The 72089-nt window shown below is 38.4% G+C and overlaps 7 protein-coding genes and 1 long non-coding RNA gene across 8 annotated transcripts; 4 read left to right on the top strand and 4 right to left on the bottom strand.

The window, feature by feature from the left end:
* Window positions 1-2370: 2370 nt before the first annotated feature.
* On the bottom strand, window positions 2371-2934 carry LOC131922921 (keratin-associated protein 13-1-like). Its single transcript, XM_059277761.1, has one exon. It carries the CDS (start codon window positions 2881-2883, stop codon window positions 2371-2373), a length of 513 nt encoding a protein of 170 aa, XP_059133744.1. The 5' UTR covers window positions 2884-2934.
* A 3354-nt stretch (window positions 2935-6288) lies between these two features.
* Window positions 6289-6867, top strand: LOC131922837 (keratin-associated protein 13-1-like). The gene has a single exon (XM_059277690.1). It carries the CDS (start codon window positions 6340-6342, stop codon window positions 6865-6867), a length of 528 nt encoding a protein of 175 aa, XP_059133673.1. The 5' UTR covers window positions 6289-6339.
* Window positions 6868-13208: 6341 nt separating this feature from the next.
* Window positions 13209-14816, bottom strand: LOC131922855 (keratin-associated protein 13-1-like). Its single transcript, XM_059277702.1, has 3 exons — window positions 14811-14816; window positions 13544-13632; window positions 13209-13491 (listed from the first exon to the last, which is right to left on the bottom strand). Exons 1-3 carry the CDS (start codon window positions 14814-14816, stop codon window positions 13209-13211), a joined length of 378 nt encoding a protein of 125 aa, XP_059133685.1.
* A 3052-nt stretch (window positions 14817-17868) lies between these two features.
* On the top strand, window positions 17869-18354 carry LOC131922898 (keratin-associated protein 13-1-like). Its single transcript, XM_059277730.1, has one exon. It carries the CDS (start codon window positions 17869-17871, stop codon window positions 18352-18354), a length of 486 nt encoding a protein of 161 aa, XP_059133713.1.
* Window positions 18355-31279: 12925 nt separating this feature from the next.
* On the bottom strand, window positions 31280-43705 carry LOC131922683 (uncharacterized). The gene is made up of 3 exons (XR_009382357.1): window positions 43593-43705; window positions 41910-42107; window positions 31280-31992 (listed from the first exon to the last, which is right to left on the bottom strand). It is a non-coding gene; the product is annotated as an uncharacterized LOC131922683 (long non-coding RNA).
* Window positions 41004-41525, top strand: LOC131922682 (keratin-associated protein 13-1-like). Its single transcript, XM_059277525.1, has one exon. It carries the CDS (start codon window positions 41004-41006, stop codon window positions 41523-41525), a length of 522 nt encoding a protein of 173 aa, XP_059133508.1.
* Window positions 43706-46009: 2304 nt separating the features above from the next.
* Window positions 46010-46522, bottom strand: LOC131922159 (keratin-associated protein 14-like). Its single transcript, XM_059276859.1, has one exon. The coding sequence runs from the start codon at window positions 46514-46516 to the stop codon at window positions 46010-46012; it is 507 nt and encodes a 168-aa protein (XP_059132842.1). The 5' UTR covers window positions 46517-46522.
* Window positions 46523-49514: 2992 nt separating this feature from the next.
* Window positions 49515-49967, top strand: LOC131922227 (keratin-associated protein 15-1). Its single transcript, XM_059276996.1, has one exon. It carries the CDS (start codon window positions 49515-49517, stop codon window positions 49965-49967), a length of 453 nt encoding a protein of 150 aa, XP_059132979.1.
* The last annotated feature ends 22122 nt before the right edge of the window (window positions 49968-72089 follow it).

Genomic DNA, 72089 nt, shown 5'->3' with positions numbered 1-72089 from the left:
AAAGAAAGGAATTCTTCAGATTTACGGATGGGGCAGGGTTTTGCTTTTATCCTTTCAGGTAACTAAAAGCATCCAACAAAAGAATCAGAGACCACTTGACAAGTGAAACATCTAAAGAAAGAGAACAGATCACCAAGGGAACATATTCCAAGAAAAAGAATATATTGCTTAAGTAGTATCACCCACCTCCAGCTGATCAACCTGGAATCCCAACTTGGAGACCCAGATTAGCACTGGCACCCACACTACCATCTTGCCCTAGTGGTTGCCCCTTCCTGCTGGACAACCACCTGATGTTGACTACTGTGTTCTATGTAATCAAGATTGCCACTAAGCTGACAAACACTACCCCCAAATCAGCTTTGGACTACACACTACTCAGGACATTCAAATTTCTGAATTCATATGAGACTGTCATGAACATTTTACAGTGCTTTGAACTCAGAAATACTCAATCCTAAAACTGCCAAATACAACCAAGCTGGATATTGTGGAAAGCTAGACAGGAATAGCTTCACTATTGTAAATAGCTTTACTTTGTTTGAGTTAAAACTTTTCCTTTTTTATTTAGACAAAAAGGGGAAATGCTGTGGCATATTTGATCACACTGTGAACTCTGAGGTTGTGTTATTAACTGGGAAAACATGTTTCTAGTTGTGGTGTGGCTCAGCCATGACACACATCTTTAATCCAAGAGCTTTTTGCTTATTGCAAACAGGATTAAATAAAAATGACACTACATAGGACAAGAGGTAGAAAAAGCAACCAGTTGACAGGAAATATCCATAGAGAGTAAGAAGGAGTCAGAAGGACAGATAAAGAGACACACAGAAAGTAGAAGGGAGGGACATTGAATTGGAGAAGTGTTGTTTGAGACAGCATAGGAGCTAGGAGAAAACACTTTTTTGGGGGGACATCAGCAGAGGAGGGAGGTCAGCTGGGTGCTTTCTTTGCCTCTCTGAACTAGCAGGTTTTCACCACAGCATCTGGCTCCCAAGTCTTACTGGTAAAGTGGAACAATTGAAATTCTATTGAAAATAACAGCACATAGATCTAGCTAATTTTATGAAATGAATATTATCAAATTTACAACCAAACATTGTCCCAACACAGTGATATGTTGGGTGGGTGAGGTCCATATGCAGATGCTCTCCTTTGCTTTCCAGATCTGAATGTTCTATGCTGAGGCATCTATGATCTGATCCTTATTTCTCCTTGCTCCAACTCCTGCTGTGGAACTCCTCAAGTCTGAGTACCTTAATCCTGTCCTCCAGCCCATGACTTCTACTGTATTGCTATAGAATCACTGCCCTGGCTCAGCCCTGGCCCATTCCTTTAGGTCATGACTTCTGCAGCCCTAAAATTGTAGCCTGTGTGCTCCTGCCCCTGGTCAGTTCTGATCTGTTCCATGAGACCATGACTATTTGCTAGACCAAGTTGATGTAACAATGGAGTATACACTATTGCTTTGGGTCAGCTTTCTTTTCCTGACTCTTATTTCAAACAAACCATACCTGAATCTTTGATTTTGACAATCAGACTGAAACAAATGAGTAAACACTGTTTATCAGTGTTTCTAGGTTGGGTGAAGTTGAGTTGGAGAAGCATCAGGAAGTTGCCCTGATTCCTGGACCCAGTTATTACCACCTAAGATCATTGTAATTCTCCTTTCAAATGTTTGAGAAGATAGGCAGAAATAGTGTCTAAAATCTGGGTGGCAGAAATACCAGCATTTTAGATAAAAAGTGTCTATCTTGAAAGTCTTTGAAAGTTGACTTTTCTCATGGTTGAAAAGTCATATTCCCCTAAATAATTTTTCTCTAAAAACATACATAACTCCATAAATTATATAGCAATATAGTTTTGATAAATAACTTTTCATCTTATACTTCAGTTGTAAGCAATGCTCACTTTTATGAGCCTTATTTGCTTTCAAATTACAATCTTCCAATTATTGACTACTACAAAAAAGGAAGAAGCCCCAAACCAAATTATTTTCTCTCAAACTCAAGTTGTGTAAAGATTTTGATCTTTAATTAAGTCCCAGATATTCATAGATGCAAACATATAAGCAATGTAATAAAAGTATGAACAATGTATTGAGGTTTCAGACTGCACAAATTTATTGGGTTAAATTTTCAGTTTTCCAATAGGTTTGAATGAACACCAAATAGCAGAGTATCAATAGCACAAAATTTGAGGTATAATATGGGATGACACATTAAGATTCTAGCAGAGGTTGAGGATGAAAGAATTGTCAGTGCAAAGACAAAAAGGTAATAGTAGAAGATGAGAATAATAGATTGCATACAGGACGTAGAGAATTTGATTTTGATATTGTAAGGATACAGAGACTTAACAGTTGAGTTTCTAGAATGCAGTGCCACAGAATGATCTATAACAAGAAGGTTGGAATGTAGTAGAAGCCAAGTATGCTGGGTAGCAGAATCTGGACCCATAACTCAGGGAAGGGAAGCCAGACACTCCACAATTCAGAGATCTGAAGCCACTGGATCCACAACCCACTGAACAGCAGCTTCTAGATCCATAGCCCAGGGAACGGCAGCTCCTGGACCCAAAGCACAGAGACCCAGCATATGTCCCCTGGCAGGGACTGCAAGGTGTGAAGCTCCTGGGATAGTAGCAGGGCTTCTGGCAGGGGCTGGACACCACACAGGACCTCTGGCAGCTGATGGGCTCGATACAGGTCTCCTGATAGCTGGTGTTCAGAGAGGATCCCAGCTGGCAGGTGCTGGGAGAGCAGCTGGTAGTGGTGTAGACCAGGTTGCTGGGGTAGGAAGAACCACAGGAGGAACGTGAGGAGGGCAGGCAGTGCCTGAGAGAGCAGGAGGAGAAGTTTCCAGGGCAGCAGCTGTAGGCCATATTGAGAGGAGATGTGAGTTCAGCTGGATGTATCTGAGAGGATTCTGAGTTTGAATGTCATGCTGTGGAGAGCTGGGTTTATATACTCTCAGCAACAGGTGTGGTACCCAACAGTCTCACCCTTGGTGCATTTGTGTGCTTCCTCGTTTACCAATGTGCAGTTGCATGTGAATAGTTTTCTGCACAGTATATTTATGGGCGTTGCAATTTTCTTATAGTTAAGACAATGAGCTATTGCTATGTCATAGATGCTATGACTGTTTTACACTGATGCTTATTCATTGCGTCCAGGAAAATCCTTCCTTTTCCTCCTGGCCTGATTTTTATGTGTTTGTCAGAATGTTCTGAAGAACACACTGTTTTTCCATAGTTAGTGATGAGAGGAATTTGCTCTTCTTTTTGCTAATGAATTGGAAGCATCACTTTGGTTCCTTTTGAAACCTACTGAAGATAACCTCATCTTTCGCCATCATTTCTCATTCTTCAATACTCTTCTTTGTGGATGTGTAGCATTTCCCATGTACTTCACCTCCACTGGCTACTAGGGCAGAGTATGAGCAAAGTAAGTTGAATGAGATTGAACCTAAAAGGAGAGAGAAAGAGAGAGAGAGAGAGAGAGAGAGAGAGAGAGAGAGACAGAGACAGAGACAGAGAGACAGAGACAGAGAGACAGAGACAGAGAGACAGAGACAGAGAGACAGAGACAGAGAGACAGAGACAGAGAGACAGAGACAGAGAGAGAGACAGAGAGAGAGACAGAGAGAGAGACAGAGAGAGAGACAGAGAGAGAGACAGAGAGAGACAGAGAGAGAGAGAAGACAGAGGCAGAGTCACAAGTACAGGGCATTTTGACCCTTGTGAATAGAGTCAAAGAAATGAGAGAAGTAAACCATTTCATATCCTGTGTATCTGACATGTGGCCTGAGGTGATACAGGGTTCTCATCTGAGTTTGTGCCAGCATGGACTAGTCCGTGTTAACAATTTAAAGCACAGAAAGTTCCATTGACTATTGTCCTCCATGCTGTGGGTTCTGTAGAAACCTTGGTTTGCATGACGTGAACCCAGGCTGTGAGTCTGGGGAAAATAAAGGATTCCCAGGAGATTATTATGGCAACTATAACACAGGGTGCAGATCACAGGCCCTAAGCAAACACCAAGAGGCTGTGTGGCTCTTGGGGAATTTTCTTTTTGTTGATCTCTGTCTTAGGGGAGATTCTGGAGAAAAAAAACTAATTCAAGAAGTCTCAACATATCTAATCTTATACAGCTTTGAAAATAAAAATGATTTTTGGTAGATATCAAAGAATTCTGATACATATTTAGTCTTCAACATTTCAAACAGGGTTGAGAAAGAAGAGTATTTCAACTGTTTGCTTATTTGTAAAGCCTCAGAGTTTTATTTTGGAAGCTGTGTGCAGACCACATCTAAATATTATCTACTAAGCCCATTTCTATTGTTCTCACACATACCAAAGTATACTTCTAAGCGTAAAAATAATGTAGAGACTGGTTTGGAAAATGATCGATTAATATTAGCAGATGAAAGGAAATGTTGATGCTCAATTTGATGCATATATTCTTTTGTTTTAAATCATGTCCATTCATAGGAATGCAATGTTTTCTATACCTAAACCTAAAAATTGACCTAAAGTACTACCACATATTCAAATTATAAATTAAAAGCCAATGAAACCAAGACTTATTAATGATGATAGAACAAATGGGAGTGAAAGTGGTGATTTACAAGCTATGGAAAACCTTGGTTCCCAAAATTACTTGGGATACACATTTTTTCACACTTACTAATTTCCATGTTAATTGTTGGAATGGTGCTGTTTGACTGGAAAAAATATCAAGTAATATATTTATCACAATCACAAATGAACTTCTTCATAGGATTTTTAATCTGTTATCAAGACACATGACCTTTATTATCATTTTGACAACAGTAGTAAACCTTTGGAAAGCTTTATTAGGATTCTAGACCAGACTGAAATCTATTGTTGGAATTATGCTTTTGAAAAACTTGCTATGTCTAATATGAAGTTGATTTTAGCTTACCCTAAGTGATATTTTTTTTCCACTATGGTGTGTTATTTGCTATGGCTTAAAACTGTTTCATTTCTTCTTTAGGCATAGGTGTAAAAAAACTGCTATTGGTGCGGGTGAGAATGATTTAAAACAATTATATTGCTATGCATAAAACTGATGCATCAATACATCCTCTCATCCACTAAAATTAAGTGATAATTTTAAAAGCATCCTAATTTCATTTTTGCTCTTAAGAAGTGTACACTGTTATATGAGGAGAGGGCCAAAATGGCTTAAGCAGACATTATTTAGATATAGGCTAGATACAAGCTCCAAAATGAAACTCTCGTTCTCTTCTTTTGCTTTATTAATTAATTTATTTTTTATTTAAATGTTTCATATATTTTCATCATTTTATTTCTTGTCCTCCAAATACTAGCAAGTCCTCCCTATTCATCCAACTTCATGTTTTTTTCTCTCTCTCTCAAAATGAAAATATAAACAAAAAAATATAAAGTACACATGCAAGTGAAAAAAAAATTCTTTATCAATTCCAGTAAACATGGCCAGGAAAAGGCATCAACCTGAATTCTCTGGTATTTAACAGCAGATTTTGTTTTTAAGTAATATGAGCGTGATTTGATGTATTCAGGTTTTGCACATTGTATTTCTTCTCCAGAATCCTCCCCTTTGAGGGGATTCAGGACCAAGTGAAAAAGTTAGAGACCTATGTAGTAAAGTGGTGGCAAATGGGCCTCAATTCTGTCACTTGTGATCATAAAAACTCTAATCATTTTCCCCCCTCTGTATTCCTGGGTTCAATATCATTTGATATTTCCTGGCTTATATTGTTTCCTTGATATTGGAGCTTAATCATATAGAAAATGTTAGGGATTCCTATAGAATATTGGAAAATGAGAAGAATGGGGGCAAGTAAGGTCCATCTTCAGTATGTTCCATAGGAAATGCAAAGTAATGATTCCAATTAATTAACAAGTAAAACAGCAAATTACCGTCATGTCACATACCGTGAAGAAAAGTATTTTCCTCATAACATCCTATGACAAAACATATAAAAGTTGCATTAAGAGGAAAAGGAGCAATTTCTTTGCAGGACATGATAAAATACTCATTACTATAAAACAGTCATGGCATGTCTGGCACAACAATAGCTCATCATCTTTTCCTTTAATAAAACAACACCCATAAACATGATGTGCAGAAAACTATGCAAATGCAACTGCAATTACAGAGATTACTGAGTTCTACATTTGTAAACGAGGAAGCACACAGATGCATCAAGGATGAGACTGTTGGGTACCACACCTGTTGCTGAGAGTATATAAACCCAGCTCTCCACAGCATGACATTCAAACTCAGAATCCTCTCAGATACATCCAGCTGAACTCACATCTCCTCTCAATATGGCCTACAGCTGCTGCTCTGGAAACTTCTCCAACCGCTCCCTTGGGCACTGCCTGCCCTCCTCACGTTCCTCCTGTGGTTCTTCCTACCCCAGCAACCTGGTCTACACCACTACCAGCTGCTCTCCCAGCACCTGCCAGCTGGGATCCTCTCTGAACACCAGCTGTCAGGAGACCTGTATCGAGCCCATCAGCTGCCAGAGGTCCTGTGTGGTGTCCAGCCCCTGCCAGAAGCCCTGCTACTATCCCAGGAGCTCCACACCTTGCAGTCCCTGCCAGGGGACATATGCTGGGTCTCTGTGCTTTGGGTCCAGGAGCTGCCGTTCCCTGGGCTATGGATCTAGAAGCTGCTACTCAGGGGGCTGTGGATCCAGTGGCTTCAGATCTCTGAATTGTGGAGTGTCTGGCTTCCCTTCCCTGAGTTATGAGTCCAGATTCTGCTACCCAGCATACTTGGCTTCTACTACATTTCATCCTTACTGTTACACATCAACCTGTGGGTCTGGCCTTGTTGGATTTAACTGTTAAATCTTTGTAGTCTTACAATATCAAAATCAATATCTCTGTGTCCTATAGCCTTGTTTTCATTCTTCCTGATTACCACTGTCTTTTCAATGATCCCTCAGCTACTTCTTTCATTCTCAACTTCTGACTGATTCTCAGAATAAGGATAACTCAAAAGTATGCTTTACTGTCTGTCCTCTCAAATATAAATTTTAATTAAATAAATTTGATTTGTGCAATCTTACATCTCAATTTATTGTCACATTATTATTATTTGATTTATAGTGTTCAATTAAGTATTTGGAAGTCTTAAATAATAACCAGCAGGGTTATTTGTCTGGATTTGTTGTACTCATTTTGTGTACGGGGATGTGTTAGTGGGAGTAATCAGTTCTGGGAAGACATTCATTGACATCTGCAAACAGGATTCAAACTGCAATGGCTTGAGATTGAAGGACATGAATTCCTACTGAGCCAGTAAATTAAGGTCATTAACATAAGAAATAGAAATGCAAGTGCCAAGAATATTATATTGTATAATCCAGATAGCGAAATTTGTACAAAAGGAAAAGCTTATTTTGCTCTAGAATTTGAATGTAGATTTTTTTAGACAAAAGATAACCCAAGTTTTAAGCAGCTATCAGGAGAGTTACTTGTACTGTGTTAATGCTGGTATCCCTGCTTCTCAAGTTTGGGGTGCCCCTGCTTCTCAAATTCAGGGTATTATTCCTGTAACTTGTCTTTAAATAGGTGTATGAAACACCCACTGAGCTGTGTTCAGGAGGAGCTGGGGCCATCTGATGCTTCTTCCAGCCTCAACTTCAATCAACAGAAGAGCAGATTCTCTATGAAATTTTGAGTTTATAGTCAGTGACACCCTGAGCCTCAAAGCAGACTTGAAGCTGCACACCTTGGTGCAATTTATTTAAAATAATGTCTGAGAAAAAAGGAGATACATGTATCATGGGAATTAAAGGTTAAAAAGATTTGAAAAAGAAACAAATCTGGTTTTCTTAAAGTGTGTATTTTAGTGTTTTTCTAAGGGAAAATTGAAATGCAATTTCCCAGGGACTCCCAGAGGACATTTTGAAAAATACATTTGTCCACAGAAAGGAAGCAATTAGGTTTGAATTAAAAATTGCACCATCAAGAATAAGGTATATAATTTACTGGGTTATGTCTATATATGAGTGTTTGCCTGTGTGAATGTATGTGCTCTACCTGAGTGTCTGGTGCCTGCAGAAACATAAGAGTCTATTAGATAGCCTGGAACTTGAAGTATGGATAGCTATGAGCTGCCATGTGGGATCTGGAAATGGAATCTGGATCCTCTACAAAAGCAGCATGTACTCTTAACTTAACCATCACCCCAGGTCACAGTGAACAATTTTTTTTAAGTGTTTGCTAGCCATTTGTGTTTCTTTTTATAAGATTTAAAAAATATACCTATTTTATTTTATTTATTTATTCTTCTCTCCACAGTGCATCTCAACCTCAGCTTCTCCTAAACTCCACTTCTCCCAGTTCCCTCTCCCACCTCCCCTCTCTCCCAGATCTACTGCTCCTGTTTCCCTTCAGAAAAGAGAAGGCCTCCCAGATATCAACCGAATATGCCACAACAAGACAAAATAAGACTAGGCACAAACACCCGTATCAAGGCTGGATGAGGCTACCCAGGGTGAGGAAAAGGATCCCAAGAGCAGGCAAATGAATCGAGGCACCACCACTTCCACTCTTAGGAGTCCCACAAGAACCACAAGCTAAACAACCAAACCATGCATGCAGATGGCCTAGTGCAGACCCATGCAGGCTCCATGATTGCTACTTCAGTCTCTGTGAGCCCTATGGTCTCTGCTTAGTTGAGCCTGTGGGCTATGTTCTCCTGGTGTCTTCCACTCCTCTGGCTTCTACAATTCTTTCTCCCCCTCTTCCAAAGGAATACTGCCTAATGTTTGGGTGGGAGTCTCCGCATCTGCTTCTGTCTGCTGCCAGAGAAAGTCTCACTGATGACAATTGGGCTAAGTACAGATCAATGGGTATAGCAGAATATCGTTAGGAATTATTTCATTGATTTTTTTTTGTCAGTTGTGTTTGGTTTTACACTAGATCTCTGAGGTATCCAGCTTCCAGTTCCTGGCCAGCCAGGCAGTGTGGGACATGAGTTGCCTCTCCTGGCATGGGCCTCAAGTTAGACCGGTCATTGGTTGGCCACTCTCATAAACTCTGAGCCATCATTGGCCCAGCACATCTTGCAGTCAGGACAGGTGAATGAAAGGTTTTGTGGCTGGCTTGGTGTCCTAATTCCACTACTGTGAGCCTTGCCTGGTTAAAGAAGATGACCTGTTCAGGATCCACAGCCTCCTTTACTAAGAGTCCTCCCTAGTGTCATCATCATAGGTTCATAGGTTCCAGGACGTTTCCACTGTACTAGGTTTCCACATTGCCCCTAAAGGCCCCCTATTTCAGTCATCTCGCCTTGTACTCTCTCCCTCTGTCCATTTTATTTTTATTTAAAATATAATTATCTCATTTTTTTTCGTTTTCTGCCTTTAACCACTTCCATGTTCCAATTCCCTAGCTACTACTCAAAGCCATGGCCTTTTTAAAAATTTATTATTGTTACATATGTGTATAAATGTATAAATATATAAATACAACCTGTTTAGTCTTTTAGTGTTGCTTGTAGGTATACAATATCAGGACTCATCACTTGATATTAGATTGCCAATTAGGGGTCTTAAGACTGAGGAAGACCTATTCTCTCTGTCTCAGTCTTCCTTGTTTGCCTATATTTCTTTGTCTGGGACATGGTCCTGTAAGTCTTCCCCCTTTCAAAATAGCATGTCTATTAATATTACTTTTTCAGATTCTATTTATGCAACATTATTGTTGAGGTATCATAGGTATAGCTTCCCAGCAATTTCAGGCATCTCAGACAGGGTCTAAGAAAAGATTCCTATTCCTCTGTCTATTGCAATCTTTTTAGTCCCTCTTCTATATCCCCTAAGCCTTAGTAGCAAGAGTTGTGTTGGAGATGTATCCTTGGAGTCTGGGAACCCGAAAATCAGTTATCCTTTATGTTTTTGACTTATTGTGGTTTTCTGTAATGGTTTCTGTCTACTACAGTGAGAAGCTTCTTTCAGGAGGCTTGAGAGCTTATAGTAACTTGCCATGCTGGTCATTGTTGTAGTTTATAGATGTCACAACTGAGTATGCCTATTGAATTTCTCCCTCCCTTAGCAACTTACATAGTGTCTCCTGGTACTCTGAAGGCCAATAATCACAGAACAGGCTTTCAGGCAAGATCCAGCTTATCTAAGTCCTGGGCCCAAAGTCTATCATATCTTCAGAAATAGGAAATTTAACTCCTGGGAAGAAACCAAGGACAAAGAAAATAGCCACATTGTTCTGAGAGTTCCTTGAACTCCCCTGAACAATAACTGACAAAAAGGTTTCTTATTTCTTATGCCTAGTACTGAGGTTATGTGATATACAAATATATATCATAACTTAGGTATATTATTTTTAATTTATACATACAGATAGTTATGTGTAATACATTGATAATATATTAAATATAATTTCAGGTAAATTAAAAAATATGATTCCTTGTGGCTTTTTCAAAAATCCTTAGCATTTCTTTTCCCTTGTTCTCCCTTGCCTACTGTATTGACCACTCTTATTTCCACATCTCAGTTTTAATTGGTTGTTTTGTTGATGTTTAGTTTTTATAAGTTATTTGTGTTGTCTAGAACCTTGTCAAATATCAGATGAATAACTCACATTGATTTTATCCCAATTAGTGGACTGTTCCTTCACTAAACTGAAATTGTCCTTTTGAATTTTATGATCTTATATTTGTCCACTGTTAAACTGACAACTTATACTATGGAAGTCTTATCCAAAAAGTATAGGCCTGTGCCTATGAATTGAAATGTATGCCCACTTTATCCTCTAGAAGTTTCAGCATATGTTGGTTGTTTTTTACTCTTTGCTCTTTTTCTCTTTCGACTCTTTACTCTTTGGGGGGCCCACCACACACCTCCCAAACAAATTACACACAGGGAGGCTTGTTATTTCTTATGAATGCCTGGCCTTAGTTTGACTTGATGCTAGCCAGCTTTTCTTAATTTAAATTATCCTGTCTACCTTTTTCCTCTGGGCTTTTATCTTTCTCTATATTTTTGTATATCTTTTCTTTCTTTCTTATTCCATGTTTGGCTGTGTAACTGGGTGGCTGGACCCTAGCAGCCTCCTCTCTTTGTTCTCTTGCTCTTTCTTCTTTTCCTCCCAGATTTCTCCTTCTATTTATTCCCTCTACCCACCAGCTCCACCTATCCTTTCTCCTGCCTCTTCATTAGACCATCAGATCTTTATTAGACCATCACATGTTTTCGACAGGCACAGTCGTACAACTTCATAGAGTTAAACAAATGCAACAGAAAAGAATGCAACACATCTTTGCATCATTAAACAAATGTTCCACAGCATAAACAAATGTAACACATCTTAAAATAATATTCTACAACAAGAGTAGGTCTTATGATGATGTCCTGGATCCACTGACAGTTAAGTGCAAGATGATATGAGTCTTTTTGTCTGAATGTTTAGAATCAGGATTCCCAGAACCATTTGTAGAAGATGTTGCTTTTGCTTCAATGTTGTGTTTTTGCTACCTTGGTAAAATCTTAGGTAGCTGTTCTTGTAGTGATGAACCTGCCTTTTCTATTCTGTCTCATTGATCTTGTATCTATTTTGTGTAAGAAACATATTGTCTTAATATTAAGGCTCCATACTATAAAAGTTGAAATTAACTAATGCAAAATCTCCTGTATTATAGTTTTCACTCAAGAGTTCTTTGAATGGCCTCAGTAGTACCACCACCTATGTGAATTTTGAGTCTGCTATTATATGCTCTCCAAGATTCAGCACCCAGTTGGCATGCCCTCTGCTCCATTGACTTCTGGGTTACCCTCCAGACCTAGATGCTATACTTCGATTTGTTTCTGTTCTGATCTTAATTCTTCTGACTCCAGTAGCTGTTGTGAGACTCCTGAAGTCTGAGTCTCTTCCCCTTGAGTCCACACTTCTCTTCTGTGATTTAGAACTCATAGTCTGCATTCTAGCACTCTGTGTCATCTCTGGCCACTACTCAGGATCTATGATTTTACTGTACAAGATCTATAGCCTGTGTGCTCATTCCTCTGATCAGTTCTGACCCCATGCCTGGAACCATGAGTGTCTCCTGCCCAAGCTGATAAACTTATGGATAGCACACCACTGCATGGATTTGTCTCTCCCTCTCCTAGCTCTTATTTCAAATGAACCACACCTTCATCTTTGACTTCAGCTTGGCTTTTCCACGCCATTTAAGACAGAAGAATCCAAGCCACTAGGAGAAGCTACATAAATTCTAACCTGATTGAAGCTGAGCCTCAAAGGAGCTTTAGGAGGTCATCGCACCTCTTGAACCAAGTTTTTCCACCTGAGATTGGTGTGCTTCTCATCTCATACAGATGTTCTTGTACATCTGGACATGAGGCTCAGGGATGGTGCCCACACCATGACAGGTGAGGACATCAGCACTTGTGCAAAGTTTGTCTTTATTGAGAATGTTTCCCATCTTAGTTTTTTGTTGGCTTAGAAATTCCATTCAAATGCTAAATTTAAATAATTTTGCCTATATTTATACATAACCTAATAAACTATATGCCTTATTCTTGATGGTGGAATTTTTAATTCAAGTCTTAATTATTCCATTTCCCTGGATCAGCAAAAATTCGTATTTTTCATTCTCAGGCATTATCACTGTTTTTGAGCCTAATTTGCAATAGAAATGACAATCTTCCTATTATTAACTACTCCTTCAAAAAGGGAGCATGCCCAATAACAAATAATTTGTTACTCTGGTCCCAAAATCCAATTAAAGAAATATATTCATCTTTATTAAGTCTCATAAATATGTAAATTCAGAAACTAAAAGCCACCTAATAATAATAGGAACAATATAGTGAGTTGTCAGATCACACCAATTTATTGGATTAAATATTTCGTTTTCAAATGCTCATGCTCTTGGATGAAAACCAAATAACACATGTATATTTAAAGAGTACAGTCGGTAAGGCATAATATGGGGTTACACGTTAATCAACTTGAGGATGAAAGAAGTCATTAAAGATGGGATGAAAAGGTAAAGGTAGAGCAAGAAAACAAAAGCTACAGGAGCAAAATGACTTTGATAAGCTAAGAGTATAGAAACCCTACAGTTGATTCCGTAGAAGCCAATACCAAAGAGTGGTCTCTATCAAGAAGATTGATAGATACTATGAGCCACATAGGCTGGCTAGCAGAATTCAGATCCATAATTAAGGGAAAGGAAGGTAGAGACTCCATACTTCAGAGACCTGAAGCCACATGATATGCTGAATAGCAGCTTCTAGATACATAGGCCTGCAAGTAGCAGCTGCTGATTCACAAATCCAGAGATCAGCATAGGTTGAATGGCAGAGACTGCTAAGAAAGCAGCTCCTGGGATAGTAGCAGGGTATCTGGCCATAGCTGGACCCCACATAGGACCTCTGGCAGCTGGTGGGCTCAATACAGGTCTCCTGATAGCCCCTGTGCAGAAATGATTCCAGCTGGTAGGTGCTGGGAGGGCAGCCAGTAGCACTGCAGGCCAAGTGGCTGGGGCAATCAGCAGGAACCTGAGGAGGGCAGGAAGTGCTTATGGGAGGAGGAGGAGAAGTTCCCAAAGCAACAGTTACAGGCCGTGTTGAAATTTGAACTCAACTGGGTTTAATTGAAAATGTTTTGATTTTTTAATGCCACCCTGTGGATAGGGGCATTTATATACTCTCAGAAATGGGTGTGGTGCATAACCTTTTCATTCTTTCCATATTTGTCTGTTTCCTGGTTTACACATGTGGAACTCACCAATCTCTGTAATTGTAGTTGCATTTGAATAGTTTTCTGCACAGTATATTTATGTGTGTTGTAACTTTCTTGATATAGAAAAAGCCATGAGCTACTCTTATGTCAGAGATGGCATGACAGTTTTTACACTAACACTTATTTCATCATGTCAAGGAAAATGTTCCTTTTCCCCTTGACATTGTTACTGGTGTTTTGCTATAATGTTATGAGGATTACACCTGTCTTACGTGATATAGAATGAGAACTATGTCCTTACTTCTTTACTTCTCTGTGTTTCCTAAGAAATCTACTAAAGACTATACTATACTTCTCAGTGTGATTTCTCACTTTCCACTAATGTTTCTGGGTGGATTAAGGAACATTACCATGCTGTTTTGCCTGCAGTAGCAAAGGCACAGACTAAGCCAAGGAAAACTGAACACTTTGAACCTAGGTAGAGAGAGAAGGAGAGGCAACTGATAGAGTTATCTGTGTCTCCGTGTAATCCTCTTCAGGGAAAATCTAGAAGAGAAAAAAATGTAGGATAAATGAATATCAAATCTTGTTTATACTGTTTTGAGAATAAGACCAATTGTTGGCAGAAACCAGAGAGTTGAGATGGATATTTTCTCTTGATCATGTCAAGTGGATTTGACAATAGAATTAATTCAGTTGTATAATATTTTGTAAAACCTAGGTGTTTAATTTTAGAGTGTTCACAGCCTGTATCTCAGTGTCCACTAAGCCCATCCTTAGTCCTCCCTGCACATAGCTAGAAGAGTAATAACTAATATGAAAAGGCTGATTTAAAGATGACCACTCACTGTTATCAAATGAAAAGATGTGTTGCTGTACAGACTTGGTGGGTAACTTTTCATTTGTTTTAGTCATTTATTCTAATGTCAAAACAATATTTTACATCTATTTCTATAGGGAAAAACACAAAAAGCACTAGCCTGTAACTATTCTAATTATAAATTTAAAGTCAATGAAACAAGTCTTCAAAAATAATGATGCCACAAAAAGGGATGAAGGCAGTGATTGCCAAGCTATACTTCCATCGTGGTTTACATATGTATATTTTTTATATTTATTTATTTCTACTCTGAATGGTAGAATAATTCAAATTGTTTGATACTTATTCCTGCATTTTAATTTATATTTGTCGGGCCCAAATACTGGCAGTTAGGCAAAAGCCAGCATTCCTCAGAAAGCTGGTTCCCCTCTACCAAAAGAGTCATTTTCTCCTTGCTAGCAGAAGGGACAAATGCTATCTGTGATGGTTATTAGCATACCAAAGTACATGCGGGCATCCAGACTCATTCACTATCACAGGAACCTGTTATACATTTCAGAGTCCTTGCTGGTATCTTGGCTCTTCTCACCTGCCCCTCCTGTGAAGTTTTCTAATTCAGGGACTTCTCTGCCCAGCTTTACATTCCCTTATAACCCTGTGATATCAGCTCTGTGCTCTCTGGGCCCTCCTCTCTTTTGGCCCTCTCTCATGGTCATCTCTTTCTCCTCCTCTCTCACTCTTTCTGCCTCTCTTTCCTCTCATGGCCAAGTTCAATGTTCAGGGTACTATTTTCTCTCTGTGCTCTGGACTCTTCCAGATGCTCTGGCTGTTCTCTCTCACATATATTTACAATAGAAACTTTCACCTCAACCATACCTTGGAGTTGTCATGACCTCACTTTATACAATATTATTTACTATGCCATCCTTTGTCAAGATTGTGAGTTTTATTATCAGTTTGATAAGAACATTAAAGCTTTATAAAGCTTTATTTAGATTGCCTCGCTGAGATGAAGAAATCAAATTACCAGAATTAATTATGTATTTGAAACATTTTACAAGTCTTGCAAGGAAATAGTAGTATTCCATCTTCAGTGATAGTTTCTTCTGTGGTTGGCAAGGAATGACACATGCTAGTTTTCAAATCTTATTTTTTTTGGGTGTAAGTGTAAGCTCTGAGTCGACACATCTTTTTGTCTGCTGAGACTAAGTGTGCATCTTCTAAAGATGGCTTATTTTATTTATTTTACCTCTGATAAACTGTATGTTGTTATACACAGAATGGACTATAGGTGTGTTTAGCAGGTATTAAGTAGAAACAGGTGTCACAGAAGCTGGGTAAGTACAGAAGAAATGAGTGTAAATAAGTACATACACAAGTGAAATGATTCCTTCATCAACTCTATTTAAAATTCCCAACGGGCAAAAAACATCTGAATTCTCTGTTATCACCAAAACAGATTCTATTTTAAACATTATAAGCATAATTTGATATATTCAGACTTTTTTCATGTTTATTTTTCATCTCAAAAAGCTTCTATAGGAGATGGATCAGGAGGCAGAGCAAAGCTCCCCAATATGATATGTATATGTGGAAGGTTTGCTTCAAGTTACTCACCAAAACTCTGTGTTAAGGCTGGTCATCAGACTCTCATAGGAATCCCCATATATTTTCTAGGCTCAGTTACTGCCTGCAGAAGCCCATGCAAAATTATGTCTCTGAACACTGTATCAGGGAGGTCCATAGTCAGTGAAACTCTTGTGTCTTACAGTAGTAGAAATGATTCCTCTCTGCTTTCCTAGATGAGAACCCATGTAACTTCAGGCCACAAATGTCAGACACACAGGATCTAGGATCTAAAGTGTCTTTTAGTTTTTTCATACTCTGGTAAAATACATCCTGACCACAGCCTCCTCTCCCTCCACTTTTCCCAGCCCCCTATCTCCCATCTCCCCTGATCCGCTGCTCCTCTATTTCCCTTCAGAAAAGAGCAGGCCTCCCAGTTATATGAACCAAACATGGCATAACCAGATGTAATAATACTAGGCACAAACCATCATATCAAGGCTGGACAAAGGCAACCCAGTAGGAGGAAAAAGGTCCCAAGAGTGGGCAAAAGAATCAGAGACACTCCCACTGCCGCTGTTAGGAGTTCCACTAAAACCCCAAGCTAAACAACAACAACATATGTGTAGAGGTCCTATTGCAGACTCATGTATGCTCCATGATTGAAGCTTCAGTATTTGTGAGCCTCTGTGAGCCCTGGTTAGTTGATTCTGTGGGCTGCATTCTTCTGGTTTCCTTGATCCCTCTGGATCTCCTCTTCTCTGAGGTTCTCCGAGCTCTGCCTAATTTTGGCTCAGGGTCTCTGCATCTGTTTCTATCAGCTACTGGAGGAAGCCTGCTGACAATTGGGCTAGGCACTGATCTATGAGTATAGCAGAATATCATTAGGAATCATTTCATGACTTTTTATTTTTTTCAGTCATGTTTGGTTCTAACCTAGATGTCTGAACCATCTAAACTTTCAGTTCCTGGCCATCCAGGCAGTGTCAGGAATGGGCTGTGTCTCATGGATTGGGCCTGAAGTTAGACCAGTTATTGGTTGACCACACCTAGAATCTCTGAGCCAAATACTACCTTGAATGAACCCTATTTCATTCTAGCTCAAACTTATTCAGTTTTCTTGGCTTATATTGTCTGTTTGCTATTGGAGGTGAACCATGTGCCAATACTGTATGTCCCCCATACATAATTACAGAAAAATGAGAAAGATAGAGACCAGTACGGTCAGTCTTCAGTACATTTCATACAAAACCCAAAGAAATGCTTCAGATTTCTTAAGAAGAAGAAAGGAAGATTATTTTCATTTTCTACCGTTATTCTCATTTTCTACCATAAAAAGCAAGAATATCCCTTATAAATGCTCTCATATATATATATATATATATATATATATATATATATATATATATATATATATATGGATTTCCCTGGATATAATGGGATAAGCTTTGCTGTAAAACAGTTGTGACATTTCTGACATAGGACTATCTCATTGCCTTTTTGGGTATTAAGGAAATTACAACATCTCTAAATATACAGTACAGGAAACTATTCAGGTGCAATTGCAATTACAGAAAGATTCCAGCATTCTTCATTAATAAAAGAGAGGGCAAAAGAATGAGCAAGGCTGAGCTTATTTGGTACCACACCTCTTGTCGATAGTACTTAAGCCTATCTCTCCACATTGTGACAAAAAAGTCTTCAGAATCTTCTCAGTTACATCCACATCTGAGCTCACATCTCCCCTCAACATGGCCTACAGCTGCTGCTCTGGAAACTTCTCCTCCTGCTCCCTTAGGAGCTGCTTGCCCTCCTCAGGGTCCTCCTGTGGGTCTTCCTACCCCAGCAACCTGGTCTACACCACTACCAGCTGCTCTCCCAGCACCTGCCAGCTGGGATCCTCTCTGAACACCAGCTGTCAGGAGACCTGCATCGAGCCCATCAGCTGCCAGAGGTCCTGTGTGGTGTCCAGCCCCTGCCAGACAGCCTGCTACTACCCCAGGAGCTCCACACCTTGCAGTCCCTGCCAGGGAACATATGCTGGGTCTCTGGACTTTTGGTCCAGCAGCTGCCATTCCCTGGGTTATGGATCTGGAAGCTGCTACTCAGTGGGCTGTGGATGCAGTGGCTTTAGATCTCTGACTTACAGACTCTATGACTTCCCTTTCCTGAGTGATGGGTCCAGAATCTGCTACCCAACCTACTTGGCTGCTGATTCCTGTCAACCTTGTTGTTGACAGATATTTGGGGTTGGCCTTTATGGAATCAACTGTTAATTGTCTATATCCTTACAATATCAGTGTCAATGTCTCTCTGCTTACAACTATTGTTTTCCTGCTTACCCCACTGGAACTCTTCATCCTTCCATTGACAGATCTTTACATCTTCAGCTTCTTCTGGATTCTTATATTTTTGTTAAGTGCAAGTTATGTCTTGCTCTCTGTTCTAAGCATGTATACATGTACTGTTTCTTTTTCTTCTAAGAGCATTTAAAAATAAAAAAAAGTCTAATAAATGTGTGCGTTCTGACACCTCCATATATTGTCTACTTTATTATTTTTATATTTCTTGTTTTTAAGAGACTTAAAGATCAAAATTGTTATCCAGATGTATTTGAGAACATATAATTTTGCTTTTGTCACATTAGTTATTGGTGGTAATCAATTCTAGGAAGATTGCCATATGCATCTGAAGAGTGGGTTAATCAACAGTCAGAGCTGCTTGATATTGAAGCATAAGAATTTTTGCTGAACCAAAGAATCAAAGCAATTAGGATGTGACTAAAATATAAACATCAGGAATGAGATGTTATATAATTTATAAGATAAGGCCTCTACATATACAAAATTATCTAAGATTAGTATTTGAGTATACATGTTCCGCCAAGAGAGAACTGAGTCTTGAACAACTTTAAAGCCCAACACTTCCTGGCTCCTATGCATGCTGACTTCCCTGCCTCCCTAGTCTGAGTGTTATCCATGTCTTACCTCCAATGTACTTAAGAAGTAGGAAACAACTTTGTGTTATTATTCTTAGTCTGAGTCTCAAAGCACAGTAGAACTCAAGGGCTCAGCCATACTTTATTTGACAAGTGTTTTAGAAATCTATCAGTGTAGAAGATCAAAGAGGAGAATTATGGTTAAAAAAAAAAGATGGGGAGCACATTTGAAGTAACATTTATAAGGTGCAATTGATATTCTAAATTCAAGGGACTTTCAGGAACATTAAGATCACTCATGGAATTGTGGACCTCTGAGTCTTACCCCCAAGAGAAAGCTTCATCTTTTAGTGATTGATAGTATGTGTTGTCCTACATTCCCATAATCTTAAGAGGGAAGAATAATGGAAAAGATTATTGTCTGTTGGTCTAATGTAACTTTGAAATATCTAGCTACTTAGCAAAAGAAATTATATATATAATATATAATTATACATCTCTCTCTAAAATGTATATTATATAATTATATGTCATATATTTATATAAAAAATGATACAATATATAATATTGTATAATTATATATCATATATAAATATGGCATATGATTGTATATATTATATATGTATAAGCACACACACACACACACACACACACACACACACATATATATATATATATATATAGAGAGAGAGAGAGAGAGAGAGAGAGTGTAAAGGTAGTTTATTCAAGGTGTTGAACCCTCCAAAATCAAAATATCATGTGTTGTGTTGTAGTAGGAAATATGGGAGAGACAAGGTATTTTGACCATCATAGGCATAAAGAAGCCTCACAAAGTGTTTGAAACTTTGCAATGTTTATAGATCAAATAATCACAGAACCTCAGTTCTTAAAGGAATTTCTGTACTTTATTCTTTCCTGAACCATTTGATTTAAAACACACAGCTCCCATTGTAATGAAGGAATCTTCACCTTCCCACTATTCTGGAATCTGCTTCATATGAGTAGGTTTAGCCTATTGCCTCTATCTTGTTAGCCTCATGTGAAAGACTCATAATAAAGAATAAAAATAAGCAGATTTAGACAAAGAACTAAAAAGGAATAATCTAATTCATTTCAAATATATTTTATTAACTATTATGCTAAATGATAGATTAATAGAAAAATGTTTGATGACATCTTAGGAAGAAATCTTTTTTTATTAATTCTTTGAAAATTTCATGCAATGTGCTTTGATTATATTCAACCCTCAACCTTCTCCAGGTCCCCCTTCCTCACCACTTTACTTTATTTTGTCACTATGTATTTTATTAATCTATCAAGTTTAGTTTGTGCTACCCATACTTCCTTAGATGTGAGGCCTTTCCCTGGAGAGTGGTTGACCTTTTAGGGGCTAACCACTTAAAGAAACAGACTCTTTCCCAGCAGCTATCATTTGTTAATAGCTCCTCAGATAGGGGTAATATTTCATGCCCACCTCTCTGCTACATGCTGTGATTTGATCTGGCTTGAGCTTTCCCAGGCACTGTGTGTGCTATCATAACCATTCTGAGTTCATATTGCAAAAGCCCTGTTTTGCCTATAAATCCCCATTTTTGTGTAGTTCCACTGCTTCTGGCTCTTACTGTCCTGCACTCTCCTCCACAATGATCCCTGAGCCTTGGCAAAAGGGGGCATGACAAAGACGTCTCATTTAAAGATGGACATCCTGCAGTCTGTATTTTCTGTACCTTGACTGGTTGTTAGTCTTTGCGTTAATCAAGCTTTTCTGATGAGGGTTGAGAGATGCACAGGTATATAGCAATTCATTAGTAGTTTTTTAATACAGTTCCCATGTAGCAGAGTACAGGTAGTAGGTTCTCCAGTAAGGTCTTACTCAAGGGGTTAGATGTGTTAGATGCCAAACACAGACAAGACCCCATTACTTCCTCAGTCCACATGACAGGTACTCTGATACTAATACATGTTTCATGCTCTCATATTTTGTGTGTTTTAAACTTTAACTATTTTTACTTCTTTTTATTTAACATTTTTATGCAATATATTCGATCATGTTTCCTCCTTTACTAACTCCTCCTCGATCCTCCTCCCTATCTACCTATCCACACAACTTCATATCCTCTCTCTCAATCTCTCAATCTCTCAATCTCTCTCTCTCTCTCTCTCTCTCTCTCTCTCTCTCTCTCTCTCTCTCTCTCTCTCTCTCTCGTGTGTGTGTGTATGTGTGTGTGTTTGTGTATATGTGTGTGTGTGTGTATGTGAATGTGTGTGGATGTTTTCCGTCCTCTCTCTCAAATGAATGAACAAAAGACACCAAAAACAAAAATAAAAACAAAAACAAAAAGCTAATAATACAAAAGAATGCCAAAATGAAACAAAAAACCCACAGAAAAGCATGGAATTGTGGAATTGGTTTAGTGTTAGCCTACTTGTCCTGTACATGGGTCCTGCCCTGGAGTGTGGTTGATATAACCAATAATGCTCCATTGAAGAGAGCTGATTTTCCTTTGCCAGTGGGTACCAATTGCAAACAGCTTTTTGGTTAGCGGTGGGAGCCTATCTCCATTTCTTCCTCTCAGTGATGGGACCCTGTCTAGCTTGGACCTTTGTAGGTCTTATGGGTTCCATGTTCTCTGTGAAATCCTGTGCATCCACCCTGTTGTTTCTAAAGATTGTTTACTTAGACTGATCCATCACTTTTGGCTCTCAGAATTTTCCACCTCCTTTTCTTAATGGATCCCTAAGCCTTGTTTTTTTTTTTTTTTCTTTATTTTACATACCAACCACAGTTTCCCCTCCCTTCTCTCCTCCTGTTCCCTCCCCCAACTTCCTTGCTACCTCCCCCATCCACTTCTCTGTCTCCATTTGGATGGGGTAAGGTCTCCCTTGAGAATCAACAAAGCATATGAACTTTGAGTCTTTACAATGGTCCAGAATACCAGCATGTGTTAGGCTGTCCCATTGCTGTCCTTTGTCGTGACCAGATATTTAAGCATTGTCTTGCTTTCTCTGTTATTACGCTCATTATTATGTATTTTTTCTTAGCTAATAGTGTACTCTTTCTACTAGAAAGTGAAACATAGCTAATTCTGTATGGTCCACATAGAATAATAATGAAAAATTGCAATAGAGACAAGTATAGATAATCTTTGATGGGTTTCGAATGAAACCCTAAATAATGCTCCCCGTTCATTAATAAATGGAAAAAGCACACTACTCTCATTCTACACAATGAAAGACAAGCATGTATTCCTCATTACATTCTGTGACAAAACATATAAATATTACATCAAGAGGAAAAGGAGGGATGTTCCCAGACACCACAGAGTAAGCCTTAGTGTAAAACATTCATGGCAATTCTGACATCTGTTTTCCTGACATTCCTTTTGCTATAACAAGGAAATTGCAACACTTGTAAATATACTGTACAGAAAACTATGCAAATGCAACTGTAATTACAAAGAACTAATTGGGTTGTACCTTCATAAAGGAGGAAGCACACAAATATGTGAAAGGTGACCCTGCTGGGTACCACACCTGTTTCTGAGAGTACATCAACCCATCTTTCCACAAAGTGACATTTAAACTCAGAATCCTCTCAGCTACATCCAACTGAGCTCGCATCTCCTCTCAACATGGCCTACAGCTGCTGCTCTGGAAACTTCTCCTGCTCCCTTAGGAGCTGCTTGCCCACTTCAGGTTCCTCTTGTGGCTCTTCCTACCCCAGCAACCTGGTCTACAACACCACCAGCTGCTCTCCCAGTACCTTCCAGCTAGGCTCCTCTCTGCATGGTGGCTGTCAGGCAACCTGCATTGAGCCCATCGGCTGCCAGAGGTCCTGTGTGGTGTCCAGCCCCTGACAGATGACCTGCTACTTCCCCAGGAGCTCCACTCCTTACAGATCCTGCCAGGGGATGTATAACGCATCTCTGGGAGCTACTATTCTCTAGGCAATGGATCTAGAAGCTGCTTCTTTGGGACCTCAGCCCTCTGAATTAACTTCCCTAGTGTTTTGTGGGGGGTTTTTTTGGAGTGATATTCTGCTGCCCAGCCTGCTTGACTCCTAGAACCTGTCAACATTCTTGTTAAAGGCAATCCTGTATATCAGGCCTCTATGATTCACCTGTTAAGTTGCATACATATAGTCTTACAATATGCAAGCCAGTCTCTATGCCCTACAGCCATTGTTTTCATGCTTATTCCCGAGTACTATTTTTTCATTCTTTCATTAACAGTTTCTTCATTTTCAATTTTGGACAGATTATTGGAATTGGCTACCATAAATTTCTCTTACTTTTTATACTGGTGATATGTACATGTGATTTTTTTATTTTCTTGCAAGAGTTGTTGAAAACAAAATTTTCATCCAGTAAATTTCTGTAATCTGACATCTCAACATATTTCTCATTTTACTATTTTTATGGGTTTTTCAGTTATAAATTTGAAAGATTCAGTTAAAGTACCATATGATGGTGCAACCGGATTTGGGAACACAATTCTGTATTTGTTTATGTTTCTTAGTAGGAATATTCAATTCTAGGATTATTTCCCTGTGAGTCTGCAGGTTGAGCTCAATGGAATCAGAATTGCTGAGATTCATGACCTTGTATTTATTTCTTAATGACACAGGACAACAAAGTCATTAGTATCTGAATTAAAAATGGAAACAATTAAAATAAGATACTTCATAATTTACATGATGAAGTCTTTACATAGACAAAAAATTCATGAATCTAGTATTTGCATGTAACATCTAGCCATGATACATAATAAATGTGATCCTTAAACATCTCTGAAGATACACATGTTCTGATTGGTTTAATGATGATATTCCCACTTCCCCCTATTGTGGGATTATCTCTACATCTCATCTCCCAGTACAAGCAAGGAGAAATACAGAGATTGTTGGTGGGGAAAACTGGATTCTGGAGGTAGTGACAATCTGCTGATGCTTCTCTGTGGCTCATCATCCATTATATTAAGCATAGTGTATCTAAGAAATGTTAAATGTTTTTATTCACTGAGTTTAGTCTGAGTTCCACAGCAGAGTTAAAGCCAAAGACTTGAGTGTAATTATCTAATCCTATAAAAGAGATATTGCAGACTATCAAAGTAAACAGTAGAGAAGGCTAATGATCATGTTGTTGTTGTTATTTTGGTTTGGTTTGGTTTGGTTTTTTGAGACAGGGTTTCTCTGTAACAGCCCTGGCTATCCTGGAACTCCCTTTGTAGACAAGGCTGGCTTTGAAGTCACAAAGAGCCACCTGCCTCTGCCTCCCAAGTCTTGGGATTAAAGGCGTGTGTCACCACCACCTGGCAGTAAATGATCTTATTATCAAGTTTTAATGTGTAACCAAGAGCAATGCCAGTAACCTGGATTGTTTTTTGGGGGGGGGCTTTAGAACACCTCACCAAAAACTTAAGAAGAGGTACCTCACACTTGGCAAAAGACTTTTTATTTATTTATTAAAGCAGTACAAGGCTTTGGGGATGAGTATGATACTCTGTGTAATACAATAGGAAGTTTCCATTTGGCTGTGTAAAACATCTTTAGAATTACCTATTCCTTGCCCAACCCTTTTCTCTGTCCCCCCAAGCCCTCGCCTACTTAAACTTTCTTCCCCATTATTCCACTTTTTGCTTCATGCCACCTGTGTTCTACTGTCTCCTCCCTTGGTGTTATTTTTCCCTCTTCCCATCATTGGTTCCTTTCTAGTTTCCTGAACTCCACAGATACACTAAATTAAACACACAAATCTAAGGATTCAACACTAAGAGCCACATGAGTGAGAGCATGAGATGTTTGTCCTTCTCGGCTGGATTTCCTCATTCAGTAAAATGTTTTACGGCTCCATCCATTTACCACATTTCTCCCTGAATAAAAGTCCATTGTAACACATATGCAGAGGGCTGATATCCACATGAGGCCTGCCCTTTGCAGAGGGAATGTGGCCAGGTCGGGGGTCGGGGAGCAACTGTGATCAAGATGTAAAATAATAATAATAATAATAATAATAATAATAATAATAATAATGAAAAAAGTCATTGTATATAGGTGTCACATTTTTATTATCCATTCATCAGTTGATGGACAACTAGGCTGTTTCCATGTCATGTCTCTTTTGAATTCAAACCTGTGGAAGTGCAGAGAATAAGTGACTGTAGGAAGCCCAGCCACAAATAGGAATCTATATAGCATACACTCCTCCAATATCCATGGCCTTCAGTAGTTGAGGAGCTATACACAATTGATGGGAGAGGAAGAGCCAATTTTCATTAAGAGTGTAGATCCAGGTAAGCCAGCCATGCACCAGGAGATGCCCTACACACAGTAGAATACGGACAGTATAACTTGAGTCAATGGGTTAGTAAATAATAAATAAAAAAATAGAAGTGGGTAACAAAGATGGGTGAATAAAGGCATGGGAGTAGGTCTGAGAAGAGTTTATGGCAGGGAATTGAGATAATTATGATGAAATAAATTGTATAAAATTTTTCATATATTAATAAAATTGTTTATTTTTCTAAAAAAGGTTTAAGAGGAAAGATCTATTTTAACAGAAAGTACATTTGGGTGCTACTTTTAAAAAGAACAGGGATTTGGGGACCTTTAGGGACATTTGGAAAGAAGCTCAGAATTGTTCACATCAGAATCTGATCCCCAGGGAAAAACTTTTCTTCACCAACTTCCATCTTTCATTGGTTGAAGATGTATAATTTCCTGAATTCTCAACACTTCATCTTCAGTTACCACAGTATGACCTTTAAGATATCAAGGACACAGTCAAGTGAATATTGTGTACACTGCAGAGAGTATGCTATTTATGGAAGGTATATGAATCCATTACTGTATTGTGTCCCATAACCTGGCCTCTGGTCATCTGTAATAACATGCTACAAAGAATAAAGGAGTAGGAATCATAGATTTCTCATTTAGATGTGTGAGAAAGAGAAAGAAAGGGTGGTCATGGTCTCAGAAATTCTTATCTGTCATCACCAGGAAGTGGACTGATAGAGTGATGGGGGAAGCTTGACTTAAGACTCAGGTTTGATACCTTACCTTTAGGTGCTGGGATCTGGGCAATGGGGGGAAGTGTTGCCTTTGTGGTTGGGTCTGGTTATGCATTAGCTCTCTGTTCCTAGAGCAGGGAGGGCAGGGAATATGTGGACAGAGAGCGAGGAGTCTGGGAGAATCTTCCCTGTCAGCTCTAGGACTTCAAGCCCTTACCTGTAGCTAGAGTTTTCCTGCCTTGCCCACAGTCAGGACAAATCTCTGTCTACCGCCAGTCCCACAGCTTCTCAGACCCAACCAAGTAAACACAGAGACTTAGATTGGTTACAAACTGTATGGCCATGGCAGGCTTCTTGCTAACTGTTCTTATAGCTTAAATTAATCCATTTCTATAAATCTATACCTTGCCATGTGGCTTGTGGCTTACCGGCATCTTCACATGCTGTTTGTCATGGCGGTGGCTGGCAGTGTCTCCTCCCACCTTCCTGTTCTCTCAATTCTCCTCTCTGTTAGTCCTGCCTATACTTCCTGCCTGGTTACTGGCCAATCAGTGTTTTATTTATTGACCTATCAGAGCATTTGACATACAGACCATCCCACAGCACTTACCTGTTGGTGCGTAGGGCTAAGCTGGCAGGGAAAAGTTGGGTTGCATGATCAGGGAATAAGGACTCCTTATCTATTGGCTCCAGGAGCTGGCCAGACTAGGGAAATATCTGAATTCTTAATGAATCTCAGTGCCATGCTCTTTCCTGAACCAGGTTTTAAACGTATGACAGCTAGTACAATCAGGGAGTGTTTAGTATTTCCACAAATCTGTTGACTCTGTCATGTTAGTCACATCGAAAGGATCCAGAATAAATAGTAAAAATAAAAAGACATTATAGGTTTAGAGAAAGGTCTACATGGATCTTAAACTTCTTTGTTTCAAAAACATTATTATTAACTATTATCTGTTTATAGCAAATGATAGACTGACAGGAAAAGATTTGATGATATCTTAGCATAAAATTATTAGTGAATTTGAGTGCTATGACAACTCCTTAATTTAAATATTAATAATACTTATTAACCATATAGTTGCTAGAGCACTCAGATTTGGACATCAGTATGATCAATATCAAATGTTCTTTCCACTAATCTTTAATAAAATGGTCAAAAATAGTGAATTGGCTAAATTTCTGTGATATCTCACCAATACAAATTAGACTGCTCTGGGTTAGTCAGACAGAAGTAGAATAGAGCAAGGATAAACAGTAGAACAGTCCTTGAAAGAGCAATGTAATAATAGCATTCAGAATCTGTATAGGGTGTGGGGAAAAGATTCAGAATTTGGCATAGAATGTACTGCTCAGGGAGGCACAGAAGCAAGTGTGTATGTGCTTTGTGCTAGAAAACTATTCAAAATTTAACTTTAAAATAAGTGAAAACAAATAACCATGCAATATACAGAGGTGAAGGGAGTGACTGACAAGCTAAGGAAAAAAATCTGTGAATGTAAATTAGAATATGTGCTTCTTTACATTGTGCAAAAATTGACCTTTGCTAGAATAGTGTAATTGGGTTGGAAATGAAATTGACTTGTACATCTATTATAATAATATAATCAAAATATCAAAACAATATAATACAGTAATATAATCAAAATAATAATCAAAAATATATATTCAGACTTTGTACATTTATTTTTTTCTTCATGTTCAATTTTGTTGAAAAGAACACATGATATTGATTATACTGATGAATAAATATGAGTGATAAAGACAATAATAATAATTTAAATGAATTGTAGCCTGGTTATCCTTTGCTTTACATCTAATATCCACTTAGAAGTGAGTACATACTACATATGGTGTTTGTCTTTTTGTGTCTGGGTGACTTCACTCAGGATAGTTTTTTCTAGCTCTATCCATTTGCCTGCAAATTTCACAATGTCATTGGTGGGTTTTTTTGAATTTATTTTATTTTTTATTATTAAGAAATTTTCTATACATTTTACATACCAACCACAGATCCCCTCCCCTTCTTCCTCCCGCCCCCAGCCTCTCCCTCCACCCCATCCCCATTCCCACCTCCTCCAAGGCAAGGCCTCCCATGGGGAGTCAGCAGAGCCTCATACACTCAGTTGAGGAAGGTCTAAGCCCTTCCCCTTCACCAAGGCTGTGTAAGGTGTCCCACCATTGGCAGTGGGCTCCAAAAAGCCAGTTCACACACCAGGGATAGATCTTATTCCCACTGTCAGAGGCCCCTCAAACAGACCAAGCTACACAACTGTCTCACCTAGGCAGGAGGCCTAGGCCAGTCCCATGGAGGCTCCACAGCTATTGGTCCACAGTTCATGAGTTTCTACTAGTTTGGTTTGGTTGTTTCTGTACGTTTCCCCAGTTTCCCCATTACAATCTTGATGCTCCTTGCTCATAGAATCCCTCTTCTCTCTCTTTGACTGGACTTCCTGAGCTAGGCCTGGTACTTGCTGTGGATCTCTGCATCTGCTTCCATCAGTTACTGGATGAAGGCTCTATATTGACAGAGTATTCACTAATCTGATTACCGATAGTCTAGTTCAGGCACCCTCTCCGCTATTGCTAGTAGTCTAAGGTGGGGTCATCCTTGTGGATTCCTGGGAACTTCCCAGCACTATTTCTCCTTATCTCCATGATGTCTCCCTCTATCATGATATCTTTTTCATTGCTCTTCCACTCCATCCCTGTTCCACTGTTTTTTTATTGTTGTTGTTGTTGTTTTTTGTTGTTGTTTTTTTAACAGCCGAGTAATGCTCCACTGTGTAAATGTACCACATTTTCTTTATCTATTCTTTGGTTGAGGGGCATCAACCCCAGAGAAGCTAGGTAATAAGGAGGACCCTAAGAGAGACATGCATGGATCCTCCTAGGAAGGGGAAATAGATAAGATCTCCTGAGTAAATTGGAATCTGGGGAGGCAGGAAGCTGGTGAAGAGGGGAGGTGACAGGAGAACATGACGGAACTGGATGGTAGAGTTGGGGGAGGGACAGAGAGGGAAAGAGAGGAAAGAGATATCTTGATAAAGGGAGACATTATGGGGTTAGGGACAAATCTGGTGCTAGGGAAATTCCCAGGCAACCACAAGGATGACCCCAGCTAAGACTCTAAGCAATAGTGGAGAGGGTCCCTGAACTGGCCTTCCCCTGTAAATCAGATCGATGACTACCCTAATTGTCGTCATAGAACCTTCATCCAGTAACTGATGGAAGCAAATGCAGAGATCCACAGCTAAGGACTGGGTGGAGCTCCCGGAGTCCAAAGAGAGGGAGGAGGGATTCTATGAGCAAAGGAGTCAAGATCACGATGGGGAAACCCAAAGAGACAGCTGACCCGAGCAAGTTGGAGCTCACTGACTCTGGAGAACCTGCGTGGGACTGAACTAGACCTTCTGAATGTGGGTGACAGTTGTGTGGCTTGGGCAGTATGTGAGGCCACTGGCAGTGGGACCAAATTTTATCCATCCCTAGTGCATGAACTGGCTTTTTGGAGCCCATTCCCTATGGTGGGATACCTTGTTCAGCCTCGATACGGGGGGAGGGACTTGGTCCTGCCTCAACTTGATATGCCAGACTTAGTTGACTCCCCATGGGAGGCCTTACCCTCTCTGAAGAGTGGATGGGCCTGGGGAAGAAGACATTTCATAACACTGCTGAAATTTACTAGGAATTTCTTGCTAAGATGTCTTCAACTGTCTTCTTGTCATTCAGTCATTTCATATAATAATAGATAATAGCTAAGAAAATGTTGTTTGAAACAAATTAGTTTAAGTCACATATAGATCTTTCTCCAAATCTTTAATTTTATTTTTATTCTTATTATGGGTTCTTTATGTGAGAGTAATGAGATAAATACAACAGATTAAATCTAACTGTGTGAAGTGGTTATATAATAGAAATATAAAAGACTCCTTGATAACATTTAGAGTTGTAATTTTTTTTAAATAAAGATGTTCAGGAAAGAACTAACAGTTGACATTGCTTTATAAATTCATATTCTACTGGGCACTGATATGCAAACTTTAGCAAGATTCAAATCCTTTTTGAGTCCTCCCTCTTGTCTTAAAAAAAAGTTAATAATCTTAGTCTGTCTGTCTTGTGTCTAAAGGTTAAATGAACATTCTTAGTCTCTTATTGCCTCATTCCTTAGAGCATTCTGCCATGCGTGATCCCAGGCAGGGCTATAGCACACACAGTACTTAAGACGGATTCAAGCTCCTTCTTTAAGCGACGTATTTCCTGCGATCTAAGGAATATATTTCTGGCTTTGTACATTGGTATCTTAAACGTCACCCTAGGCTGATAGAAGGACCCACTGTCAATCTTTCCTCACATAGCTATGAGAAGCCAGAAAATTATATGATTTTACCAATGAAAGAGAGACGAAGAAATGTTTTTACCTGGGAATCAGATACTACGGTGGACATTTCTGGAAATCATTCTAAATGTTCCTGAAAGTCCCTGGAATTTTGCAAGCCATTTATTCTCTTATAGAACATTCCCTTTCTTACTACACATTTTTTTCCCATTTAATGTTTTCTTTCCCTTAAAATAGCATAGAACCTATGATACTAAACACACTGTACCCAAGATGTTGATGTACATTCTTTTAAAGTTTAACTAAGACTAATGAATAAAAGCTGTTCAATATTTCTTAGCTATGTCACTCAGGTTGATTGACATTGCACCTGGAGTAGCACCAAGGGATTGCCAGCACAGCCTGAATCTGGATCATTGTGATTGTCCTTATACACATGTGGAGTTAAGATACAGAGATATTCCCCAACAGTGGGGGCATGGAAAGCAGCAGTCATATGAAACAGTGAGTGTCTGTCCTGAGAGTTATTTAAGGCTCACTTTTACCTTGGCTGAAAACTTACATTTAAATACAAGCTTTAGGCAATTCTTTTCTCTATATAGACCTCACCTTAATTACTTTGTTTCGTTAGTCAGCAGAAATGTATTTCTTAAATCTCACGCAATTCTCACTGCCAATGTGCCTAGTGTGCAGACATAAATGGCAGTCTTTCTAGAAATAACTACTCCAAACAAGGATTACAAAAAAATACCAAGGTATTTATTTGTTCCTAAGATCTAATCACAGAATCATAATATGTAATGTAATGTCATACACCTGTAAAAGCAAACATAATTAATAGTAAAAACAATAATAATGTGAGCAATATACTGAGGTGTCAGATTATACAAGTTTATTTAATAAATTTTCATTGTCATATACTGTTGGATAACAACCAAATAGAGCACATATATGTCAATATTACTGTGGGTAAGGCATAACCATGATTACTCATCCCAGGTTCTACCAGAAGTTGAGAAGTTCCTATTAGAAGAAAGAAAGGATAGCTATAAGTGATGAACATGGAAACAATGGGTACAGGATGCAGAGACATTGATTTCAATATTGTAGAATGTACACAGTTAACAGCTGATTCCAGAGAGATGTGGTCCACATGTTGGAATGCAAAATGAAGGTTGGTAGGTATTGAAAAGCAAGTAAGTTGGGTAGCAGAAAGTGAACATATTACTTAAGGAAGGGAAAATAGGTACTTCATAATTCAGAGATTGTAGGCCTCTGGATCCACAGTCCCCTGAGAAGCAGCTTCTGGATCCATAGCCCAGAGAATGGAAGTTGCTGAACCCACAACTCAGAGACCCAGCATATGTCCCCTGGCAGGGACTGAAAGGTGTGGAGCTCCTGGGGTAGTAGCAGGGCTTCTGGCAGGGACTGGACACCACACAGGAACTCTGGGAGCTGGTGGGCTCAAGGCAGGTCTCCTGACAGGCACTGTGTAGCTGGCAGGTGCTGGGAGAGCAGCTGGTGGTACTGTAAGCCAGGTTGCTGGTGCAAGAAGAGCCAGAGGATGAACCTGAGGAGGGCAGGCAGCACCTACAGGAGGTAGAGAAGTTTGCAGAGCAGCAGTTACAGGCCATGTTGAGAGGAGATGTGAGCTCAGCTGGATGTAACTGAGAGGACTGAGTTTGAATGTCACCCTGTGGAGAGCTGGGTTTATGTACTCTCAGCAACAGGTGTGGTACCCAACAGGGTCATCCTTGTCCTATTTCTGTTCTGTCCTTTACAAATGAGCTACTCACACATTTCTCTGTAATTGCAGCTGCTTTGGAATAGTTTCCCTCAAGGTCTATTTATTGCTGTTGTAATTTCATTGTTACAGCAATAGGCAGTCAACTACTACTGTGTCATAAATGCCATGATTGTTGAACACTAAAGATCATTTCATCATGTCCAGGAAAATCTCTCTTTTTCCTCTTGACATACTTATTGTATGTTTTGTCACAGGATTTTATGAGGAAATATTTTTCTTCATGTGGTGTGAAGTAAGAGTAACTTGTCATCTCTTTATTAAGGAATTGGTAGCATCATGTCGGACGTGATATGGAACCTATTGAAGATTAACCCCATTGTCACCATCCTTTTTAAATTTTTCAAACTTATGCCATGTTTGTTACTCAGCATTGTTTGCTTTTATTTCTCCAGTTTTTTAAAAAAAGGCCACACACACACACACACACACACACACACACACACACACACACAAAAAAAAAAAAAAAAAAAAAAAAAACCCAAGCAAAGGAAAGAAGAGAAAGGAAAAACTGAGTAACAGTGAACCTGAGTAGAGGGAGGAAAACTGTGTTAGCAAGGGGGAAACTGAGGGAGCCTCACAAGTGCTAACTTTTGGACCATTCTAATGGAGTTAAGCTGGTAAATGGCTGTTAGTTGAGAGGTGGAAATGAGTGTTCAATCCAGTGCCGCTGATGTGTTGTTTAAGGTAGCACTGGATTCTCCTGTGTTCAGCATGGGAATTCCACTTCTAGCACCTTAATCCTCAGAGATTTAGCTGACCACAGGTCTTTCTGCTAAGGTTTATGCAGAAACCTTGCTTTTCAGGGACTGCTGTGAGGCAACAATTCAGCCTGGGGAATATGAAAGGGTTTCTAGGAGACTTTGACAGCCAAATTTAAACTAGTTTTCCCCTTCAGCTACTATGCAGACACCTTGAGTCTGCATAGGTGCTCGGGCCTTTTATCTTTTTCCTGAGCCCTCTCTTGTGGAAGAATCTAGAAAAGGAAAAACATGTATGAAGACTAAATATACCAAATCTTGTTCATGCCATTTTGAAAATAAAACGTATAGTTGGTGAGGAGCATGGATACCAATTTTCAGAACTTTGAAAACAAGCCAGTAAAGATTAAGCTTCCATGTCAGTAACATGACTTTTCCATGTTCTTTGACTCACTAGGGGAGTCTTTAGCAATGTAGCCCCATCATCAAGTTCTTGAGGGTAAGTAAGAACAATGGCAATCAACCTTTAATGTTTGGGGCTCCAGGGAGCCCATTCTCCAACAGCTCTGAAAGAGGAAGCACATGCCTGGCAGTGAGCTTTATATTTGATAGCCTATGTTGTCTAACAGGGGCATTGCACCCCTGCTATATGTAAGTGTGTGTGTGTGTGTGTGTGTGTGTGTGTGTGTGTGTGTGTGTATGTATAAACCTCTATAGTAGTTAGTTTCTATTTGGCTTTTCAAAAATCTTCGGCTTTAGTTAACTATTCCCATATACCCCTCTTCTTTGTCTTCCTACCCCTCACCCTCTTAATACTTCTTGCTCCAATATTCCCCATTTGACTTGATTAACACCTGCATTCCATTGCCTCTCTCTTAGAAGCCTCCCTGATGGGCCTTTACTGTTTCCCTAACTTATTTAAGTATTCCAAGTTACACGTCTAAAGATTCAAAGCCAACATCCATGTACGAAAGAGAACATGCAGTGTTTGTCTTTCAGGCTTTGGATTACCTTGCTCAGAATTATCATTTCTAGCTCCATCCACTCATCTACAAATTTTGTAATTTCATTTTTCTTAACAATATTCCACTGTATAAGTGTACCACATTTTCATTACCAATTCATCAGTGTTTGAAGATACCAAAAAAAAAGAAAGAAAAAAGAAGTCCTGACAATGATCCTATTTGCAATTTTTTATTAAAAAAATTCCTAAGAATAAAACTAAGATAAAATATGAAAGTTTTGTGTAATAAAGACTTTACAACACTGAGTAAAGTAACTCAAGAAGAAAAAAACAGAACAGAAAAAAATCCTAAAATTTATATGCAAACACAAAAGACTTGGAAAAGATCAAATAACCTTGAATAAAATATTGATAGATGTATCAGATCCTGCATTCCAAGTTATACTACAGTGCTACAGGAATAGTAGCAGTATGGTCCTGGCCTTAAAAACTGACATACAGTTGAAGACCTAGATATAAGCCCACTATCCCATAGCCATCTTATTTTTGACAAAGAGGTCAAAAATATACATTGGAGAAAAGATAGCATCTTCAAAAGAATGATACTGATCAAATTAGAAAGCTGCAGGTAGCAGAATAAAACTAGATCCTTACTTTTCATCCTTCTCAAAAACTCAACTCTAAATGAATCAAAGATTTTAACATAAGACCTGATCCCTTGAATCTGTTAGAGGAGAAATTAGGAACTAGGTTTCAGTTTAGAGCTTAGGACTATCTTGATAGAGCACCAGTAGTGCAGGCATTAGGACCACCAATTTACTAATAGGACCTCCTAAAACTAAATAAAAAGCTTCTGTCCTTCAAAGGAACCATCACTGGAGTAAAGAAACAAATTACTTTAACTCCCCTAAAGCTCTTTACCTACACATAAACTTTTCTTTTTCCTTTTATGTTTTATTGTGGCTCCTCTCTCCTCTCCATGAGGATAATGAGATACAATTGATCCCATCTATTCATATTAATCCATTTCCATTATCGCAAGAATACAAAAGGCTCCTTGATTACACTAATAACTGTATATTTTAGGAAGAAAATAATTCAGAAAAGGACAAAGAATGGAGACACCTTCAAGAATTCAGATTTTACTAGGCTTCGGTGCACAAACTCAGGCAAACGTCAAACCTGTTTTGAGTCCTCTTTTTCTTCAGTCTGAAACTGTCAATAATCTTTTGTTCTTTCATATGTCTGGAAGCTAAATGAAAGTTCTCTGTCTTATAATACTTTATTCCATGTAGCAGGCTCCCAAAGATGACACGGCACATAGCATTGTAGGTTTCCAAACATTTTATGAACAATATTTTCTCTAGAGTTTTCGCAATACTTCTTTGGCTATGCACTTAGGTATCACAAAGGTCATACTAGGAAAACAAATGGTCCCACCTGTTCTTCCTCCATTACCCAGTTATAAGAATGCAGGAAATTGCACAATTTTAACCAGTGAGAAACAGAGCTGATGAAGACATGTTTTTCTCTTGGTATCATCAGATCCCAGAGTGGACAGTTCCAAGAGTCTCTCCAAAACGTGTCTGAAAATCTCTAGAATATTGCATCCCATTTGTGCCTTGTAAAAATGACTCTAAGATGTTTCTTTATACTTTGTTTTTATTCATTTGCACAGTAGCACCTGCTTTCCAAGATCATAGGACAAATAATTTATTCCCAAGTCTCTGACTTAATTTTTTTCCCTTTTTTTCTTTACTAAGAAATTTTTTATTCATTTTGCATACCAACCACAGATTCCCCTCTCATCTCTTCTCCTGCTCCCTCCAGCCTTCCTAACCCCACCCCACCCCCGCCAACTCCCATCCTTTCCTCCAAAAAGGTAAGGCCTCCATGGGGAGTCAACAAAGCCTGGTGCATTCAGTTGAAATAGGTCCAAGTCACTCCCCCTGCATTTGAGACTAAGATTAAGTAATGAAATATTGTCAAAGTTTCTAAGAAACACTGCTTTCAGGCTCACGGATGTTGAGCCTAGGAGAAGCATTAGGATGTTCCTATAACCTCCTAACTATAGTGTTCCCCCATAAAATCATGACCTATCTAGAGAATTTATGGTGAATTTTCCCTTGGCTACATTTAGATAATCTAGAATATCTACATTTAGATAATTTAGAATACCTACATTTAGATAATATATTAACTTTTCCTGTGTATAAGCAGCGTCTTGAAAATTCTATAGTATTTTATTCTTGTTTATTTCATTGCTTATTTATGTGCTAATTACTTATTTTCTCAGGATGAACAGAAATTAATGTCCTCCAATCTGAACAATACTCACTGCCTTTGAGCAATGTCTACAGATACGAATGAAAGTCTTCTAGTAATTGGCTACTCTGAATAAGGAATATACCCCCAATGCAATGTACATATATTTCTCAATCCACTTGAACAATCATACCTCTATGTAATTAATCTTTCAAATCCATAAATGCAAAAGCTATGAGCAAAATATTAATAATGGGAGAAGTATATTTTCGGTGTCAAAATGAACCAAATTATTCAATGGTATTTCTTAAGTTGGTCTTGAATTAAAAACCAATAGCATAGATATATATCCACAGAACAGAAATTAAGGCATAGTTTGGTTACTCACTCATCTCAGAATCTGCCAGAAACTGAGGATGAAAAAGAAACAGATAGCAGGAGGGGTAATCATGGAAACACTATTTGAGGGCATGGAGACTTTGACTTCAATACTGTAAGAATATAAATGCCTAGTAATTAATGCCATAGAGGCCATTCATAAGGGTGGACTGTAACAAGGATGTTAGTACAAAAAGCCAAATAGGATAGGTACCATTGGACATATAGCTAATGGAAAGGGAGCCAGGAATTCCATCATTCAGAGATCTGAAATCACCAGATTCACAGCCCACTGAGTAGCAGCTTCTAGATCCATAGGATCTGGAACGGCACCTTCTTGAACCAAAGCTCAAAAATCAACTAAGTTATCTCACAGGGGCTGTAAATCATAAAGTTCCATAGTAAGAGCAGGACACATGACAGGGATAGACAGTGCATAAGACCTTGGGAAGCTTCTTGGCTCACTACAGGTCATCTAATAGTCATTAGAGAGGAGCTGAGTTGATAGGTACTGAGAGAATAGTTGGTAATGCTATAGACAAGCTGCTGGGCTAGCAAGAGACACACAAGGACTCCAAGGAGAGTAGATAGCACCTAATGGAGTGTGTAGTGAATACTCCAAAACAGCTTTTGTTAGACATGTCGATCGGGATATGAACTCTGCTGGATATAACTGAAAAGGTTCTGAATTTAATGTTACCTCATGGGGAGATGCATCTATATAATCTCAGCAACAGGTGTGGTATCCAACAGTGTTACCCTTGGCATGTTTCTGCTTTCAACTTTTTAGTTATGAAACTGAGTAGTAATCTGTTAATTTAATTGAATTTGAGCAGGTTCCTGCACAGTGTATTTGTGGCTGTTGTAATTTTTGTTATAGCAAATATTATAAGTTACTCCTATGACAGGAATGTCATGACTGATTTACACTAATGTTTATTCTGTAATTTCTAGAAGAATCTTCCCCCTTTACTCTTGACATAATTTGTATGTGTTTTGCTTAGAATGATGTAGATACACTCTCTCTAGAGCAGTAATTCTCAACCTGTGGGTTATGACCTTTCGAAGTCACATATCAGTTATCCTGCATATCAAATATTTATGTTATAATTCATTACAGTAGCAAAATTACAGTTATGAAGTAGCAACAAAATAATTTTATGGCTGGGAGTCACCACAACAGGAGGAACTATTAAAAGGTCCCAGCATTAGGACGGTTGAGACAGCTCTACAGAGTGACTGAGCCTAGAGAGGATAAAAGGAGGGGAAAGCCAATGGCCAATCTTAACTCAGAATTTTCCCCACTGGCCCTAAGCAGCCAATTTTACTCCCCATAGGTCTCAAGGATCTTTGCTGTTTCTCCGAGTCCTCTGCTTACATGCATAGGTTTTGATTACAAAACAATTATAATTGTAAATTAAAATCAAAGAAACAAAGACTCAAAAATAATCATGCCGTGTGTGTGGTTAAGAACACTGGCTGCTCTTCAAAAGTATGTGGGTTTAATTCCAACACTCACATGGTGGCTGGTAAGTATCTGTAACTCTAGTTCCAGGGAATTCAACACTCCCTTCTGGCCTCCAAGTGCACCAGGTATGCAAATGTCCCAAAGATACACACAGACATAATACACACACACATAACATTTTTAAAAAGTGATATAAGAGACAGAGATAAATGCAATGATTGACAAAGTAAGGAAAAATTTCTATTGGAAGTTAGGTTACATATACTTTTTTAAACATTTTACGACTCCACTTTGGTACAATGAGGTAATTTGTTTAAAAATCTCTGACTGGCATATTCAAAACAATCACCAAAATTTTCTTCATAAGTTTTTGACTTTATTATATTTGACATAATATTATCCCTAATCATGATTTATATCTTTTATTATTATTCAAATAATAAAAATAAAGCTTTGTAACACTTTGTTTTGGTCCTAAGAATGAGAATAAGAACTCAAATTGAGTGTAATCATGGCACAAATGTCATAGGATTGGCCACTCACTTTTTGATTGAATTTATGGTCCACTCCATGAGGTGGTATTCATCCTGGACAGCACTGAAGTGGCCATAACCTGAGAACAGATAGGTCATAGCCTAGGATAAAACCTATTGCTGTTAATCTTCTAAGGGAACGTAGCAATAAAATCACTCCTAAAGCCATATTGCCATAGCTATAAAGGAGAACATCACTCAGCCCTCATTAGAGAAACTTCTACTTGTAGTAGATAGAAACTAACATGGAGATACACAACTGAACGATGTGCAGAAAGTGAGAGAGTTTGGAGCACTCATCCTAAGTGGGTGTTTTCACCAGTCTCCTCCCCTCAGGGCTCAGGGATCTATGTGGAAGAGGAGACAGAAAGATTCTAAGAGGCAGAGGAGGTGAATGACTCCAAGGAAACAGTGTCTTCCAGTAACTGCAGGACTGATACGCAAATGAACTCACAGAGGCTGTGATAGCAAACACAGACAGACACAGTTTCAAGCCAGACAAAACCCCAGCACTGAGTGTGAGTGTACTCACACTCTTTCCTTCTTTCTTCCTTCCTTTCTGTTTTTTATCTTTTTGTTAGTCTCTCTGTTTTGAATTTTAGAGTGCTGTTATTCAAGAAGCCACATGTGGTCCATGACTGGGTAGGTCTTTGAATGAGACCTTTTGAGATTCTAGAGGATGTGCATGGCATAAGGTCTATTGAGATGCCTTAGTCTTCCTTCATCTGGCGATATACAGCAGAAACCCTACTGAATGAAGAGGGCCTTATGACTTAAATGAAATTCCTGAGCTACCTTGTTTTATATTATCAAATATGTGCATGTGTCTATGCATATTTTATGCATATTGAAATACATGTGTGCATGTGTATTTGTAAAAGTATAACAAATTGATAGGTTTAATTACATATAAAATTTGGAAAATTTGTTATAAAACTGATATTATTTCACCATTATAGATACTTTCTTTTCCTAAAGGAATATCATGTTGTCTACTAGCATATAATGTTGCTATATATCTTGCATATATATCTAAAACATAGTATTGACACGAGTTAAAATGATTTAAAACAAACAAAATTGTATATCAAATTGGCATATGAATATCTTTTTTCTACTGATATCAAGTGAACATCTCTCATGCTGTGTGTATTCTTATTCCATTCTTCCTTCTACAAAAATCTTTAGGGGCTAAAGATTTGCTTAGCAGACATTACTTTGATACAGGATGCACAGTCTCCAAAATAAAATTCACAATTTTTTTAATAAGTAACCAACTGAAATAGTTTTGTCAGCCATATTAAATATGCCCAAGATTAGCACCCATCTGAAATCTCTAACATCCATAAACAAAATTTTTTACAGTCAAACAGTTGGAGCAATATTTAATACATTCATATTTACAAATTTCCCCTTCCCTTTATTCTTCCTTAAGAGGGCTTAGTAGTAGGAGATAGTTTCCCTAAAACCTATACAAGCTCAGGTTGTTGCTTAAGGTCACTGGAGTACCATATGTTAAAGCTGGCAGTTGGAGTCTCCTGAGAATCCCTTTCTTTCCTGGGCTGGGTCACTGCTTGGCAGCAGTCCATGAAAAACAAGGTCTCTGTAGGAACCACAGCAGAAAGGTCCACAGTCCACAGTTTATGTCTTAGGGTGGTAGAAGTGAAACCTCCACCGTCACAGTGGTCACACCAGAATGAAGTGAAATCTCCACAGTCACACCAGTGGTACATCAAGCAACAAGTCAGATGTGCTAGATCTAAAATTTATTTCCTCATCGAATGTTTTGGGCATTTACAAGATTAATTCCATTCAAAGAGTCTAAAACCGGCACTTGCTGGGCGATCTCAGCTTTGTCCGCGGCTGCCACAGCACCAGTCATCTGATCCTCTTCCTCTCTCTCTTCCTAGGTTCAACGTCATCCAGTTTTCCCCTTTATTACTTTTGTTGGGTAATGTTGAATAAATAACAGAGAATAATAGGAAAAAATGAGAAGGGGTGATGATGATAGGGTTAATCTTCAGTGGGTTCCACATTAAGCCAGAAGTGATGTTTCCAAGTCATTAACAAAATAAAAGTTACTTTCATTCCATACCTTGTAAAGAAAAACGTTTTCCTCATAACATCCAATGACAAAACACACAAGTAGTACGTCAAGAGGAAAAAGATTTTCCTGGACATGACGAAATAATTTTTAGTGTAAAATAATCATGGCATTTCTGACATAGAAGTAGCTCTACATCCTTTGTTACAATGAAATTACAACAGCCATAAATATACTGTGCAGAAAAAGTATTCAAATGTAACTGCAATTATAGAGAAATTTGTCAGTGCACATTTGTAAGGGACAGAACACTCCCAGGACAAGCATGATCCTGTTGGGTACCACACCTGTTGCTGAGAATATATAAACCCAGCTCTGCACAGGTGGGAATCAAACTCAGAATCCTCTCAGTTACATCCAGCTAAGCTCACATCTCTATTCAACATGACCTGTAAATGCTGCTCTGGAAATTTTTCTACCTCCTCTAGGCACTGCCTGCACTCTTCAGGTTCCTCCTGTGGCTCTTCCTACCCTAGCAACCTGATCTACAGCACTACCAACTGCTCTCCCAGCACCTGCCAGATGGAATCATCTCTGAACGGTGGATGTCAGGAGACCTGCATCAAGCCCATCAGCTGCCAGAGGTCCTGTGTGGTGTCCAGCCCCTGCCAGACAGCCTGTTACTACTCCAGAAGCTCCGTACCTTGCAGTCCCTGCCAGGAGGCATATGCTGGGTCTCTGGGCTTTGAGCCAAGCAGCTTCCATTCCCTAGACTGTGGATCTAGCAGATACTACATAGTGGGTTGTACACCCAGTGGCTTCGAATATTTGTATTATGTAGTCTCTGGCTTCCCTTCCCAGAGCTATGGGTCCAGATTCTGCTATTCAACCCACCTGCCTGCTAGTACCTATCAACCTTGTTATAAACCAACCTATGATAACATCCTCCATGGATTATACTGTTGAGTCTCTATACAATATGCCTATGCTCTGAAGCCATTGTTTTCTTGCTTCCCCACTCTTGCTGTCTGTTAATGCTCCCATTAATAGCTTCTCTCTTTCTCAATTTCTAGGAGATTCTGTAATTTGTGGGCAAATTCAAATTATTCCTTTCTCTCCTTGCTTTGGAAAAATGATATATGTACTGTTTGGTTTTCACTCAAGAACTATTGAAAATTAAAATTTTCATCTAATACATTTATGCAATTTGACACCTCAGTGTATTGTATCCTTCAATATTAATTTGCTCATAGGTTTGCATTCAAGCATTTGGGGAGTTCATTGCATGTCAATATAGTTGTTTAATTTTGTTTGCAAACATACATTTCTACATTTAGTTGTGTTCCTTACCTTCAAGAACATTTGGATAGACTTTCAGAGTTGTCCACCCCAGGATCAGTCCCAAAGGGAAGGGCATTTCTTCATTGGCTTGCGCCTTTCATTAGTTGGCATTCTGGAGTTTCTGGGATTCTCATCACGGCATTGGAGTCCTTCTGTTACCTTAATGGGACCTTTGAGATACCCACATATATGTGTGTGTTGTATATCCTAAAGGAAACATTAGAGAAAGGGGTTTATAGAATGGGTGTGAACCTCACACAATCTGTGTGCCAGCAGCCTGTCTAGCATCATCTGTGACAGCATGCTATATGGAAGAAGGTAATATGAGACATAGGATTTTATCATAACATTTACACATCAGAGCAAGATTGTTAACCTCTTTAGACAAGATGGGGAGATTCTTTTTTTTTTTTGTTTGTTTTTGTTTTGTTTTGTTTTTCGAGACAGGGTTTCTCTGTGTAGCTTTGCACCTTTCCTGGAACTCACTTGGTAGTCCAGGCTGGCCTCAAACTCACAGAGATCCGCCTGGCTCTGCCTCCCGAGTGCTGGGATTAAAGGCGTGCGCCACCACCACCCGGCTGATGGGGAAATTCTTAAAGAGTTTGAAGTTTGCTAGAGTTTTAGAGCAAGCCCCAGGATAACTTGAATTTATAAAGGAATGCCAGTTCCTTGTTCTTTCTGGAACTTGTTCATTTGTTTTCAAGAATACAACTCATAGGATAATCAGGCATTATTTGGTATTACTGCTGCTGTGTGAATTGTATCATATATTTAATCTGTTGAACCTAATTCATTAGTCCCATATAGACAATGCACAAAAAGAGTTAAAATAAATATGAGTTTAATTAGGAACAGAGTTTCAAGAGAACTTTTTGTGTTCTCTCTCTCTCTCTCTCTCTCTCTCTCTCTCTCTCTCTCTCTCTCTCTCTCTCTCTCTTTCTCTCTCCCTCCCTCCCTCCCTCCCTCCCTCCCTCCTTCCCTCCCCAGTCCCTCTCTCTCACCCTTAGTGATAGTGTCCTCTACTGGTGGATTGTCCTGCTTTCTGCTTTGCTTTAAGGTTTTTGTTTATTTGTTTAAGTATAAAATAATACTTTAAGGTTAGGGGAAATGATTTAAAACAAATAAAAAGTCATGTACAAAGTTCATACATAAACACAGATTTTTGCCTCCTAATACTAAGCGATCATCATCTTTTAATTAGTTCCTTCAGAGTGAGTTTCCTCTAATGTTTTCTTTTATCATATTCATCCCCCAACTTTTCCAAAATTCAACCTCCTTCCCTATCCACCCAACTGTATCCTTAAAAAAATACTCAAGAGCAAATTGTGCTTCCCAAATCTTTGTTCTTAGCACTGAGGTATGATCACCTTACCAGGGACTACATTCTTAAAAATATAAATAAATAAATAAATAAATAAATAAATAAATAAATAAATAAACTGACCCTTCTTTGTCCAGAAGCCAACAATTGCCAGTCATTCCATGCCTGGAGTGAGACTACGTGTCTATCCCTCTTCTCCATGCCTTGATTTCTTCTGGCTTGGTCTTGTACAGGTTTTGTGCATTCTATTTAAATCTGCCTTCTTATTTAATTTTTATTCTATCTTTTAAAATATTTATTTTATTTTAAATTTTATATGATTGAATATATAAATATATTTACATAATTATAAATAAGTATTTATCACCCACCTAAAAAGGCTCTGGTTATAGGTATGTGCAGGTGAGTGTAGGTGCTCACATAGTCAGAGGGGTCCACTGACCCTGGAGCTGGATCTATAGGCAGCTATGAGTCTTCAGATGTGGGTGGTGGAAACTGAACTAGAATGTGCAGGAGTAGCACCTTCTGTTAGCCACTACAACATCTCTCCGGACCCATTATTCTAACTCTGTTGACACATACAGTATGTGTCTTCAATAAAATTACATGTTTAACTTTCCATGCAATCAGTGATGGCACCTACCCTCATGAGGTTGTCATCTGCTTATTATACAAGTTTTATGCTCTCAATAAACTCTTCCTGGTCATATAAATACAACTCTTTACATTAAAAATTACATGATTTTTAACTAATAGCTTTTGAAAAGAATTACTTTGCAAAGTATAAGTTCTAGATGCTGTTCCAAATAATAAAATAAGTAGTTGTGTATTTAAGGATATGAGGCATGCTCACAGTAGCTAGAGGATTTAGATTATTTTTTATGTGTTCAGATGCGGCATAAATTCATGCCCATACTTCATGTACACCTAACTTTCTCACTACCTCCACCTACTGGTGGATAGTGGGTATTACTGCATCATGCTGGCTGCGGACCTGCCCACGACACTCAAACAGAGGAAAGGGAAAGGAGAGACCCATCTCCACGTAGGTCATCTTTTTAGCTATGTACCTTGTCCTGTATATTATAATAACAATAATGTCTCTCATTGCGATCCTTCTGCATTCTGTCTTTGAATGGAAAATATTCTCTTTTGTTAGGAGAATGTTTTAAAAATGGGAGACTTGCCGGGCGGTGGTGGCGCACGCCTTTAATCCCAGCACTCGGGAGGCAGAGCCAAGCGGATCTCTGTGAGTTCGAGGCCAGCCTGGGCTACCAAGTGAGTCCCAGGAAAGGCTCAAAGCTACACAGAGAAACCCTGTCTCAAAAAAAACAAAAAACAAACAAAAAAAAATGGGAGACTTGTCCTAAATTTAACAAAAATTAGTTAGCTTTACGTCCATCTTGAACCCCACCAGATGAATCCATGGCAAAAGTAGACTAATAGCTCCCTAGACCAGGCCTTATGCATGATGAAGAAGTTACTATTGGTTATCGGTAAAAGGAAAATCATGAGACAATTAACAATTGTCTTTTTTTGTTTTGTTTTTGTTTTTGTTTTTGTTTTTTCGAGACAGGATTTCTCTGTGTAGCTTTGCGCCTTTCCTGGGACTCACTTGGTAGTCCAGGCTGGCCTCGAACTCACAGAGATCCTCCTGGCTCTGCCTCCCGAGTGCTGGGATTAAAGGCATGCGCCACCACCGAAACTGGGTGCTGAGACAAAGCTGAAATAAAACCAGCATATGTTGAGCCTGGGGGCTAAATCATCTCCACCTTTGATAATGATTCCTGGAATTAACTGATTAAGCCTGAGTGACATAGTCCACTATTCAAATACGACATTCCACTTCTACACCGGATCAAATCCTGAAATAAAAGAATATTTGCATGGGTTTTTAATATTTTTTAAAGGTTTCTCATCAAACCCCAGAAACATAAAGCCAAACTGAGACATCACCAAAATATATAATTAATATCTGAGCAATGTTAGCCATATTTATTAGCAACTCTTGCATGTGTTATAGATTTCATTTACAGATTTCAATCTGGCAGTCAAGGTGGGGGCACTGGACCCCATTTCCACCTAACTCATGATCATGTAACTTCTTACCTGCCTGCAATTTTGCATATATTTTAAAATGTAGCTTATAAGAATAATCTCTCTTCCAAATTTATATGGCATAGTCTACCTAATATTCCCTCCATATTATAATTATTTTATACAAAATATTGGTTTCTAATTCCCTATGTAGCAGAAAAATCAGTCTTCCATCCTAATAATGTGTTTTCTTCCTTTCACTGTGTGAAACTATTAACAGATAGAGAAAACAGAAAAGTTGAAAAAATTCTATGAATATAAAAGGATGAATTTACTTTTTAAAATTAAAATGGCAAGTGCAAGATACAGCAAAGCTTAGGGAGATATTTTGAAATAGTTTTGAAGACAAGAAGATGAAAGTAATAATGGTCCTCACAAGATACATAGATGTCCAGTTGCATATTTTTATTTAAACTTACATCCTTCCCCTTCATAAACGTAAAGGCATTGGCAGTTTGAGAAATTGCTAAGAGATACATGAAGAAAGAATTATGTTTGACTTTTGCGAGTCTATGCATCGATAAGAAAACCATTTAGCATCTCCAATGAAATACATGTTCCAATTACAGGGACTCGTAAGTGTGAGTAGAAGTCAAATTCCTAGACTAACATAAGAGATCAAAAGACAGTGTGGCTCTTAACCCAGTAGGTAGGAGGCACCTTTTACATTTCTCGTTTCCCCAGTAGAAGATCAGAAGAAGCCATTCCCACAGGTTGGCTGGTAAGAAACAGACTGGCAGCTTTTAGAAGAGAAGCAGGTTGGGCGGTAAAAGCTGGACCCACAATTTAGGGATGAAAAAGTGCGAGTACCACATCCCACTGACTGGAAACCACGGGATCCAAAGCCCAGGGTTGGGTAGCCACAACCAAAAGACTGGAAGCCTCTGGAACCGAAGCCCAGAGATCCTGAGAAAGGTGACTGGCAGGGTCTGTAGGACACTGGAACCCTCTGGTGGTAGCAAGGCCTCTGGCAGGGTCTGGAGACCACATAGGATGTGTGGCAGCTGGTGGGCTCACAGAAGGTTTCCTGACACCCACTGTGGAGAGAGGAGCCCAACTGGTGGGTGATGGGAGTTTGGAGGTCAGTGCTGTAGAAGACATTGTTGGGGTAGGAGGAACCACAAGAAGAGATCTGATGTTGCAGGTGGCCCCCAAAGGACTGGGAGGAGAAGTTTCCAGAGCAGCTGTTGTAGGACATGTTGAGAGGAGAGAAGTCTTTGCGGAGGAGGGTGTTCAGAGTTTGAATGACCCTGCTTGGACATACAGCATTTATATATCCCTGTCCTTGGGTGCGTCATCCCCATAGCACATGAACACAAGTTACCTCCGGCTTTAATTGAATGGAAAATACCGTCATAGTCATGCATATTTACTTTTCGTGTGGTTTCAAACTGGATAGAGCAGTGATGTCTGCGGCCCTGGAATTCAGGTAATAGTGTTCAGTCTTCAAAGCTATTATTCATCTTCCATCAGCAAAAGGTCACCCTGCACATCACTCAGAAAACTGCTTTAGAGGTAGACTGTCTGGGCTGAGGGAAGCCAGCTTAATTAAAAATAATTGATACCCGTTGCACAATCTGTCCAAAAATTGTTGCCATCTGGCTAGCAAAGTTATTCGCTGATCCACTCATAGTCACTTCTTTTAAACAAAAACACACACTGATTGCTGCCTCAAAATGGCAAGCTTCCGTGATGAATAGTATCATCCAAACACTGATATGCAAGATGTATGAGGACTTAAACAAAAAAAAAAAACAAAAAAAACAAAAAAAAAAAAAAACAACTGGACCTCAGTTTAAACGGCTTTGCTGTGATAGGGAGAAATCCTTATTTCTCATGCATCTGCCTAAGAATGGAATCCAGATATTAAATGCCAGTATAACTTGTGTGTGTGTGTGTGTGTGTGTGTGTGTGTGTGTGTGTGTGTGTGTGCGTATCAGTGAGTGGGTATGGGCTTGGGGTGGGAGTGGTTAACTGTGCTGTGAGCTAAACACTTCGTGCTTTGTGCTGGTTTGAATGCTAAAGGTTATTCACTTAAGACGATAAAATGCATTAAAAGGAAAAAAATCTTGAGGTAATGATGTTCAATGTATCTCTATCTCTAATGAGGGTCATTATTTCCCACTGAAAACAGTTTCCATAACCTGGTAAATGTCCTCATTCTAAAGAAAGCTTATAAAGCAATTGCCTTGAGGTGTCAGGCCAAAGCAGCCATTGCCAGGAGAGGCTTCCTCTGCCCCGAAGGCAGCATATATCACTTTGACTTAAATTGTTTTCAGGTGCTTTTGACAAGTATCGCAACATGTCCAAAGTGAGGGTCATATTTCCTCGATTTCCATGGCTTGTGTTCCACCTCAGTGCAAGAGTCTAATGAAGACTGATGCCTGGAGCTGGAGGAGGAGAAAGTGTAGAGGGCTATTGGTGAGCCTTAGGTGATGTTTGATTTGTTTCGTATTATAGAACAACATTTCCATCTAGTTCTGAACAATAGCGATTTTTTTTTTGGATGAGAGAGCATTATTTGCTTTCTTTATTTCTTCTTTTCTTCTTTGCTTTATTAACTTAAAATGTTCAGACTCAGAAAAGTCTAGAATTTGTGGGAGATTTTAGCAAATGTTTCCAGCTTTTTTTTTTTTAAATCAGATCAGAATTCTAGTTATAGGAACCTGATTCAGTATTCCCAGAACTCCAGGATAGAAGTTTCTTTACCTACAATAACAGCTCATTTTGGATTCATCCTTCAAGATTAGACCAAGTAATCATAATTCTTCATAAAATTAGTCTCAGCTCATTTTCAATGTAGAAAATAATTTATGCCAAGAACGGATGATATACAAAGTTTTTCCATTTCCACAAGGTTATTTAGGCCATTTCCTGTACAGCTATCTATGTTGTGCCAAACGGAAAAATACAGAAAAATCCCAAGACTTAGTTTTCTAGGAGGAATATATAAGTTAATTGATAGATACTCAATTAACAACCCCCAAATCATCTCTTCTCCAATTCACATTCTCTTCTCTTTTGATAACCTTCCCTACCCACATTTCAATATATGTGGGTCATTTGTATAACCATGAATTCTTCAAATCCTTGATCGTTCTGTGACATTTGCATGCAACAGATACTTTCCACATTTCTTAATTTTTTTTTAAACTTTATGTAGGAAAAAAAACCCACCATCTGAAATAAAAACTAGTATGGCCATGAAATGTTTATGCCTTGCTGCTTTGTTGTCAGTGACACCAAGAGGGGAGAGGTGTAGTTTAGGAAGATAAGGGTATTTTGATAATCAAGCTTGTTAAGTTTATGAATGACTTCTACCACAAAGCAGTGAAGTTGTGGGGACATTGGTTTCTAATTCAAAAAATAAAAATGAAAGGGCTGACAGCATACCCCAGTGTGGTAGAGCTTACATGAGGCTCTGAATATGTTACTCAGAGGGAACGAACAGAAAAGAGGGAAGAAGAAAACAAAAGAAAAGAATGGAAAGGCAAGACAACAGAGGGATTCTGATTCTGTGAGAAACCTTTTATAATATAATTAATGTTCTAAGTACTCATGTAAACGTTGGTCCTCTCAACCTTATATAATCATGTACACAAACACAGGTTGACAAAGTGTATCGTGAACAATGTTGAGCTTCAATTTTTTCCTTCTGTGGATTAGTATTGTATTGTTCTCTTCATAATGTCCACAACATTTGGAGGAAGAAATATAAAATGTTGATTTCTTTTGTTTTGTCTTCAATCAAGTATCTAAACTTGGAGCATCATAATTCTATTTCTAGAATACAAACTTTGGTAGAGGGCTGAACCCTGCAGGATATTGCTGCATCATCCATTGGATCATATCTTGAAGGCAGGAATTAAATAAAGCATCTATCTACCTTAAAGACTCAATTATGTTGGCTTTCATTCGACTTACTGTAGATATTGAGAAACTGCATTTTTGCTTCATGAATAATTGCTTTGAAAACGAATGAAATTCCTTCATTTAGAAGTACACATTCATAAAAAGTCCTTTGAAGGTTAAAGTATTTCATTTTTACTGGAGCCTAATTAGGCACTCTCATTAAAATCGACACAGACGACTACACCCATCTCTCTGGTATATAAGGACCCGTGTTAGATGGTGGTATTCACACTCACTCGCAGATTCGTCACTGCAGCTCCACTGAAACCAGAACTCCTGACAACATGTCTTACGTTTGCAACTCTGGAAACTTCTCCTCCCAGTCCTTTGGAGGTTTCCTGAGGCAGCCGATCTCCAGCTACAACTCCTTCTACCCCAGCAGCAATGCTGTCTATTCTCCGAAGAACTTCCAGCTAGGCTCCTCTTTCTACAATGGACAGCAGGAGACCTTCGATGAACCCCTGGAGTGTCACACACCGTGCTTCGGGACCAGATCCTTCCAGGCATCCTGCTTCCGGCCCAAGCAGTACTTTTCCAGGCCCTGCCATGGAGGCTTTACTGGATCTTTTGGATACGGCAATTCGGGTTTTGGATCTTTCGGGTATGGGAGCTCTGGCATTCACTCTCAGGGCTGTGGGTCCAGCTTCTACCGCCCAGGTTACTTTTCTTCCAAGAGTATCCAGTCATCCTATTACCAGCCAGGCTTTAGCTCTCGCTTTTGCGGGTCTGGTTTCTGAACATCCCAGTTGTCTCATGATGGTTTCTGCACCTTATGGAATTCAAACGCCTCCTCCAACACCTAGGATTCATCAATGAGCATTTGTCTCTCTAGGATTCAGCATCATAATCTACCTGGAAGCAAATGATTTTCTGAGGACAGAGTAACTTTAACCTTTGACCTTTCAACTCTACCACAAGAGAGAGCTGGTATTTTAATTAATATGTAAACGCTTGGATCTTTTCTTTTACCATCCATCCCTCTAAATTTCTTCTCCCATTATTTCCTTAAGATTCCTCCACTCAAGTTCATTTTAAATAAACTTACATCTCTAGCATGAATTTTGGCATTCCAGTTTGTTTTTGTTCTTGTTTTAGAAATGACATATTTATTCAATGCATCTGATACTTCAACTGTTTTCAGATTTTTTTCCTCTGTCTTACATTTTGTCTGATAGAAAAGCAGAAGTATTAGAAGGAAATTCATATGTGTGTCCTATCTCATGCCATCTTTCATATCTCGAAAGATTTATATTCCCCCATGAGTCCATTTGTTCATGTAATTACTTCAGACGTCTTGTTTTCAGTGGGGCATTAAATGGAAAACAATTATTGAGTTCGTATTGTGATGAAGAAGGTGTGGATTCTCTCCTTTCAAGAAGTGCAATTCTAGCTTAACATCGTGTAACAAGTCAATAGTGTTCCAAAGAAACACTAAGAAGGGCTTCACAAAGAGGCACAGGATGTCCTGTAACTCCTCATTAAAAGCAGAAAGCGTTATTTATTTATTTATTTAGTTAGTTAATTACTTCATTTAAATCAAAAGGATCTTACTGATGTGTCACACCACTTGGAGTCCATTGAAGAGCAGCTGGCACAGGGGATTAGGCAGGAAAGGAAACATCATTGGAAAGTCCCAGTGAGGGAAATGGCAAGATATCTGGAAGGTATGTCTGAGCCTCAGAAGGACAGAGAGAGGGAAAGATGGTTAGCTCAAAGATCCCTTTTGTCGGGGAGAAAGGGTACTAGAGATGAACCCAGTTTGTTGCACATGCAAGCCGTTGGCATATAAGTAAGATACTCCTGAGTTTTAAAGTAATTTTACTTTGAATAAGGTCTTGAAAAATTGCCCACACTAGCATCAAACTTGAAATTCTCTTGCCTTCGCCTCCTGGGTAGTTGAGATTATGAACATGTAGCACCACACCTAGATTTTTAGAGAAGAAAAATAAACCCTCCAAAATTTTCTTGGCAAGTTAGCTGTCTAAGGAGATCTAGAGCTAACAAAAAACAGGTTTGTCCTGTTGCTACTGAGAATTGATTCACTGGGAAGAGAAAACAAGTGGTAGATACATACACTAACTGATGGACCTGTCGATCAATAATACTACCTAACGTAGGAAATATGAAGATTACTATTTCATAGTATTCATGGTAAGTGTTTGTTCTGTTTTTAAATAAAGTAAGAAAAAATCACTAATAGATGAAATGATATATGATTTTCCATGAGTTACTTTAAGCAGAATTTGTTTGATAAAAATTAATCCATATGTCAAACCATATATAGGACTCAGTACATGAAATTCCAACTATGTAACTGGATAGGAGGGAGGACTGAGAATTATTGGATAGTTATCTTTGCTTTAATTAGTATTAGGCAGAATGCTTTTAATAGGTTAAAGCCAGGAGACTGTTTCATTTTGTTTTTCTCACACCTCTAAACTATGTTTTTGGTGTGAGGCTCTGAGTTCTATGAAACCCTCAGTAATACAATGGAAAGGTCTATTCTCAAACTAAGATTCTAAGAAATATTTTTATTTCATCTTAATAGCTAAACCCTACCTAATATTAATTAGCACTTGTACAGCCACATTTGAAAATATGTCCTTTCCTTCTCTTCTGGCCTGTGGTGAGGTGCTACCATCCCCAATTCTTAGGGGCGCTTTATTGTGTCTAACTTTAAATCTTTTTCTGGTACCTTGTTGTCCACAAATGTAGGCCTCCTCACTTATAAAATAGTTTAACCTAAGAGGAGAATGAGTGGAGACATAATGACAAATCAACACAATGCTTTAGAGGACCAGTGGCCACACTACTTGGTTGTTCCTTTCCCTTGTTGGGATGGAAGACACCAAGGTTAAACACAAGAAAAATTTCACTAGTGCTTCAGAAAATTCATATTGACTAACATATGGATGACCATAGCATAAAGACCCATGTAAGAAATTCTTTAATGAGGCAACAGTTTATATATGGAGGTATTTATTTCTATATGGAGTTATATATTTCTGCCTGCTCTCCTTGCAGAATTATTGTGGATTCTATTGTGGACCACATGGCTTAAAGTTAGAATTCAATAACAACATAAACCTCAGCAAGTCTACAAACTCATGGAAACTGAACAATCATCTGAATAATCCCAATTTCATTACAAAGAATTTTTTTAAGGAGTCTCTCTCTCTCTCTCTCTCTCTCTCTCTCTCTCTCTCTCTCTCTCTCTCTCTCTCTCTCTCTCTCTCTCCCACTTCTTTCTTCCCTCCTCCCTCTCTCCCTCTCCTCTGTTTTCCTTCATGCCTAGCTCCCTTTCTTTCATCTATCTATCAATCTATTGTGTTCCAGAGAGATTCTCAAAGTCACTCACATGACTGTAGCATATCAAAGGCTGGAAATTCATGAAACATTTCTATTATAGTATTTTCTTTTATATTTTCTGTGATTTTCATCTTCTTCATTGACCTTTAACTGAAGTCTTCATCATGACACTTACCTTTAGGTTGGATCAACCAACCATAAATGGGAATTGCATCTACAAAATACCTTTATAATGACTTCAAGTTTATGTTTTGTCAAACAGCCACATACCACAACTGAGCCAAATTGGCATGTAAAATTTACCACGAGTGTCTATTTCCTAGAAAACCTGGCTTTTGACAGATTATTTCATAAGTATAAAATCTATATGGCTAGAAAGGACTCAAAACAAGAGCAAATGAAACTCTTAACTCATAATCTTCCTATTACTTTCTAAAATTTATTTTCATAGATTTTTTTTTTAAATCTTAGATCCTAATGTGAAATTTATATGAGATTTTCAGCATCATTTAACTAGTACTCTGTGGAATTTGTAAGTTTCTCAATGAAATACCTGTGCATATTCAAACAGTTGATATTTTGTGCTGCTGATCCCTCGGCACTCTACAGTGACGTGTTGGTGAGAACACAACAGTGTACAAAGCCCAGCTGCATATGTGAGGCATGCTAGGACAGAGGGCGGTATCGAAAGAGTCTGGATCTATTTGTCCAATTTATGATGTTTCTGGCCAACATATTTTTCATGCTTATTTTGTTCTTTTGTGACCTTTCTGTCACATCCTCTCTTTTTCATATTCTGCCTTTTATAAATGTGTTTCTTGAACTTTAACGAAACATTTGCTATTTTTGCCTACTCAGTGTTTGGTCTCTATTCACATTTGTATTGGATACTCTTTATTAGAATTTGAGTTCTGTGTCTGATGTGAAGATATGAGATAACCTCTTCCTCTAAATCACAGTAGCAATGTCCAGTTGAGACAACCAAAAATGTCCTGGATTTTGCTAAATATTATCTCTAGTTCACTGGTTCTCAAACTGTGGGTTGTGACTCCCTTAAGGGTTGAAAAATTCCTTCACAGTGCTCACACAAGACCATCAGAAATCACAGATATTTAGATTACAATTAATAACAGTAGCAAATTACAGTTATGAAATAGCAATGAAAATAACTTTATGGTTGGGGGTTATCACAACATGAGGAGCTGTATTAAAGGGTCGTGACATTAGAAATGTTGAGAACCACTGCTCTAGGCAATGTTTCCATACTTGAAGAGCCACAGCTTTAGATCTGTGTCCTAGGAAGGAACTATGTGGGTTTGTGCTTAGCTATGCACACTGAACTCTCATTCAGTGAGGATGAGAATAGGATACTGTGGATTCAACATAATATCACTTTACTTATGGATGAGGAATTCAAATTATAATTAAATAAGTAACTTTGTATACATAAACCTAAAATGATGACAAGATGGTTACATGACAAAGAATAACTATGTTTATTTTCTGATGGGACTGAAATTAGAGAAAAGTAATAATGGCATTTTGGTATTCTGTTGGTATCCTCTCTGTTCTAAAATGCTTGTCTATTGCAGTCTTGCCCATCAGGGTTATTACAGACCTAGAAGTGATAGTAAGGCAAAATTTGTTCTCGCTGTTCTTTTAAGAATCAAAACTACTTGAGACCAGGTACTAGTTCATGAACAATTTCACTGTCTTCTGGGAGTTACAAGAACTTCCCTCACTTTGTCCTACTCCTTCTATGTAATGTATACAACCAGGACTTAAGATATTTTGAGAACATGGCTAAAAGTTATAGAATTGACCATAAACTACATTTTTCCAACCATTGTAGCCATTACCATGGGTTTACAAGATTCTTAATATCTCATTAAAAATCAATTAAATTTAAATAGGTTTAGATTTCATTAAAATATTTAAATCTCATTAAAGACTGTTAAAGCTGATTTCTATGAACATCTTCAGTTCTTGCCAAAGTACAATTTAAAATAAGAAATGGTAATGTAGTTGACACGTAGATAACATTCGTATCACAGATTAACTACAGTTTTAATTGGAATGATTGCCATAGTATTATGTCTGCTTGTCCTGGTGGGGGATGCCCATAAATGTGGTTAAATATCTTTCCTAGATATACTATCGGAGTTCCTCTACATGAGATCACTGTGTGAATCTGTAGACTCAAGTAAAGACAATGAGTGGAGGCATCCTCCAAACTTTTGGAGTCTGAAAAAAAAAGATGGAAGAATGATGAACTCCTTCCTTTTTGTGCCCGCATACCTGCCAGATCAATTGTGTGTCTTCTTCTCTCTAGTACTGTGGGTTATACTTCAGGATCCCCTAGTTTTTAGGTCTTTAGACTCAGCTTAGACTTCAAGTTTATCACATGCTCTTCTATGCTCTTTAGATGGAAGATCAAGGGACTTCTCAACTTTCATAGTTATGTGAGCTCATTCCTGATATCAAATATCTAGATCTATAGATATACATACATTCAGATAGATAGATAGATAGATAGATAGATGATTGATAGATAGTTAGATAGAAGATAGGTAGATAGGCAGAATGTAGATAGATAGATAGATAGATAGATAGATAGATAGATAGATAGATAGATAACAGTGAATTAAATATGTTATATACAAATGGAGAACCTTGGCTAATCAATATTTTATTGATATGTTATAGGAAAGGTGATTAGCCCAGGTCCAGACCCAGGGGTATGACTTGGCCTGCCCCAGCATCCACTCCATCTATGATCTGAGGAAGCACGTGAAGGGACCTGACCTGCAGATCCAAAGCTTCAGGATCTCCACAACATAGGGCAGCAGCAGGATGTCCAGGAAGAGTCCTAGTGAGGACCCAACATCAAATGTGAAGTGGAGACCAGGGGCCTCCAACCGGACCAATGACTCTTTGCAGTGAACACTTGAAAGTAGAGATATATGGGCAAAGGCATATATGGCATGACTTGACAGGTCATATTGCAGCTTCCATGATGAGATTTTTAATTCTTTTCCTTTTTTATTTTTCTCGTTTTATTTTCTTCTTTTTTGTCTTTAATTTTGTTCTATTGGGAGGAGTAAAGGGGCAGAGGGAGGGTATGAAGGGATGGGGAATGAATGGGATCAAAATACATGATGTGAAAAACATATAGAATTAATAAATAGTAAATCAATCAATTAATTAATTAATTTTTAAAAAGTGGAAGTGATTTCCTGGAGAATATTGGAGAACCATCACAGGGAAGACCAGGTGACTGTTCATTGTGAAAAGCGACATTTGGGGATGTCTGTGATATTACCTCACAGTACACATGAGGAAAGAAGCCTGATCCTGAACTACAAATTCAGTTTCTATGAGTACCATATGCATTATTTAATATGACAACGTGCCATAAAGAGACTAGTGGAAAATTCCAAGTAGCAATTTCATACCCAAATGTGACATAGACCGAGGTGAGGGTGTAGTGAGTTATTTTAATAAAATTCTTAATTTATTTTCTAGTCAAGATTTGCTTAAGATAAAGTCCTCAGAATTCCCTGTTCTACCATTTGTAGTAGTTCTGACAAGAATTCCATTAGAAGTATTTTGTTTTGTCTGCAACATCTTACAGGTAGGATAGACTGTAAAGTCGAGGATTTGTGGTTGGGTTGGTGTCCAGGTTTCTCTTTCTGGAGCATACAGAGTACCTTCTGAGCTAAAGAAACTAGAACATAGAAGTGAGGCCTTCGTGCAGACACCCCCTTGACCTTTCAATAACAATACTTATAATAACTTATTACTATTATTTAGAGTATATTTTGTATTTTTTAAAAATTTGTTTTACTTTTTATTTATGTGTGTGTCCAGACATGTATATGCAGGTTCAGGGAGATGTCAGAAGGAAGCGTTGGAGCCCCTGGATCTAGAGTTAAAGGCAGATTTGAGCCACAGTGTGGGTACTTGAAACTGAACCCAGGTCTTCTGCCACAGAGGAAATCAGAACTGCTGAGCTCTCTCCTGCTTCTGTTGCTGTGTCTAGCCATTGAACCCAGTCATACTTCTCATGGGCTGCTTCTGATTGGAGAGATGAAACTATGGATACCTGCAGAGCAGTCCTGTCAGAGGAGATGAATATTTCAACGCAGAATCAGAAATAGTTCTTATTCACAGTTTCCATTACCTTTATGCATAAATGAAAAAAAAAATGGTCCCAAGAATGTTCTGCCATTCATACCAAATTACATTTCTGGGCTTTGTTCACTAGGTAAAAACAATATGCAAATCTTTAAAGTTCTTCTTATGGGTTAAAATATAATTTATGAAATTTGGAATCATTAATGTATTATGTTTAGGTTATTTTCAAATAACTTATTTCACATTTTAACAAAAGCCACATGATAACATCTCCAGTTTCCTGACTCATCTCTCCAGTTCCTTTCTTATAATTTTATGCTTCTGAAATCAAAAAAATATTAAGAATTACTTCTTCAAAATTGTTTGACTAAAGTAATTTTCAGTTATTAGTTTCTGTGCCATTGAGGGTTATTTTAGAGCAGTTAAAGGAAGTATAGATGCTGAAAATTACTCTTAGCACATCCAGGAGCACACATGATAAAGCTTTATGGATATTGACTTAATCCAATGAGGCACAAATGGAAGAACAGTAACATTGAAAAAAATAGTACAGAGAGGTGAACAAAGGCCTGGAGCTGTGACTCAAAAGTAAGAGTGCTTGTTGAGCAAGCGTGAGGACCTGGGTATGGATTCCAACACACACATGAGTAGCCATGTGCATGTCTATAACCATAGCACTGCTGAGTGGGGAAGGGGAGGCTCGTGGGAGATTGCTGGCAGCCATCCTAGCTCAAGGTTGAGGTAGAGATGCTGTCTTAAAGGAGTGGTGCCGAAAGAGAAAGGAGAAGAACACTCAGTGCCCTCTTCTGTCCTCTGATGAAGCACAGGACAGCACTCATCAGCATGTACACAATCTATGCGCCCTGCACTCATAACCCCGCAGACATGAGGACACAATTAAAAAATACATGTTAATAGAATGAGTGAGGTTAACACTGTTCATGTCGATACCACAGGAATACATGTGAAATGTGATGCATTCTTACTACGTTTGAGCACGGATTTTTCCCATCTAATATGTAGGAAATGACTATTCCAATATTGACCTATATAACTGGATTTTACAGAACTATAGAAAAAACACAAAAAGAAAACCAATTTAAATATTAAAATATTTAATATTTAATTTTTATAATGTTATATGTCCCTAGAATATTATGTACATGAAAATAGCAAAATAAATTTCTAACAATAAATTCTGTACTGAAAATACAGTCGCAGGCTGCTATAAAGCTTTCATTCATTGACTATTATTTCATTTGATAATAGCATTTTGGAAGCATTCTCTGAATCACAATTTTCAATATATTGTATAAGGAGGAATTTGAATTTCTTTGAATTTATTAAATTTTTTCACTGTCCTACAAGTTAGAAATATACTATTTGGTGGATAAATATAATTTAGTGAAGAAATATTCAGTTTATATTTGTGAATATTTAGCTACAAGTACAACTATTTTATATCTTATGCATCATAAATGTGAGTTCTTTTAAATTTGAATTGCATTCACCTTCAGAACGTATTTTCTAGACCAGTAACACTAGGTAAGAAGAACAATGTATGCTTACTGAAAGTCTAGGCATCTCCCAGCCTCTGAAGGGGTTACAGAATGCTAACTCAACATCACTTCTCCAAGTTTCCATACATTTTTCTTTGGAAATCTGTTTAATCTTTTCCCCATTTCAGTGACTTGCCTCCTACCTTCAATTTCTCTGTAGTTCAATAAAATGATTTATCAGGCAAGACAAAGCAATAAACAATGATGTTTGCAGACTTCATTGTTTATAAATATCAAACCCTCTTTAGCTCTTGAAAAAATTCATTTCTGAGTGTTATAACCTCGAAATGTTACAAGCTCAAAACATGGACTCTTCTCATAGGAACTTTCTTACTGCCCAGGGAACTGTCCCCTGCAATGGTGACAGGGGTGTCTAGCTTGAGATACTATAGATGATTCTCTACATAGTGATTTCAAATTTGTGTGACCATGACTCATACTGATATTTCATATTTTCATATTTCACTTCAGATTCTCCCCCCCTCTTTCTCTCCTCCTCCCTTTTTTCCTTCTCCCTCTCTTTAGGTTTTCAAAAGCTAGTATTTTATATTATTTCTCCTACTATCCTACTATCCTATCTTATTTTACACCATCATTCCCTCTAAAAGTTCTGGTCATGGCCAGTAAACACATTCTATGGCACGCTAACAGTGTAAGTCTCACATTTTGAAAATATTTTGAACAGGATTTATTAAGGGTATTATTATAACTAATCCCATGTCTTATTTTACTTGTAAGTTTCCATTTCTTTATAAAGAATCTAGTATTTCCTCTCCATGAGTGCATCACAGTTCTTAATGAAACCCGAGTCAATCACGTGGTCCCTAGATAGGCATACAAGAAATATTAGATTTCTGGATACTTTACCAAATGAAATTGCAAACTTTCGACTGAAAGATAATTAATAACAAAATCAGAACTTCTACTTGACAAAAGTAAATGAAATTCAGGAAAAGGTATTAATGCAAGTTTAATTCATTATTCTATAAAATAAGCCACTCATTGGCTTACATTGTGAACTAAGAAGAATATTACTCAAATAGCTATTCATTCATTTTAGCAATAATCTCAGCATAGTTTTATTTTCTAAGAATGCTTTGTAGTTTACATGATACTTAATTCTCATGATCTTGTGAAAGGTATTAGACAATGAACATACAATTTTCCCCAAAATATTGGATGATATCTTTGTAATGGAAAATTGGCAGTTAGTAAGTTTAGTAACAAATTTCCTATAAAAGTACCAGGACATTGACTGGTATCTCCTCAAATGTGTCAGTTGACCTGGGATGATCCTGAATCAGCAGTAATGTGGCCAGTACCTCTGCAGGGGTATGATGCAACAGTACTCACTGGAACTTAGAGGTGGGATTACAGGAATTCTCTATCCCCAGCATAGGAGTCACTGCTGTTAGTGCCTTGAGATCTGATGTCTCTGTCGGGGATGAGGGAGGGAGATAGGAATCATAATTCCAGTCAGCTACCTTGATGAAAGGATGTTGGCAGCCACTGAGGAATTTGTAACAACTGCAAAAGTTACTGACAAAAGAAGAGTGAGCTACTTGGAGAGGAAGGTGAAAGAGAGAGAGGAGTTTGTACATAGGTTTGAAGGAAGTTTGCAGAAGAGTGGCTTTCAGATCAAATATCAGGATACTTTGTTTTGATGAATTTTTCTTTGTCTGAGGTAGAATACATTGTCCTCTACTTTGACCCCACATGTCCTCTCAGTGAGTGCGGTAACTACAAATAATGCTGAAATTACTTTACCTTGTTTACATTACTAACAGAAAGAAGTCAGGTATGTTTGTATTTATTTGAGTTTTATGTAAGTTGGTAGTGAGGAAATCCTGAGCACATGTCAGAAAACAAAATATCTTTAATGTATGAAACTGTATTTCATATGTTCAAAGAAATTATATAATATAGTGTTTGGCTGAAAACATGGGTAGAATATGCACTATGACATGAGACAGAGGAGTACATACCATAAAAGTAGGCCTTCAAATATTCTAATAATATAATTAGATATCACTGTAATTTAAGCTAATTGCCACTCCACTTCCTTAAGTATCTTTAAAGTGTTGGATACATTCAAAGGGACAGAGAGAAGACAAAATAATTAAAAGCCCTCAATCCTGGCCATTAAGATCCTAGGAGTCTAATTAGGAAAATGGTGGATATGTACATAGAACCACAGAATGAGTGAGTCAGAAAGAACTTGTACATCAATCGGTCTATCAGTCCACATCTTTTGAACAACCATTATGTGTCAGGAACACAGAGCACAGGGTCACGAAATGGGCAGGAGAACTTACTTCCCAGTGGCTTCCTCCATCTAGACAGCAGATCAATAGAAGCCAAAGGTGTTCACCAGTGCTGATTTTAGGACATAGAGTTGCTGACTTGGGTAACAGGTTTGACCCTGGGAAGGCCATGCCATATCCCTGGCCCCTTCTTATCTGTGGCATTTCAACCTGACCTTTCACCCTATACACTACTAAATTTTAATTGGAAACAAAATGAACTCTTGCAAAAATCAATAACATCATAATTCAAAGTGAAGAGCTTGGGCAAATTTTTTTTTCAGTGACTCGCTAAAACAAATAAGCAGCCTGACCCCACAACAGCAGAGAATATCCAGGGCAGTGTGAACAAAAAGAAATCCCTCTTAGGGTTTCCTTATTTCATTGCTGTAACTCAGTGTCTGCCTACAAATGTTCAAATCTGTCCTCTGAAACTATTTTCTAAATTCATAAATGAATGAATAGACACTTATACAATGTAGGAAACTTCTGGATGTACAAGTGATGTAGAACAGAGATATTGTAGCAAGGTGCAAGCTAAGTACGCATAGTATCTATACTCAACAATCTAAGTATGGAAATAATAACACAGTGTTCATTTTAAAATTAAAGGGATAGGTTATAGGATCTGGCAGTTTGCGGTGCAGTCCAGCAGGGTTCTTTGGAGAACTCTGCTCGGTCTACCATCCAGCATCCAGGACCATAAGAGGATCCATAGGAACCAAGAGAGCGAGCACGTAATGATCTTGGTTCTTAAGGACTCCCATCTTCACCCCACCCCAGGGGCAGGTCATAGGTAGACATGGCAGTTACCAGAAGCCTCACTAGGGGTGGTACTTCCAAGTCAAAGATGGAACAGCTACCCACTACATAAAATGACTAGGATTGACAAGTTGAGATTATTAGTCCAGGTAGGAGAACAAACTTGGCTTTGAATTGAGTGTCTTTTGTTCTCAGGATGTTGATACTCTTAAATTATGTTACAGACATATAACAGGCAAAGGTACACATACATGCTTACTTGTATATACATTCACACATAATATATGTGCACACATATGTGTCTATATGTACTGTTTTAATTCCATATTGCCTTGACAGGGGGTGGTGGCCCCAGCAGCAGCAGTGGTGGCAACGGTGGTGCAGTGTTTTATTTTGCTTTAGTAGAGTTAAAAATATCACTTGCTTCTTTTTTATTGTTTTTTTTTTGTTTTGTGCTTTTTTATTTTTATTATTTATTTATTTATTGTAACTTGAATTATAATAGGTCTTTTAATAAAAAAACCCAGAACCCAATATTGGTATGAATGCTGAAAGGTTAGAGGGACAAAGGAACAAGCCACAGCCCACACCTCTTACCTCACCAACTCTTCAGACTGAAAAAGCCTCTAGCTGAAAGGGACGCTTTGGCCGAAAAGCATTAAGTTCCTGTCTCCTCACACCTTATGTACCTTTCTCTGCCCTGCCATATCACTTCCTGTCTCAACCTCTCTAGGGCTGGGATTAAAGGCATGTAACTCCCAAGTGCTGGGATTAAAGGTGTATGCCACCACTGCCTGGCTCTATGTTTAATCTAGTGGCTCGTTTTTTCTCTGATCTTCAGGCAAATTTTAAAATATAACACATTATATCACCACAATATTTATTTATTTGTTTGTTTGTTTTACATCCCAACCAAAGTTTCTCCTCCCTCCTCTCCTCCCAGTCCCTCCATCCCCTCATTTATTTCTTTTCTGTTTCTCTTCAGAAAATGGCTGGCCTCCCATGCATATCAGCCAGCATTGGTATATCAACTTACAGAAAGACTACGAACCTCCTCTTCTGTTAAGGCTGGATGAAGCAATCCGGTGGGAAGAATGAGTCCCAAACGCAGGCAAGGGAGTCAGAAATAACCCCTGCTCCCACTGTTAGGAGTCCCACAAGAAGACCAAGCTGCACAACTATAACATACATTCTAAGGTCCTAGGTCAGTCCCATGCAGGCTCCCTGGTTGTTGGTTCAGATTCTGTGAGCTATGAGCCCAGGTCAGTTGGTTCTGTGTTTTTTTGTGTGGTGCACATGAAGCCACTGTCTCCTACAACCCTTATGCCCCTCTTCTGCAGGATTCCCTGAGCTCTGCCTAATATTTGGCTTTGGGTTTCTGCATCTGTTTCTATCAGTTGCTGGATGAAGCCTCTCTGATGACAGTTGTGCTAGGCATCAGTATATGAGTATAGCAGATGATCATTAGGAATCATTTTATTAACTGTTTCAGAAGTTGGTTTTGCAGGTTTTTAAAAATTATTTATTTTTCTTGGTTTCTCCTTTAAACAGAGACCATATTCTATATAATGTCATTTTCCTCATAGCACCAAGAATACTGTCTATGGTTAAGAAAACCTCTAAAGATTCATTAGTGGGTTCTAATCAAAGACAAAATTGTATGTTCAAAAAAAAAAAAGCCTTCATGGTTGAATCATTCAACATACTTACAAAGGGAAGGAGAAAGTTATCAATACAGTGGTTTCTTATAAATCTTCAATCTCATTTGTATTTGGTTTCAAAAAGCAATTAAGCTCAGAACTGCCCTAGGTCCAGATTATCAGTAGAAATGTACCTGACTGGAAATACTTAAAAACTGTTATCGATAAACAACAGAGCTTATCCTGCAAATCAAGGCTGTTTAATGATATTTATACAATATTTCTCTCCATTTTTTAGGTATATTAAAACTATTTCTAGAACTTAGACTCCAGAGGGGGAAAAAATCTCTAATTTCAACTTAGTAAGTTGAGAAATCACCTTCTGTGCCTCCAAACCCTCTCCTCATTATTTAAGAAAAAAAAATCTTCCCAGATCTCCTTAATTGGATGTAGCATAGATGAACCCAGAATACTTTACACCTTATTCTACAAAACAGTGAGTTATGAAAAGCCATAAAGTTGAAAATTTAAAGAAAACCTCACAGTCGCACCTATTAGTTTATAACAACAACAACAAAAAAAAAAGATCCAGTGTCAAATTCACATGTGCTATATGAACAAATAATGAATGGTTCTCATCAAACCAGAAAGTGCTTGTGTAAATCTGCAAGTTCCCCCATCCCTTCAGTTATCTCCATCCCATCTTTACCCTGTGATTCTTGTAGATATAGACTGGTAAACTCTACTTACTGTCCACTCACCCATATGGGCCATCATCACCTCCACTACACTGAAAGTCTTGACTCGATGTCACCATTGCCATCCTAAAAATCAAACCCCACTATTTCTTCTCATATTTACAGCTACTTGCTTACTTTAAACTGGACCATTTCTCTACCCTGCATCTTCCTGTGAACGTCTTGTGAAACTATTAATGTGTGCTGGCCTCATATTAGATACCTTCTGTCTTTCTGCTCCTTTTCTATGCCATCCTCAAGCACAGGAATACTTGACAAAGAAGAACCCTGCTTCCTCCCATATAATCTCTGTATTCTCTCCCACAGTGTGGATATGTACATTTCCATTTGTTGCTATTGATCTGTCAGACAATTGAAAAGTTTGCACATGAAATCTTGACTCTTCTTCTAAGAATATCCCATATTTAATGCTGACTAATCTTTACTCCATACATTTCTTTTGCCTTCTTTTATATCTTAATTCTCTCCATATATCTTGTATATCTCATATATATACATATATATATATATATATATATATATATATATCACCCTCTTTCATGTTGCAATAACTTTTCTCTATCTAATTTATTTTCACAACAGTGTAGAATATGCAACAAATTAAGAACAGAATGAAATCATAAAACAAGATTGCATTCCTTAAGAGTTCTAAGAAATCCATTCTCCCTGCTGAATGCTCTCAGTGCCCTGGTGGTAACAACGGTGACTGTGGACAACCTGAGATCTGTTGAGACATCACAGGTGCTGTGCTTCAGGCTGTAAGGGACCTGCATACCTGCATTTACTCGTTCATGATTGACTCCAGGAATGTTTCTGAGTGCCTGAGTGTAATAATAACTCTTGTATTATCTTATCTGGCATTTGATGACTAACATGGTATTCTTTTATTCTTATTTGAATATATTTTCAAGATTTTCAGGTAGAGAATTTATAAAATAAGTTGTTCCCTTCATTTTCCCCTAAACCAGTGATGTTCACCCTAATTTTTCTCTTTCAATGCAGAGGTTTCTCTTTTATTTTGTAAATTTGTCCTTAGTCCACACAAAGCACACTGACAACTCTCACTCTCTGACTCTCCCATATCTATACCACCACTGTGCACCTTGTCTCCTCCCCATAAATCTCTCTCATACTTTCAAGTCTATTAGTTTTGTTTGGTGACCATCTGAGTTTAACCAACACAGTCTGTGGGTTTGAAGCTACACCACGGAGACTGATGGGCTCAACAATGGGTAGACAACTAAAGATAATGAATCCTCCTCTCTCAGGATCTAATAGCAGCCAATAGCTCAATAGTAAAGGTTGAGGCCCCTTGGATCTCCTCCCTTCTACAACTGATTATTAGTAAGGCCACTCTTATGTTGACCCAATGCTGGTACTCACAAATATGAGTTCATGATTGCAAAAGCTATATGAATTCTAGAGGAAGAAATTCTGCAGCTCTCCACTCTGTCTTCTTACATACATCCCTTCCTGTCTTGCCCCTTGTTCCTTGAGTCTTAGAGGAAGTGATTCTAGCATTTACAAATGATTCCTTCTATTCTTGACCACTGCCTCCCATTTGTTACAGTCTACCACTATCATTCAAACTGCAGAGTGATGCTTTGAGAATTTATAAATGAATACACACTGATTTTTATCTTAAAATTTAAGTAACATCTACATATTTCTTAAGTCATATTCTTTATGGAAAGTGAAAATAATTCCTGAGTGAGCTATGTATGAACAAAAGTTCCTAAGCCCTATGTTAAAGATTTTTCAAAGGCTGATTGGATGATTAGAATTTCAATGACTGTGGAGAGGTTGGATGTTACAGATGCAGAGCCTAATAGCAAATTATCTATGGCTATCTTTAGCTGCCTTGATTCATCGCCTATTTATATGTGTGACCTTATATCCTTATGACCATTAGGTAAGTCTTTTTGAAATATCTTAACAGATCCCTTAATTTCCAACAACTATAATGTGAAGGATGTCCTCTAACAGAATCTGAGGCCTTTCACAGAGATTGGTAACAGAGATTTTGGATGTACTTACTCATCTGTGTTTTTGAAAAATGTCTTGATTTATCACTGTCTTTGTTCTGTTGCAATAAGACTTCATGAAATTGATGTCAGCCTTGAACATGGTATTTGGGACAAAAAGAATCTGTGTTTCTGCTTTGTAGTAACACACAGTTAGTTCTATAATACACTATCTCATACTGGAGTAAGAGTCACATTTTACATCAATATGTGTTGTTGAAACAGTACTGGGAGAGTAATGGTGAAAGAAAATGGTTTCTACTGACTACATGCTTGGTTCTTTGAATCTCTGTGGGCAAAAGTACAACTTAAAAGCCCCTGGAAACACTTTGTACCAAGTTCTTAGTCTGGCTCTTGTTAACTTACTGGTATAACTCCCTGGCTCTTGTTACAGCTTGACTTTGTGATCTGGATAGAAACAAACAAACAAACAAAAATATGACACACTTAATGACAGAAGACTGATAAAGTTGGCAGTAAAATTGATAAGCCTTGGGTTTATGTTTAAAATACGTCGAAATTTCCTTACTGAGTCCAAATCACCAGTTTTGAGTATACTTTTAAACACCTTTGCTTCTATTTCTGCTATTGATCCTTTTTTGTTACAAATTTGATTTTTGGACAATTCCACATTTCCATATCATGCCTTTTGGTTCTTCTTTCTCACCCCTGTCAGCTCCCTGTCTTCTTCCCTGCAGATCTTTCCCCCACATTGCTGCCTTTTTCTTTTGCCTTATGTCTCACAGAATTTACCCAGGAGCATCCTGGGCACTGTGGGGAGGAAGTCACTGTTGGTCAGTAAAATTGACACTATATCAAACCACCTTCAAAGTATCTTTGTTTATACCCACAGGAAAAGGCTTTAACTATAGAAGTCGCCTTGTATTGAAATGAGGTGAATTCAGAGTCCCATGGCTACACATGATGCAAGACGAGATATTTATACTAATTACCCAGGGACCATTTAGGCAGAGGAGAAGGAAAGACTGTAAGAGTCAGAAAGTAGGGAGAAGGACTGCAAAATACCTTCTAATAATGACACAGCCATGGCAGCCACGAACTCACAGCAGTTAAGCCCGCTGTCACTGGGCCTGACCAGCAGTCTCCTGTGGATGATGAAGAGTCTCAGGGGCCCGAACACAAACTGCTGAACTGATTATGGGAAAGAGGGAGAGACATTATCCAATTGGGTACCCACTGGTGAGTCATCGTCAAGTACACATCTCTACCAAGTTTGTCGCTAACCTACCTGAGACCGGAAACAAAACAGACACACTCCAGGGGTGGCAAATACTCACTTCATAAAAATCTGTTATTGCAATCTGTGAGCCAAACCAGTGAGAAGGCAACCGAGGATTGTCCACAGAGAATATTCTAGAACTAAATCCACTCGAGCCTCACCGACCCTCCACTTCACTGGGGTCACCTATGAGAGATACACTGGAAAGAAGCCAAGCGTGTTTTCCACAGGGGAAGTGAACTCCCTGAAAGGCAGTTAGACAAAGAGACCATCACCAAAGTGTGGCTAATAGGCAGTGATACTTTCTGGTCAAGATGTTGAAATGTGGTCCAGAGTTGCTCTTCACCGAATGTCCAGGAAGCAGTTCTCTGTTTCAGAAGAGTGTCACAAACATAACCAGATTCCTCTTGGAATCACAGGTGCTCTTGCATGGCTGTTTACAAAAGTTGGAGAATGAACTTCAGTAAATCAGGAACTCTGCTTCTGACAGATTATATTTTTAAAAATTAATATGGTATGTAATCCATAATTATTTTTGTTATCTGCCAAGTATTCCATTAAACTTTATTACACAGCACTTACTACAATTGGAGAAAGACCCCTGGTTAGCATTTAGACAGTGAGCCCTGTCATCTCAAACTTCTCTCTACCTTTACAGGAATTAACAGACAAGAAAATGGATGAGGTAAATATTTCACTTATTGGACTTAGTGAATGACTTTGAAAAGGGTATAAAATTGGTATTGGGATGCTTTGAGAGGAATATATTGGAGTTAGAGGGAAAACTGGGGGTACGACTATATTTCATCGTATACGTGTATGAAATTCTCAAGAACAAAGAAAAAGTTTAAGAATTGAAAGAAAAGCTAAGAACAAAGAAATTAAGATAAAAAATATCTAGAGAAGGAATGATATTCCATTAGGTATACATGTTTAGTTTGTAACAGGTATTCAATAAAGTATGAATTATTGCAAAAAATAGATCAATATTATATGGTAATACATTTTTGTTAAAATCTCTTTTGACTTCAAAGAGCCTGAACTTTTGCTGAACCTTGAGAACAAGTTATTAATATGCCTTGAGATCATTTAAGACTGTATTTAGCCTGCTCTCCTGCTGTATAATCAGCTTGGTTATGTTTAACCTGCCTTTAAGAAAACAATGTAACCAACACCACTACAACTTGGATTTCCCATGTAATCAGCTTCACAACCTAAGTCAAGTTTAATTTTACATCATATACTCTTCCGTGTCCGTGACCCAGACCCAGAATGAGCTCATGAGCGCCCCACTTCTCTGTCTATCTCTCTCTGTCTGTCTCTGTCTCTGTCTGTCTCCCTTTCTCTGTCTCTCTGTCTCTGTCTCTGTCTCTCTCTGTCTCTCTGTCTCTCTCTCTCTCTCTCTCTCTGTCTCTCTGTCTCTCCACATGTGCCTGTGTGTGTTGTGGTAACCATTTACTAAAAACATCCAACGGGTTGAAAGCAACCTTAAACAAAACAAATATCCCATAAATGTTGAAAGTAACATGTGGATGTAAGTTGATAACATCCACCATCTACATTTTGAGTGCTTTTTCTGGGCCAGCAAAGTAAGTTCATGTCTTTTAGAACTCCATTAAAGATTTCTGTGAAGAATTTTTATACCTTCGTTCAATATATGCAGAGCAAGCCCTTTGTTAGGGAGAGACACAGGCATGGGCACAAAAGACACACAACACAACACATAAACAGATCAGATAGGCAACAGGGATGATAGACAGAAAGACTACAGACAGATTATAGACAGGCTAGTAACCACAGACTTCAGACAGGTGGAAGACACAGGGATTGAAGTGGGGAATTCAAATTTAGGCTCAGTCTTTTGACAAACAATACCAAGAGGAAGTGTCTGTCTTTATTTCTTAATGTAACATTTACATAATATTGGAACTTAATCATTGATATTAACTAGTTTAGCATTTGTACTGGTGCTAAAAGCATCTGTACCCTCTGTCGGTTCTTTATCCTGTAAGGAAGGAATGTAGATGTGGCACATATAATAAGGCGACTTTCTAAGAGTCTGCAATATTTCCCCTACGAAAATTTCATTGCTAAGCAACTCTGTGAATTGATATATTTCTTTCAAAAACCTTCTAACGTGAGAACAGTCTTGGATTTTTTTCTTTTGCTTGTAATTACTGGAGCCTCTTGAGAAATAAACCACAACAAAGCCACTGAGCATTGCTTTGTAGTTTGCATTGAATTTAATAGGAGGTGAGTGTTCTTCTTGACCCCCATGTACAGAGGTGATTGCCAGCAATGGCAGTTCCAGAATATAAACAGGGGATGATTTATGACACACCTGAGAGGCTCCATCCGCTGCTGTTCTTGATGTTGTCGGACCTGTGTGAAGTATTCATTTTACAGTGGCTGGGCTCTTTAAAGCTCATCACAGGACATGACTTCTACTATCGAGACCACAACCTCTGTTTCCTTCAAGTTCAAGTGTCAAAAGACAACTTGTTGACAAGTTCCTTTCCCTGGGATATTGCTGCTGGGTACTAAAACTGGCATGATTCCTCAAGAACGAACAGGACTAGGTTTCCTTGTGCTCACTCTGTATGTGTCATGTTGTCTAACATTGCTAGAAGTTCATTTCTTTGCCTTTTTGTTAAGGCAGAAATGCTACAATGTGTCCTCTGGACACCAAGGTATATGCTACAGTAGTTGCAAAATTGCTACATGCTTTAGTAACTAAAGGAAAACATTTTAAAAAACTGAATGGTTTAGATGGACCAAATGAACAGGATGCTAAGACTCTTTCTCCCATGTTCCTGTAGTTGCTTCTGATCCATCTGATTTTAATGGGAATTGTTCTTAGAGATAAAACTAGAGCACACTCACAGGGAGATGTAAGTCTGGGAAAACTAGGTCCTGCCCAGCCTAATCTATAGCTAGCCGTCTCTATCTTAGCAGAACTGTCAGGCTTCAAAGAACAGAGTTTAGGCTTAGATGTGGCGAATGCAAAGTTGGACGAATTTTATTTCAGTCTTAAAATGGCTCTCAATGTCCCTATAAATGAACCTTAAAGTGCAAATTCCCAAATGATTTCAAATCTTGAGCTCCAAAATAATATAAAGAGAGACGGAAACAGTTTTGAAAACCAGCCACAAAGTAAATGGTGGGACATTAATTTTTAAGACTGGGAACAATTGTAACCTGCCCCCTCGTGTTCAGAAGTTGTAACTGCAACTCATGACCTTTCAGCAGAAACTACTAAACACAGCTCTGCCTAGAATGTATACAGACCTTTGAATTGAAAAGAAATTATCCGTCTTTTACCATAGCCATGAATGTTTGAAAATTCAAGTATTACTTTCTTTAGCAGTTTGTAAGTTGTCTTCCTTCCTAAACATTCTACCTTCCCCTAGTGTGTCCATGGCTAGTATGTGTTAGATAGTACTGGACATTAGGGGAGAGATTATGTGAAGGTAAGGCCATTTCCCCTTACTTCCAGATACACCTTTCTCCTAGATAACCTTCAAAAATGTTCTCTTTCCAAACACACAGTATACTTGCAATGAAATGCTTTATTCCCTCTGAGACATTACTACAAAATTCACCATATTTAAAAGGTGTCACTTGGGATTTGAGGCATGATAATATTCCATGAGTGATACAGGCACACAAAATGACCCAGTTTCAGTCCTGGAGATCCATATGGAAAAAGGAACCACTCCCAAACACACACACACACACACACACACACACACACACACACATTCACAGATAAATGTAAAAATACATAAAAGGTGAATGACAGAAAATGACAGCCATTGCTTACTCAGTTGCTATTATCATATTTGTTCTCTGCTGTAGTCACGAACACAACAAATTTTCCTGTAAAGAATGATCTTTATGTTCATTTCCTACTTAGAATTCTGAGTCTTGTTAAATAGCCACAACCAGAAACTTCTAATGCTAGATATATTGAAAGAAATACTAAAGGGACTTTCTTACAGCTTGCTGATATGAGAACCATGCTTTCCATATGTATGTGCTATCCACATTCTGTAGTTATTCTGGATTCTGCAACTCTAAGTGGAGTCCTATCAACTTATACTCAATCTTCATGACTCCATTTGCTATCCCTGTCAGCACACAGTATAAACCCAGTCTCACAGATGATGCTTGCTTCCTGTCTACAACAGGAAGAACCTAGAGAGACTGGAAATCGAGACCAAAATCTCAGCTTTACCACTAACTCACTTTGGGACCTTGTTTAAACTCTGTGACTCAGTGTCAATATCCTTGCACAGCAGATAATTCGGCTTTTGAGATTTCTGTAAGGTTCTCAAGTCTGCCTTAAACTAGAAGTGAATAAATGATGGGTGTAAATATTTGAGTATACATAACACTTGCTTTCCTAAGGGTACCAATTGGAGAGGACATAATATACTTACTAATATTTAGTCATGTTTTTGATACTTTGTGAAACTGTATCTTCCTCCTTCCTTCCTTCCTGTACTCTTAGGTTGTAAGACCAAGATTTAATGAAGTCATTGACAAAATTTGGAACCTTTCACTCAGAATAGAAGTAGAAAAGCAAAGAAGTTCTCATATCAAATAAGAACTGACACAACTATACACAATTTACCTGTGTCTAGGAATGACTGCACATTCCACAGCCCTGGGCTTGGTACTTTGAAGTTGATAAGAGTATTGCTAGAATGAGCAGGAGTTTGTTTGATTTATCAGGTGCTGGTTTCTTAACTCCAGATAAATATAAACTTGGTTACTAACCCCCCATGAACAATCAGATGTGCATGGCAAACGTTACAGCTCCCTACACTAGGACACTGTGCCACAAAAGAGAGAGCAATTACCAAATATTTCTTCTATTTTCTCTGCATTTCTTATTTGGATTCAATTGTCTTCCTTTGGAAACACAGCGATCCACCAAAGGAGGGGATGCATCTAAAACTGTTTTCAAGTTTTCAGTGGCAGAGGCCAATGAACATTTAAGCTGGAACCGTCAAATTTAACGCTTGGTCGTCTCTTATAAGGAGCAATTTTCTTTTAGGTCAGGTTCTGTAAAATCTCACAAGCTGATTCAGTGCTAGTGCAAACACAGACTAATACTCACTC

The sequence above is a fragment of the Peromyscus eremicus genome, chromosome 12, assembly GCF_949786415.1.
Source record: "Peromyscus eremicus chromosome 12, PerEre_H2_v1, whole genome shotgun sequence".
Lineage (NCBI taxonomy): Eukaryota > Metazoa > Chordata > Mammalia > Rodentia > Cricetidae > Peromyscus > Peromyscus eremicus.
The sequence above is the reverse complement of the archived record's forward strand: the minus strand, read 5'-3'. Positions and strand labels throughout refer to the sequence as shown.

Excerpts from the sequence above, each read along its gene's own strand:
- LOC131922159 (XM_059276859.1), bottom strand. The coding sequence starts at position 46,516 with ATGTCCTACAACAGCTGCTCTGGAAACTTCTCCTCCCAGTCCTTTGGG.
- LOC131922898 (XM_059277730.1), top strand. The coding sequence starts at position 17,869 with ATGGCCTACAGCTGCTGCTCTGGAAACTTCTCCTCCTGCTCCCTTAGG.
- LOC131922855 (XM_059277702.1), bottom strand. Across the intron at positions 13,492-13,543 it reads TTCCTGCCCTCCTCAGGTTC|CACCTACCAGCTGGAATCAT; the intron begins CTGCTGATTGCC and ends CTGCCCTCCCAG.
- LOC131922227 (XM_059276996.1), top strand. The coding sequence starts at position 49,515 with ATGTCTTACGTTTGCAACTCTGGAAACTTCTCCTCCCAGTCCTTTGGA.
- LOC131922921 (XM_059277761.1), bottom strand. The coding sequence starts at position 2,883 with ATGGCCTACAGCTGCTGCCCTGGAAACTTCTCCTCCTGCTCTCTCAGG.
- LOC131922837 (XM_059277690.1), top strand. The coding sequence starts at position 6,340 with ATGGCCTACAGCTGCTGCTCTGGAAACTTCTCCAACCGCTCCCTTGGG.
- LOC131922682 (XM_059277525.1), top strand. The coding sequence starts at position 41,004 with ATGACCTGTAAATGCTGCTCTGGAAATTTTTCTACCTCCTCTAGGCAC.